Consider the following 72089-nt stretch of genomic DNA (forward strand, 5'->3'; position numbering starts at 1 on the left):
AAATTCTGGGGTTTAGGACATCAACATTTTTGCAGGGGGCATTATTTTGCCTCCCACAGGCTCCGAATCTGTACTCACCACTAATGACTCAACACTTATAAACGTGGCCAGAATGTAGATGGTTTCTGTTTGGGTCAGCCAGACTGTCTCATAGCCTCTACGTTGTCCAGACCAGGATGATTGAAGCCAGACGAATTTGGGTTTTGGAAATATGTTTTGAGTCTAGTCATAAATTCAGTAGGTACTGTGTTGAAATATTGGGGCCAGGGATGCTACTCATTCCATTGGCCTGGAATTTGAATCATATGCAATTATTTTAAACACAATTTTATTATTTCTATATTTTCAAAATATACAAGTATTCTTAATTTTTAAAAATCTGATAGTGTGTTCATTTTCCACTTACTTTAGTCCTATTGGCTTCGGTGTAACTTGTTTCTAGTAGCCTTTTCTCCATCTTTTTCTGTGCATTCATTCATTTCTTTTCTACATGAGAAACTCCAAATGTTATTCCTGTCTATGATCTGTGTTCTTCAAGAAATTTAACAGTAAAAAAAATTAAGAGTGTTTATCTACCAAGATAATTTCCTTCCAAAATTCGGACGACCATTTACCTTTACCTAAGTATGTCCTATACTTTATGTGTGACCTTTCCTCACGGTTCCCTCATTTTCTCCACAGCTCTGCTGGTTAATTCTACTCCTCTGTCAAGACCTGCTTCTCCTTCTCTTACCAGCCTTTTTTTTCTTCTTCTTTATGTTGCCATATATTGTATTTTGTCATAATTTATTGCTACCTGTATACATTTTTATGTATTCCTTACCAGATTTTATGTGTAGCAGGATGTGGACTTTCAAATGATTTTAATTAAAATAGATGTAACTTCTAAAAATATTTCTGTTGACTCAGGACTGTAGTTTCCAAGTTTTTCAGATATGTAAAAATTTCTTTTTATAATTTTCTAATACCCCATTACTTTCCTGAAATTAAATTCATAGATAAATAACTGCTTACCTATAAGAAATAATCTAATGTGTGAATTTTGGCATTTGCAAGATAAAATAATTTATAATAAAAATTTATACTAATGGATAAAGAAGATGTGGTTCATATATACAATGGAATATTACTCAGCCATCAGAAAGAACGATTACCCAACATTTGCAGCAACATGGACGGGACTGGAGGAGATTATGCTAAGTGAAATAAGTCAAGCAGAGAAAGACAATTATCATATGGTTTCACTCATTTATGGAACATAAGAAATAGCAGGAAGATCGGTAGGAGAAGGAAGGGAAGAAGGGAGGGAGGGTAAACAGAAGGGGGAATGAACCATGAGAGACTGTGGACTCTGGGAAACAAACTGAGGGCTTCAGAGGGGAGGAGGTTGGGGGATTGGGATAGGTCAGTGATGGGTAGTAAGGAGGGCACGCATTGCATGGTGCACTGGGTGTTATACACAAATAATGAATCATGGAACATTGCATCAAAAACTTGGGATGTACTTTATGGTGACTAATATAACAAAATAAAAATTATATTAAAAAATAGACACATAAAAAAATTTATACTAAAACACTGCTTTCTTTCCCTATGTTAATGCTAGATAGGATGGCAATCTACATTATGATATGAAGTGGTGAAGGAGTTGAGCCTCTATACAGAATAACAGGGGACTCATAACCACAGATGTTGACCTATACTGTGTATATTGTCTTAAATATTATTATTGGACTTATTATTATTTACTTTATCTCCCACAGTATGAAATACACTTGGTAAGCTCCAAAACAGAATAGTGTGTAATTTCCCCTTGATTTTTACAATAGTTCCATTTCTGCAAAATTCAGTGTAAATTAAAATAACGGAAAAAAGTCCTTTGCGTTTATACATAACATTCAGGGAGGTTCTAGTCTCAAGTAATTTTAAGTGAGTTTTTCATCTGCAAAATTGACTTTGTAATGTTTAGAAGTCATTAGGACACATTGAAATTATGTTTTGTATGATATTCTCCCCACCATTCCAGGAATCGAGCTCTCTGATGGAAGGCCCTGAATGCTAGCAGGGCAAAATAATAGTGATGACCAGAATCCTACTCCCCAAAACTCCAACTCTTGTTTGGCTCTCAGCAGCTAATATGATTTTTAAAAGACCTTATATTAAGATTAATTTTACTCTGGGAGAATCACCCCAACAAGACCATTACCATTCAGAATATAATGAAAATATTTCTTAGTAATGGGAAGGTGCTTAAAGACTGACCCCTTCCTGTTCTCTAGGAACTAATTACTTAGACAATTGTTTAATGGACCAGCAAAGTCTATTTTGAAAGAAAAAGAGAGTATTCTTATGGAGCGATAAAAAGAGTGTGAGACAGAACCCCAGCAGAGCTTTCCAAACTATGATTCAATAAAGAAGGGAAAGACATGGACTCTCACTGCTGGGGAAGTGCTGCGTGAATGAAGCATTCATTCATTCATTCGTTCATTCATTCATTTATAATTCAGAGGCTAAGGTAATTCTGACCTGCTATCCAAATGATCCAGGATAGAAGACACTTCCTCTGCCTCATCCAGGCTGATGGCAGAAGCTAACTATTCTCCTAAACCACTATCTCACTTGCTAACCGTACAAGGGAAGCAGGCGTGCCAGGAGATTTTACTGTGCTCTCTGTCCAGACATCCTTGAGTGCAGACCTCCGTACTATATCAGAATGCGTATCAGCCTAAAAAGGGCCCGTGGATATCTAGCCATAGGATTCGAGCGGGGTGCAGTTCCCGTATCTGCCTTTGGGAGGAGAGTGCAAAAGTGAGTACATTGAGACCCTGGAGGTGGGATTTAACTAAATCTTCTTTTCATAAGGATTATGAACTCTGAAAACCAGACGACAATTTATCTTTGTAATCCCACTGCTACCACCACAACCACCACAAAATCCTAACACACTCTGGCAAAGAGTAGATGCCAAATACATTTGTTTTTGAAATTGATTCTTTCCTCTCTCTCTCTCATCATTTATTCTCCTTTTGTAAAGAAATGGTGCTAGAAAGTGTGATTTTACAGCACTGTCTCTCCCTAACATTCTAGGGTTTTTCTCCATCCACACCGTTGACAGCTTTTAAATTCATGTGCATGCATCAAACCAACTAATAACAATTTGGGTGTATGTGCAAGTGTTACATTTTGAGCACAAATAGGTACCTTAATAAATTTTTGTTGAACTGAATGTAAATTCATTATAAGCATTACCTCCATTTCTTTTTCTTCTGGATTTTTTTTCATATTTTGCATGACTAGGGTTGTTGTAAGTATGTCCCTAAGTACCTTACATAGCACTGTATACATTGCCGGATTCAGTAATAATTTTTGAGTGAATTAATATATGAAAGACTCAATAAAGTAACTACTACATGTTAGGCAAGAGACTTAGCAAGAGACCCAAAATGACCTGCATTTAGCTCTTGTCTTGTCAACTCTGAAATGACTACTTTGATTTAATCATTACTGTATTTTATAATTACATATACTTATACACGATGAGGTTTTGAAGCTGAAATTGGAGCCTCTTTTTCTTTCCTATACCTACTTGTTTTTGTAGCTGAATCAACAGAAACAACAAGTGCACGTCTATTTTCGATCTTTTGTGGATGGTCTCCTGTGCCACAGACTGTGTAAATAAATCAACACAACCGGATGACCCAGGTCAGGAAATAACACACCGACACCAGTTTCAAGTCTGTTGAGCAAATCTGTGCATCGATGCCTCATGTAGGCCATGTCAGTGTGGGCAACCTTTTCGGCTCAGGGGTTGCTGAAATCCTATATAATGGAAAATAGAGACCTCATTGGATCAAGAGTAAACAAGTATGAAACAGTGAGCTCCTGATAGACCACAAGTGTAGCGAAGTACAAAAACAGCATCCCACCGGGTGATTTCATCAGCCAGCTGTGTGAACTTGCCTTGAGCTGAGCCAGACCTTCTGCAGTGCTAGTTCATCACAGGCAGAACTCTAGGTGTATACTCTTTTGGAGTAAAAAAATAATAATAAACTGGATGGCAGGAGAGGATGAATCTGAATACCAGGGTGTTTTTTGATAAGCAAACCAGCTGGACACAATCATACTCCAAACTTACTTGGTGAAAAGATGATAGCATAACTGCTGGGAATAAATGTCTACTGATTTGTTTGCGCACTTGGGTAAAAGAGCATTGAGTCAGCCATCAACACTGGACAATGTTTTTCTATGCAGAGAAATGTGAAACGGAAATTACTCACTACATCATAGCAATGCAGGAAAGCTAAAATATCTTTAAACTTCCCACCTCTATTTTTTAAAGAGTCAACAAATATTTATTACCCATTTATTCTGTGTTAGCGTGTGTTATGTTTGCTCACTACATGCCTCTGAAGAACTGCCGCTATCCTTAAAGAATTTATGTTCTAATAATAAACTCAAAAAGAAATAAAAATGATGTATGTGTATAGGGAAGAGATTGATAAGAAGAGAGGGAGAGAATGAGGAATATAAAATAAAGAAATGGAATAGACTACCATAATAAAGAGTGGTGAGGATCGAAGTTTGAAGGACTTCTTTTACTGAGCAGTTCAGACCTCTCTGAAGTGATACCTGAATTTACATGCATTCATTCATTCATTTATGAAACCTATACCATGGGATAGGAATTCTTCCAGCAGCTTGGCAATATCTGTGATCTCTGCCATCACTACCTCCTATTGATGGTGGAGAAGAGGGGTGAGAATCAAGAAATAACCAGTAAACATAATAAATAAGTAATGTGATATGTGCTATAGAAAAGTAATGTAAATAAGGGGCATCAGAAAAACAGGTAGAAGGTTGTCATTTGCATAGGATGGTCAGGAAGGCTTATTGAGGAGATAATATTTGAACAAGTCCTTGAAAGAGGGAAAAGATCTGCCATGGGGTATTTGGGGTGAGAGTATTCTGGGCTGAGGAAACAGCTAGTGCAAAATTTGGGGGATGGTTTGCTGAGGAAAAGAAAAATAGCAAGAAATAGCAAGGAATCCACTATGACCAGAGCGATGTGGGGAAGGGCAGAGAATTAGGAGATGATTTCAAAGTCTTTGCACTTCCTTTGGAATAAGGAGGCTGTGATTATGTATCAAGTTGATTTGCCTCACAAGTGCCGGGAAGGGCCAGCAATCCCTATACCAACGGATGAAAGATTACTCTGAACTTTGCTGTGAAAGAGAGGAGAAGGCAATGGGGTCAAGGGTCAGAGGCGAAGACCCTTTGCTCTTCTTTGCTCCGGCTTTTATTGGTCCTTCGGGGTAATCACAAATCCTTATCACTATTTCTCAAGCGCGTGATGTGTGACAAGCGTTCTTACTGAACCTGGGAGGATCTGTTTACGGGAAACATACGATATGCTAATCTGCGTGTTCTGCGGTTCGGCTAAACATAGCCTAAGGGACAACGCGTGCATCTCTTAGATCACGGCGCGGCTGCTCCGCCTAGGAAAGTTTCCGGAAGGGAGCTCCCCACAGCATTCCAACGGCAGAGCGGTCACGCACGCCTCGCCTTCCAAAGGCCTCCGCCCTTCTCGGAACCCTGCCCTCCCCCCAGCGGCCTGTGTGTTACACTGTAGCGAGCCAGGTATTGTGGTGATTTCGTGCTGGACATTAACCGCAACGCACAAGTGTGCATCTGGCAGAAAAGAAGCCCTGAAAGCAGGATGTGTGCCTGCTCAGAATGAAATCCGCCTTCTCTCTCTTGACTTCTTAACTTTCATTCCAAATCCGCATCCACACACCGCCCAACACACACCCGTGCCTGTGCGCCCTCTCCACAGAGAAGACCATTCGTGTAAGTCGGCGGTTCACCAGCCGGGCTGAGACTCCGCGTCACTGCGGGAGCTGAGGAACTGCACACGTGTCAAAGGCTCACTTGGCTGACCCGGGGTCCGATCTGGGTATGGCCCTGGCCTGTCTGGTTGGAAACCTGCTCGAGGCGACTTGGACAGGCAGTCGCTATAGGATCCACTGCTTCCAATCACCGTCGTTGGAGCAGTAAGAGCGGTATCTGGGAGCCTGTTAGCTCTGCTGGATCTCAGAGCTCATCAGATAACGACGGAATCAAAAGCTACATTTTAACGAACTCCTCAGTGATTTGCATGCACATTCAAATACAAGATACACTTCTCCAAATCATTGCCTCAATTCTCAATTTTTTTTTGAACTTAGTCCGAGAAGATTTGCCCAAGTACTTCAAACCTGTTTCTTAGATGGAAGTAAATGTAAACCAATAGAATAAAATAATCTCCCCAACAGAAACTCCTCATGGAACTTCTTATGTAAATCTGTTCTGCTTTCTCACAGTATTTTTATAATCTGGAAACAATTTGTTAAATAGTTTATGTGAAAAAAAATTGTTATGTGGCCAGAAATCTATCACGTTAATACTATGTAATTTGATATCATAATTATATAATTATTTGTTAATTCACTGGTGAAACATTTTTAAAAAGTTTCTCTGAAGCATTCTTGAAATCGATTTTTTCTCTCCTAGCTTGGAAATACGAGTGGGCTCTTTTGCATGTTTGAAATTAGCAAATGATCAAATTCATACAGGAAAAAAATTTAGGGAGTATATTTCTCAGGGTCTGGCAAACAACGTAACTTCTTTTCATTTTGTCCTTTTTCTCTCTTTGTATTGAATCAGTAGACATAACTTACAAGTTCGGAATTTTTCTCCACTGTAAGTTTTAAGAATAAATAATAGCCTATAATTGAAATAAAATATTTTAAATTAAGCAAATAAATTGAAGGAAAAGGTTTTTTTTTTCTAAAGATTTTATTTATTTATTTGACAAAGAGAGAGATAGCCAGCGAGAGAGGGAACACAAGCAGGGGGAGTGGGAGAGAAAGAAGCAGGCCAAGGGAAGAGCCTGATGTGGGGCTCGATCTCAGAATACTGGGATCACACCCTGAGCCGAAGGCAGACACTTAACACCTGCGCCACCCAGGCACCCCTGAAGGAAAAGTATTTAGGGTTTCTTCATTGTAAACATATATATATATGTGTGTATTATTCTTATGTATATATTTCATATATGTACTGTGTTAAATGCAGTGGTATATTCAGCAAAAATAATAAACTTCGAAACCATACATAATTATACCCACTAATTTCCACAGCTGTCAGAGTGATATCTCACAAACCTCAAAATCACCCCAAGGAACAACAACAACAACAAAAGTATATATATATATATATATATACATATACATATATATATATGTATGTATATGTATATGTATATATGTATATGTATATATATATATACACATATATATATATATATCAGAGAATAGCTTTCTCTTAAGTTCATGGCAAAGAGGACTTACAATTCTGATGTAAACATCACATCTAAAAGTAAAAATATTGCAGAAGTAGCAACCTGCATTATAGGCTGTGGTTGACGAATTGAAGCCATTTGCAATGACTCACTTTTGTTTCTGCACTGGCAGCCAGTTGAAAAGCTGGTTAGTCTATTTAATATCTAATTTTGAAGCTGAAGGTGTTTCTTCATCATTAGGAGTCCGTGCTTTATGACAGGGGAGAAATTCCAGTCGGAAAAGGACAAGGCTGATTTGTTAAATGATACTTCACCCAATTCTACAGGGCACACTAAAAGCTATAGCTTGTTGGTAGGGTCACCTCTAATGATGAAAGATTGTTAATTGCGCCACAAATCCGCAAAATAAGTAATTGATTCAGGAGACCAAAGTACGTAAATTATTTTGCAAGAAACATCAGAATGCTGTTACAAATTTTTAAAACCGGCCTGCACCTGCTCAATGCAAACTTGATTTAAAACTTTGTCAGATAAAATATACCGGACGTAAAAAAGTGTTCCTTAAAAATTAATAAACTTTTCTGTCTTTTTAGAGAGCTTTTATATACAATATTTCATTTCAGCTATGCTATCATTCTGTTAATTTAGGACAAAACCTTAGGATTGCTTCAGAAAAACATCCTCTTTAACCATTTATTAACCCGTCTTCTATCTGGACGTGCGTGTGCTGAATAGGCTCCTTTGTGCAGCCCCACCCACGTCTTCCAGAGACCCAGGGGTGGGAGGGAATGGAAAGGGAACAAGACCCGTGCTATCTGTAATTTGATCAATTGGCTTCGAGTCAAAAGGAAATGCCACTAATCCTTCCATTTTTAAAGCTACAGAAATTGTTTATTATAGTTATTAAACTGTCCTTATTTTAACTAAAACCACGAGAAAGCCTAATTAATATACAGTCATAATAGCATAAATTAGAATAAAATGAGCGGTTTTCAATATGGTATTAAAGTAGTTTGAATAATTCGGCCAATTTTTTTTTTTAACTGAATTCCCTTGGTAAAAGAAAAGCATGGGTTGTATCTCTTTTCTTGAGTTGCAAGGAAATTGAAACAATAAGGAACTAATTAATGATTACCCCTTTTTAGCAATTCTAAAGGATATTATCAAATCTGTCTTCAAAATGAAGCCATTGCAAGACCAGAAATACATACGTTTGATTGAGTCACTTAAATCAACAGGGTGTCATCTGGGGAAATAGATTCTGGAAGGAGGTTCAAATATATCGAAGACTATTTTTAAAAGAAAACAACTCCTTATGACACCCACATCTTTTGCCCTTAGTTCAGTAGTTCTCAAATGTGGCCACACACTGGAGTTACTCGTGTTATTTAATAAAATGCAGAATTCAAAAGTTAATCCCTGGAGATTCTGATTCAGTGGAGTTCCTGGAAATGGAAAATTTTTAAAACTGCTCCACACACTTGGATGGAAGTAGTCTATATATAAGGGTACAGGATCTATGCCAAAGGTGCAAAGGTACAGGGTCACAGCAAGGAGAAAACAAACCACCACCACCAATACAGGTGATGGGTAACAACTGCCTAAAAATCTATCGGTATTGTATCCAAGTGTGGTTGCTACTTGAGAATTTAGGTAAATTACACTGGTTTTTTTTTCCTATAAACTATTTAACTTGCTTTAGGCCATTTATCATCTCAGCGATCAACCATATCGACCGCTAAGTGCAGCTGGGCACTCACGCCAGTGTCGTGTGGTAGAAGGAATGATTTCAGGCAAGAAGAAAACCTCAAGTAAATAGCACTGCAATTATTATTTTCCACACTCCGTTATGTCATATTTATTTTTACTGGTTTTTCCTATGAGATTGCTTTATCTATGGTTATTTCAAGATTCTGCTTCAGAAACAAAGAAATAAAGTGTCTGGTGTAGAGATATTAGGGCTGTTTACAAAAAGCTTATTAAAAATTTTTCTAGATTAGTTTTTGGTTGCTGGAATTACGGATGATTTACTTTCGATTTTTCAGTATTTTCCAAATTTCTATATAATGCATATGGATTACTTCCATAATTAGGAAAAAAAATTTAATGTACCAAATGGGAATTGTGAATGGTATGAACACTGTTATAATCATCAAAAATATCAATACTAGTAGATTAACTCAGGTGACAAGATAATTTAGTGATTCGATAGTTTGTGCATTTTTATTCTTTTTTTTTTTTTAAAGATTTATTTATTTATTTATTTATTTGACAGACAGAGAGACAGGCAACGAGAGAGGGACCACAAGCAGGGGGAGTGGGAGAGGAAGAAGCAGGCTCCCAGCAGAGGAGCCTGATGTGGGGCTCGATCCCATAACGCCGGGATCAGGCCCTGAGCCGAAGGCAGACGCTTAACGACTGAGCCACCCAGGCGCCCCTGTGCATTTTTATTCTTGTTAATTCCCCTTTATCGAATCATAACTTTGGGCTCCTCTGCGTCAGAAGCAAAGCAAAAATTGCTTGCAGCCTGCCTACCCTACTTTGCTCTCACACAGAAATTCTAGTTTACTGAGAGTTTAAAGACCTAAGGTTTGGGGAGCCTGGGTGGCTCAGTCTGTTGTTAAGCATCCCTCTGACTCTAGGTTTTGGCTCAGGTCTGGATCTCAGGTTGGGGAAGGTGGGGGTGGAGTCCTGAGCCTGCTTTTCTTCTAGGTCCCCCTCTGCTCCTCCCTCTCCTCTCTCTCTCTAGGTAGATAGATAGATAGATAGATAGATAGATAGATAGATAGATAGATGATAGATAATAGATAATAAATAAATAAATAAATAAATAAATAAATAAATAAATAAAATCTTCTTAAAAATATTAAAAAGACCTAAGGTTTGAGGGAGAACAGAAGCAAGGAAAGTGTCTTTGCTGGGGGAGAGAATAAGGCAAAGGCTGTGTGGTGAACTAAGGAAGCAAGATGCTTTGGACCATCCAGTGCTTCACAGTAGGCGGGAGCTAAGAGCATGAGGTAAAGTGAAATCATTAACGCACCTCGAGTTAACGGAACATGATATATACTCACTACACCGTCTTTTTCTCCCAATTACTGAAGTTTATTTTATATGTTTACACTCTGTGACAAAATATTCCTCCCATTGAATGAAGATAATTTGCCTCCAGATCCCCAGAGATATTGCTTAAAAATTATGCTGATCACTGAGCTCCTCTCAGACTTCTTGAATCAGAATTTCTGAGGACCAGAAAGCTAAAATCTAAAAATAAGCTTCCTAAGTAATTTTAATCATAGTCAAGTTTGGCAACTATTATTATAAAGGCATAAACTAATATTTATTGAAGACACTTATGTTCATAAATTAACATCATATCATCACGCATCTGATTTTAATACTAAGGGCAAATCTTTCATGCTTCCGTCAATCTAAGAGGAAGTCTTCCCTGGTCCACAGTAAGGTGGGAAAATAAGGATAATGTAGTGAGTATGAGTGTAACTGAGTGCTCACCCTCCCCTTTTCCTTATTTTCCACCCATTGGGGGACTGATTGCTATGGACAGGAGGATTATAAATCCTTATACTACCCCATTCACTTACACCGATTTGCTTCTGTCTAATCTATGGTAAATATCTTTTTTCTCCCTAAAGGAGTTTTTGTAGAAGAAGGTATACACAAAGCACAGAGCCTTGAAAGGTGCATAGCAATAAGCACTATTTCTCATTGACCCAGTGCCCTCTGTAACTGGGGGGAGGGGCATGGGTGTGAGTGATAACATGTTAGCACCTGCATGATAGGTGAAGTACCCTGTAAAGAATATCGTGTATTTAATATGAATCTGGATCATAATGATCCTGAATTACTTGTCAGGTATGGGTTTTTGACCATGCAAACATTTTACACAAATTACCCACTAACAACCACACATCAGACTGTGCTAATGGAGGGGAAGAACTGATTTTAGAATGAGATTTAATTCTGCAATTATGGATGGAGTTGTCGAAGGTGGAGGAAATGGAACCCTGATAGCTTAAAGGGGAGTGTCTATCGGGAGATGGAGAAGCCAGCGGGCTTTGAAGTGGAGCATGGCTAGGTTCTGAGAGTCAGTCCACAGGGGACTAGATTCTTCTGAAAATCCCTTGGTTAAATAGTTTATAACAGCATGGGGAATTTCCTAACACTCATCAGAAAAGAAAATACATTTTTTCCTATTCTCACAGGGTTTAGCAGGGACTTGACTTTTGATTGTTGACAATTGACCTTAATATCTGCATAAACTTTTGCAGAAGAAGGTACATTAACCATAATACAAGCAACATGTATTGACTCCTTGCAATATTGATGTTGTTTTTAGAGACTAGAAAGGGACCACCTGTTCACTAACCCTATCTCAAAGGAGGTGATAGAATTAAGACTGCCTTTTATCATGACCCATTGTTTTTACCCAAGAGGAAGTAATAAAAGTGGCCAAAATCTCCCTCTACTCTGGAACCAACTGTCCCCTGGTTATAAGCAAAAATCACCATGGAAAGCCTGGAAATGCTCAGAGTTTTAGAAAAGGAGGAGGAAGAGAAGGAGTCATTTTTATGAAGACTAAAGCCTGAAACATATGGAATAGAACTTGAATGTGTTTAGTAAACTGTGTGTGTGTGTGTGTGTGTGTGTGTGTGTGTGTGTGTGTGTAGCAGGGGAAGGATAAATAATAAAGAAGCACAGTGGATTGGTCTCTGCCTCTGTTTGAAGTTTCTTTTAGAAATAAAATTAAAATTATATGATGTCTGAAATTGGCTTTAAAATTCTCCCAAAAAAGGGGCCCTGGGTGGCTCAATCAGTTAAGCATCCAGCACGTGATTTCAGCTCAGGTCCTGCTCTCAAGATCCTGGGATCAGCCCTGCTTTGGGCTATGTGCTCAGCAGGGAGTCTGCTCAAGATTCTCTCCCTCTGCCCCTCCTCTCCCTGTTCTCTGTATCTTTTTCTCAAATAAATAAAATACATACATACATACATACATACGTACGTACATAAAATACTCCTGGTGAGGGGGGAGTTGTAGAATAGAATAAACAAGATAAGTCAATTCTTTAAAATTATTCAATTTGTGTGAAAGGAATACATGAGTGTTTATTTTGTCCTTTTATCTTCCTTGCATATAATTAAAAATTATATAATTAAAAAATTCATCATGTTTTATCCTAGGAAGTGACACCATCTTTGATTATATAGCCAGCTCTAAAACAATGACCCTATTAAAGTACTTTTTCCCACATTGCACTGTAGAAGAAGCCATATTCACTGTGAGGTTTCGTATTTTTTCTTCTATGCTTAAATTTCCTAGTAACTCCAATTTTTCAGGAAAGTCTTATAAATATATAGCCTCTAATGGGGAATACAAAGATACAGCACAATAAAGTTTGACCTTTTGCATATTGATATGTCTTATAGGCAATTGTAGCATCATTCTAGGGAGGGCAATGATCCAGAAATTTTCAACCATAATCAGCAAAGAAGTTGCCGTAAGTGGAAATCGTTTAGAGGTGGGAGAATTGGGAAGGAACACTAAAGAAATCTGCTTTCAACTAATCTAGCTACCCAAACGTATAACTACTTTTGAGTAGTGGAGAATGATCTTTGAGGAGTGTCTGTGGTATGTCTGCCTGTGTCTACGTTGAGTGGTAACGCACTGTCCTTTCTATGGAAGGACTGACTTTGATTTTGATAGTATGTTATTCCACCATTTGTATTAAAATGTTTTTTCTTTAGGAAGTGATGGTGCTAACATATGGCAGCATGGCAATTTTTTTTAATGTTCATTTTATATTGGCCTTCATACTAGTTTTAGAATTATTCCCCCAAATCAAAATCTAGGATTCGCTGTCTCTTTTTTAAATCCCCATCTTATCTATTTCCATCTCTTCATCTCCTCCAATGTGTTCACTTCTATAATCATTTTCTTTCTCTAGTCCACAAAGCTTGATTTTGTTGAGCTATTTATTCTATCACAGATATCTTTTTCTTTTTTATCACTGTCGTCTGCATCATTGTCGAAGACTCCCAGGGGCACACAGTAAACATGTGCAGCAGAAAGATGCATGATATGCGGGGTAACTTGATCTTCCATCTCTCAACAATGAAGAATGCTGGAGTGGAATAAGCAAACATGTTCAACTACATACTTCCAACATTTTTCTAGATGCATTGGTTGATGGCAAGTATTTTAATTAAAAGTATATTTAAGAAAACAGAAACCACACTTGTAATCGTGATAGAGAGAATTTAATATAGAGAATTGGTTGAAGAGATTTTTTTTTTAAAAAGACATTCAAAGGGGTGCATGCAACCCCATGTTTATAGTAGCACTATCAATAATAGCAAAATTACGGAAAGAGCCCAGAGGTCCATTGATTGATGAATGGATAAAGAAGATGTCCATGTGAGATATATCTATGTATAGATAGATAGATAGATGATAGATAGATAGATGATAGATAGATAGATAGATAGATAGAGGCATATTACTTGGTGATCAAAAATAATGAAATCTTGCCATTTGCAACAAAGTGGTTAGAACAACAGTGTATTATGCTAAGCGAAATAAGTCAGTCAGAGAAAGACAAATATCATACAGCTTCACTCGTATGTGGAATTTAAGAAACAAAACAGATGAACAGGGGAAGGGAAAGAAAAGTAAAATAAGATAAAAACAGAGAGGGAGGCAAGCCATAAGAGACTTTTAACAATAGAGAACTGAGGATTGCTGGAGGGGAGGTGGGTGGGGAGATGTGGTAACTGGGTGATGGATATCGAGGAGGGCACTTATTGGGATGAGTACTGGCTGTTATATGTAAGTAATGAACCATTAACTTCTATTCCTGGAACCAATACTACACTGTATGTTAACTAACTTGAATTTAAATCTAAGAAAATGAAATGATCTAAAAATACACAAAAATTTAAAAAGATATCATAAAGATAGTACATAGAGAAAGCAGCTAGCATTAACAAGTTGGGGGAAGGGGAAGAGATTGAAAAGATTAGAACCTTGAAGCTTGGAGAAGAATTTCTGTAGAGCTCTCAGTCGTCATAAAAAGGGAGTCATCCATCTGGCCTGGTGGAGGGTCTCAGGCGATCCAAGACCCATGCCTTGGCATAGAAGATACTTCCTGGCTGATGCTTGGTACCTCAGCATCTCAGAGCAAGTGCTTTGCAAAGATGGAGCCCAGAATTCTAAGGGAAGAGTTCTACTCAGCTGCAACTTGTACTTCTGAGGGGACATAATGAAACTGTTTTGGGAAATGTGTAAAAAAAAAATCTAGAAACTTGAATTAACTGCTCTTTCCAAACTGAGAATCTATTGCTGGGGAAGCACTGTCAGGAACAACCTGTCATCACAGAGCACAGAATGGAAGCACAGTTTGGAGATGAGAGAAAATAGATTAATTACCAGCATGGTGAATCTCTTCAGCTACTCACCACCTATATGCATTCTTTTCATACACTAGAAAACCGTGTAACAACAATAACAATGTTATGCTGTCCACTAAATGTATTCAATAATTTTTTATACAATAAAGATGTTCTCATCGACTCCCTAAAAAGGGTAACACAAAATCCCATTGGTCATAGAATCTACCACTGGATGTTGTAATTACTCCCCATATTCTGTTCCTACCTGTATATTCCATAATCTAAAGACTACATCATAAAGTTAACCACACACGACAATCTTGAATAAAATAAGAAAGATGAGAATAAGAATGGGAGACAAAGTAGTTGGTATACACAGCCGCGGCATGCTAAGGAAAACAGCCATAGCTGTCACGGTACTTGCTTTGTAATAGGTCCTCGATAGTAAGCATTGTCTTCTAGCATTTGCTGGTTACTGGGGTGTAAATACTTCCAAAGCTGATTTCAAGCTTCCAAGGTTGGGTCACTGAATATAGAGTGAGAAATGACACACAGACTCAGTTCTTGGGGATCCATATCCACCTGCTCCAGTGCACCCCTGCTTTCATAGTACTGGAAGTTGAAACCTGGCCGTTTTGCACTCCTCGTGCCATTCAAGCAAGAGGCGAAGAGGGTCGTATACTGGTCAGGTGATAGATTCGAATTAACAAGGGTAAATTGTGGTTGCCGTTACACAGTGGGGGAAAGAAAACTTTCTCTGGAATCTCTGGTCTTGTCCAGGGTTACTTTTAATTGCTTCCATTCCAATCAGTAAAGATAATTGCAAAACAAACAAATAAACAGTCAAGCAAACAAAAATAAAACAAAACAACAGACAAATGAGGCAGGTCCACTCATGACTCAGACCCTCCAGAAACAAACATTTAGGTCACTATCAGGTAGAGAACGTCAACCAGCTGAGATCCTGACATTAAATAAAGGGCATTGGGAATGTGTAATAGATAAAGATCATTGCCTATTAAATTTTGTGTCCCCAAAACCTAATAGAGTTTCAGATACATTTAAGCGCTCAATAAATATTTGGCAACTGAATAAAATTTATCTACCAAGTTAATTATCTAAATTGTCATTAAACCAAGTGCTCTTTTCCGAACTAAATTATCAGATTTGTTAATGACTTCAGGTTTGAAATTCCATTGTTTGTTCCCCATAAATGTGTGCCAAGTGTAACCAAAAAAAGTGAGTAAATTAACTTTGCCATCATGATAAAAATCTGAGTAATCCTCATTAGATATTGCCTAGCTCCTCACTTTGCTTTTTCATTATATTGATACAAGGGATTCTGGAGAACTACAGACAAAATGTTCACTTTCAACTGACTTTAACAGCAGGTGTGGAGAAATAACAAGCCATTAATTTGAATACGGAGCTCAAAGAAAGAGTAACATCAATCCACCTGTGAGAGATACCATTTGCTGATTCTCAGCACCATCGCCGTCCTTCAAAGCTCCCCCAAAGGCTGCAGGGCAAGAAAGCCAAAAGCCAGAGGCACCTGGGTGGCTCAGTTGTTAAGCGTTAAGCGTCTGCCTTTGGCTCAGGGAGTGATCCTGTGATGGAGCCCTGCATCGGGCTCCCTGCTCTGCTGGGAGCCTGCTTCTTCCTCTCCCACTCCCCCTGCTTGTGTTCCCTCTCTCGTTGGCAGTCTCTACCTCTGTCAAATAAATAAATAAATCTTTTTTAAAAAAGAAAGAGTCAAAAGCCATACTTTCAGACTTCTTCATCAGCTGGGAGATGGAGGTGAGAAAAGGGAGTATTCTGTGGCAGCCACACAGGTACTGCAGGCAGCTGAGGTCACGGGTGATGATTTCCGAGTTCTACCATTATTTCCCCCTTTCCTGAAGTGCCTTTTCTGCCCTCCACAGCCTAGTGGTTTGAAAAGTCTCTAGTTATCCATTTAAATGTTTTTTCTGTATCACATTAATCTAAAATGACCTCTGAATGGTATACCATTCTATCCCACACATTTTTCCTCACAAGCCACGTGATAGAGATGGACGAAGCACAAAGAGGCAAAAAAAGAAGGCAGCAGTGATCAATATTTGTTGATCAGTCTTTGAAATTCATGCAGATTTCCTAGTACCAGGATCCTTAGAGAAGGATCAGATGAACATTTGTCAGAAAATACTGAAATACGGCATCGTTTTATTAGTCACTTTTAAAATTACTTTTAATGCTACCATATTGCAATTCTAGGAACCATCAAGTAGCGACTACAGAGTGGGTGTTCTAAACCATTACGGAATTGTTATTAAATGATATAAAATGTCATAGAATAATAGTGGCAATCATATTGATAGCTTACATTAGCACTTAAAAAATTTTTCAGGGTAAAAGCCTGCATAATTTCTTCATAAAACATTCACTATAGAGGCATTATTCCATAATCACATCTACCCTTCCAATTATTTCCAAATGATATGAAATTATCAGTAAACAGATATAAAACACACAGGAATATTTCATACATGCAAGACTCTATGGTATGCATATACTTTGAGACATACCAACGAGTGTAATTTACATGCTCCCCATTTCACAAACAACGGTGGGGTCATTCTTAATCTCTCCATTCAATAGAACAGCCTGTAGCTGTAGATTCTAACTCCAAAATATAACTAAAATCTACTCCTTTTCATCTACCTTACAGTCCCGCTGGGTAAGCAATCATCATCTCCTGCAGACCTGCCTCCTTACTCCTGCTTCTATACTTCTTCTCCCCACTCCGCCATCAACAACCCAATTCACACTCAGCACCCAGAGTATGGTTTTAACACATGAATCGGATCATGACAATTACCTGTGATACAACTTTCAGGGCTCTTCCTTCTTTTATGATAAAACCCCAATGCCTCTGTCCAGCATAGTCTTGCAAGATAGAGCTTTTGCATAATTCCCAAGCCGAATCTGGTGCATACCACATGCTTTCCCTCACCATGTGCTCAGCCATCCTTCCCTCCTGGCTCTACCTCCCTTCTCTGCTTGAGCACCTTGCATTTGCTGTTCTCTCTCCCTGGTAAACTCTTCCCTAGTGTTTTTTGTTTTTTGTTTTTTTAATTTTCTTTTGAAGTAATTTCAAATTTACATAAAAGTTGCCGCATAGTATTAAGACCTCCCATATACCTTTTTTTTTTTTTTTTCCAGATTAGGACACTTGTTTTCATAAGCACAGTAAAACGATCACTATCAGGATATTACCATTGATTAAGATTGCTTAAATATTACCATCTAATTCACAAACTGCATTTGAATTTCACTGATAGCCCTAATAATATGCTGTAAAGGACTAAGATCCAAGCTAGAATTTTATGATATACTTAATGGACATGTCTCATTAGACTTTTCAAATCTGGGACAGTTCCTCCGGCTCTCCTGTATTTCATGTCTTTGACAGGTTTAATGAACACAGGCCAGTTACTTTGTAGAATGTTTTATATTGATTTGTGTTCTCCTTCATACATCGTATTAGAAAGTACACTATGGCTAATCGTATTCCTGATGATGCTTACTTTTACCACTCGGTTACGATAGTGCCAGATTTCTCCACTATAGAGTTCATTACTTAATGTATTTATTAATAATAACTTTAGAGTATTTTGTAGAAAAATACTTTAAGATTCTATATTCTGTTCCTCATTAATGTTTGCATCTATTTATGATTCTTCTATGAATTATTTGTATGATGGTTGCCAAATGCTGATGTTCCAATTCCAGCATTTCTTTTACATATATTAGTTAGTATTCTTTAAGTAGAATGCTATTTAATATATAATTATTTTTGTATAGATGGAATTTGAATTTCTGTTTTACTCAAAATGTTGACAGTTGTTACTGTTGTTATTTGTTTTGACACTCAAATTCTCCACTATCCGGTCACTGGAAGCCTCTTCAAAGGGGTTGCTATATTTTTGGTCTCATCTACATCATTCTTGGAGCACTTCCTTGTTCCTAGCCTAATGAGTTGTCCAGAGCTCATCTTGCTTTTTCCCTGCCCAGTCCCTGGAGTCAGCCACTTCTTCAAGATTCCCTCATTCATTTTAGTGGAGAATAGTATTTATAAACCAAGGTCTGGGTGCTAGTTGTGCTGTTTTCGAATGGCACATCATTATTCAGTGGCTGGTCAGTGGAGAGAATTGGGAAATACATATGTGTATATACATACACACATACATATATATATATATGTGAGCATATATTTCTACACCTACTTCTCTACAATTTATTTTTAAAAATCATCATTTCATACTGTTACCTACAATTCTAGCCTCCCCCTTCTATGCTGGTAACTCCATTTTTAACAGCATGGAGCTTTATTCCCATTATCCTTGATTTATTTGCTTATCTACCCCCCCCCCCCCGCCCTGTATTGTATCTACCAGTCTTCCAGCAGTGTTGGCCAAAGCTCACATGGCTATGAAGGGGGGAAAAAGGAGGGTAGGGGGTAGAAAGAAGGAGGAAACCTCACAGTTTCTTTTAACCATTTCGGTATCATTCTTAGGTCTTAGCTCAAATGTAACCACCCTTTACAATGGATCCTTTCCACACAGGGACACACTGCTCATAAATAAAAATATAAAAAGATTGCCTATCTAGTTTTTATAATCTCTTATTTAAGAAAAAAAAAAGAGTCAACTTTTTGATGCTTTATTCCAGCTAACTGGCTAAAGTCTCAGGTTCCTTGAGACCTGACTCTGCCAGTCACGAGCACTGTGAACTTGGGCAACAGATTTTAATCCTTAAGTATGAACAGGTGATCATAGTATTAAGATGGCTAACTCCAACAGATGTCATGAAGAATAAATGAGATCAGAACTGTAAAATTCTGCCATGAGCTTGACTCAGCTTGTAGTGAGCACTTCATCAAAAAATGTTAGCTATTGTTGCTGAAATACATTTTGGGTAGTATTGTTACAGATGCTAAGTTCAATTCATCTTTACATTAGCGCTAACACTCCAGATTTATGTTCTTCAAGAATGTATCCACCAAATCATATCTTACACAGCTACTATTAAACTATCTGTACATTTTTAAAGAAACATTATAAATTTATATCAATACTACATACTTGTCAGCACATTATACAAAATAATGTGAATAAGTTTATTTTGCTAGACTATCTATTACAAAGAGGTACTATTTATTTTCAAAGATGATTTATGGCGGTCTACACACTAACACACACACACAGTATCTAAACAAGGATGGAAATCATCTAATATATCTTAACTATTTATATTTTAATTTAAAAAAGTGTTTTCAAAATATTTTATTAATATCCAGAATTGTTATTGGAATATCAATACATTATGTCCATTTTCTTGATGGTTTGCTTTCATTGGGGAAAACAACATTTTTTTAATGATTGTTTATTTGTATTTTGTTTTTGAGAATCAGTATGTTGATCTTTTTGTATTTTTATAAAGGTTTTATTTCTACATAGAAACAAAAATATTTTTTTCTTTTAAATTTACAAGGTAGTAGAGGTGTAAAACATAAAACTTTAAGCCATAAAAAGCGAGATCTTTACATAAACACACACCTTCCAAAGCACCAATTATTACTGTCAATTTACTTGGACATAACGTGAAGTATTTGAAACCTATTCATATGGAAATGTACTACTGCCCTCTTCTGGAATATGCTTAAATGACAGTCATTGATTTTACACCTCTCTTGAAGTAGAAATAAAGTTTCTGCACAGCCAAGGAAACAGTCAGAAAAACTAAGAGGCAGCCCACGGAATGGGAGAAGATATTTGCAAATGACACTACAGATAAAGGACTGGTATCCAAGATCTACAAAGAACTTCTCAAACTCAATACACGAGAAACAAATAAACAAATCAAAAAATGGGCAGAAGATATGAACAGACACTTTTCCAATGAAGACATACAAATGGCTAACAGACACATGAAAAAATGTTCAAAATCATTAGCCATCAAGGAAATTCAAATCAAAACCACACTGAGATACCACCTTACGCCAGTTAGAATGGCAAAAATAGACAAGGCAAGAAACAACAATTGTTGGAGAGGATGTGGAGAAAGGGGATCCCTCCTACATTGTTGGTGGGAATGCAAGTTGGTACAGCCACTCTGGAAAACCGTGTGGAGGTCCCTTAAAAAGTTAAAAATTGAGCTACCCTATGATCCAGCCATTGCACTACTGGGTATTTACCCCAAAGATACAGACGTAGTGAAGAGAAGGGCCATATGCACCCCAATGTTCATAGCAGCAATGTCCACGATAGCTAAATCGTGGAAGGAGCCGAGATGCCCTTCAACAGATGACTGGATTAAGAAGTTGTGGTCCATATATACAATGGAATATTACTCAGCTATCAGAAAGAACGAGTTCTCAACATTTGCTGCAACATGGATGGCACTGGAGGAGATAATGCTAAGTGAAACAAGTCAAGCAGAGAAAGACAACTATTATATGATTTCTCTCATCTATGGAACATAAGAACTAGAATGATCAGTAGGGGAAGAAAGGGATAAAGAAAGGGGGGGTAATCAGAAGGGGGAATGAAACATGAGAGACTATGGACTATGAGAAACAAACTGAGGACTTCAGAGGGGAGGGGGGTGGGGGAATGGGATAGGCCGGTGATGGGTAGTAAGGAGGGCACATATTGCATGGTGCACTGGGTGTTATACACAACTAATGAATCATCGAGCCTTACATCGAAAACCGGGGATGTACTGTATGGTGACTAACATAATATAATAAAAAATCATTAAAAAAAAAAAAGAAATAAAAAATATTTTAAAAAATATGATTCAATTCATTATAGTCCATTCTATTCATTTAGTGTTTTGTTAATTTCCTGACCACAACACATTTCAAAAACTTTATTTGTATAATTTTCTTTTCCCCTAATCAATATAGAATCTCTATAATTTTCCTTCTCACATAGTATCCTTTGAATTTGTATCAGAATTATAGTAGTATATTTAATAGAAAATTGAAATATAATATTTGACAATCTAATTTTGAGGATGGCTGAAAATACTCATTTTAATGTTTAAATGCTAGCTGGTTAAGATGGCTAGTTAATCCCGATGGAAAATTTGGGTAAGATAAGAAAATGTTGAAAGTAATAGTTATCACTATATAACATGTTCTGTTTGCTATGCATTGTTCTAGGTACAAAGCATTCTAAATATGTTAACTCACTGCATCCTCATGTCAACCTTGTGAGTCAGGTGGCATTTATCATACTTAATTTATAGGTGAGGAAAAGGAGGCAAGGAATTGTGAATTATTCAAGGTCACTCGGGGACTAAATAGCAGGGTGGGCATCTAAACCCTGGCAACTTGCTTCACTGTGTTGAATTCCAAAACTCTACTGGTTCCCTATGGTCAAGATAATTTGTATAAAGATCTGATACACTTATCAATGATTCCTGAAAAGAACCCAGAAATCGTCAGCTCATCTCTGTTTACATCATTTTAATGAGTCTGAACAAATTGTATGGGTTGATGAGTTGATCCTATTTAGTAAGAGTGTGGGCATTCAGATGTGTGTTTATTCTCCTCTAATGCTTCTTCCGCTTTCAGTATCTCCTCCTCTCCTATTCCTCTACCCTTTAAAAAGGAAAAAACAAAACAAAACAACAACCACATGTCGATTCTGTGCCAAGCACTATGTAACTCCAGGAAATATAATTCCGAATAAAACAAACATCCAACCTCTGGGAGTTTATAAGCTAATGTGGGAAACAGAGAATTAGAATATAATGTCATGAGCGCTGTTCCAAGGGTAAGCAGAGCACTGTCAACAGGGCAAACAAATTCACAAAGGAAAATGCTTTTCACACAGAGAACTGAAAGATATGTAGATTCTAGCCAAAGACAAAGGGAGCAATGGGGAGGAATGGAGAGCAGTCTGGGTACATAGAACAATGTGTGCAAAGAAATGCGTTCGAAGGAATTTAGAACATTCCAAGTAGCAAATATAGCGATTGTATCTTACTACCGTGTAGGATGTGCTAGGAAAAAGATGAGCTGGGGTAAGGCAGAAACTTAGGAAAAATCAGGTCTACCATCTTAAGTAGTTTGTAATTTATCCTAAGGGAAATGCAGAGCCTTAGAAGGATTTTTAAGAGAGTGATCAGACCAGAACTACACATTTAAATATTCTAGTTATCTGCATTTTTCTCCAGAAATATGAAGGAAAAGAGTGAAACCTATATTTTAGTATTACTCACAGCAGCGTTAGATTCATATTTCACATGGAAGCTGGACATGAATGAATCCAGTTCAACCTTTCTGTTGTGGGTTAACCTTCTCTAGCTGGTTAAGATGGCTAGTTAACCACTGGAAAAGCTGGATAAAAGATATGTGAAAGTACTAACCCCTGGTACCTATAAATGTGACCTTATTTGGAAATAGAATTTTTGAAGATCAAATCAAGATATGATGAGGTCTTACTGAATCGGGGGGGCCCTGATCCAATAGGACTGGTGGCCTTGTAAGAAGAGACACAGACACATAAAGAGGGAACGTCATGTGACGGAGAAGAAGGCAGAGATTTCAGTGATGTTTCTTTGTCAAGGAACACCAAGCATTGCCCAAGACCACCAGAACTCAAAGGCCTGGGGCAGACTCTCCTCTAGAACCTTCAGACTTGGAGCTTCCAGAACTGCGAGAGAATGCATCTCTGTTGTTTGAAGCCACCCAGTCTGTGGTACTTTGTCTTGGCAGCCCTGGAAAATGAATATACTCTCCCTCCTAGTTCTGCCTTTATACTGACTTCAAGCCAGGAGCACAGCAGAGCACTACAAAATTCACTAAGGGACGCGCAGGTGACTTTTGAGAAAAGGCCATCATTATATTTGGCAAGGTATTTTTACATAGTGTTTTCCCCTCTCTGAACTTTCTATATGGCTATTTAGGTAAATGCAATTATCCAAGCACTCATAAGGTTTCGTAAGTCTAGTGTCTTCTTATTTCCCTGCCAAGATAATAGTGTGTGAAGAAATATTCCCTGGTCAGATGATTCTCAAGAGTTTAGATGGACACAGATGAGATATTATGCATGGATGTGGTTGCAAACTGGCAGCCTGTTTGCAGAATCTGGCCCCCAGACATGTGTTACTCCATTAACACATGTGCATCTTAGTGGGGTTTTTTTTAAACAATCATTTTGAATGAATTTAGACATGTAGTCCAGTCTCCACATTCCCTCCTGCTCTCTAGATTATAAAATCTGTTTAACTTGAAGTATCTGAGTTCGTCACCATCCACCTTGCTTTCCATAGACGTACCTGTCATCCGGCTACATTTATCCTGATAGAAGGCAGGGAGGGTTGGCATTGATCTGGTTTTAAGCCAATACAAAAAAACCATTGCTACTCCCATATGAAGAGGATTTTGGTATTCCCATTCACAAAGTTTTGATCCCTCAGACCTCATTTCTTCCTTTGATTCTTAGTCCCATTTCTTCCCTGGGTCTCTGACTCTTGACTTTCCGGCCACATCTTCATTCTCCAGCCCTGCATTCATTGGTCGGATCTTATAACTTATTCTCTATCTCTAATTTGGCGGTAATTTACACATGGCATAGGCTTGGAAAATGTATTTGGAATGGAATAGATGTGTGTAATTCCTTGGCCATTTCTAAATAAAGAGGCTTAATTTGCTTTGGCATCCTAAGGCTAGTATTACACATAAGAAAAATAGGGAAAAATTTATTATATGGCTTGATTTTTAGGGATTCTCAAAAGCCTCAAGTTTGTAAGGATCATCTTCAGCCTTTGAAGAAAGCTTGAATCCAAGGATTGCTTCAACCGGGCCAGCAATTGTGCTGAACATTGCATCTCATTATCTTCTTTAATTTTCATAATAGCTGTATGTGGTAGATACTGCTACCAATCCCGCTTTAGAGATAAGGGAACTGACGTGCAGATTGGCTTGATAAGGTGTTCAGAGTTACATAGTAGTAAGTGGTAGAGCTTATAATAAGAAAAAAATAAATTGACTCCAGGACCAAAGTGTTCTTATTGTGTGTGTGTGTGTGTGTGTATACATTATATATATATTGTATATAGCCTCCTGTAAACTTGGAATTCATTTTTTAATGAAATGCTACCCAACCTAGAAACAGAAAAAAAGTGAAGCTGCTTTAGTGAATAGAAGAGGGGGTGGAGTTGAGTAGAAGCCCTGTCCCCGGCCTCTGCAGGCACTAGAGGCTCTGTGGATCAAAAGTGGAACTGATTTAAGACTGTACTTGCTAGCGGGAGCGCCTGAGGGGCTCAGTCGGCTAAGCGCCGGACTCTTGGTCTCAGCTCAGGTCTGGATCTCAGGGTCATGAGTTCAGCCCTACCTTGTGCTCCACACGGGGCATGGAGCCCACTTTAAAGAAAGAAGAGACTGCGTTTGCTAACAAACAGTAGCTGCCCCTGGGAGGGGACTTAAAACCTAAAACTTTTCTGATTATTTATTCCCTGACTGATGGATAAGAGTTAAGGAAAAGAGGACGGAAAAGAGCAGGAGAGCACGACAGCCTCAGAGTGCTCCAAGTAGGAGGAAAGACCTGAGGAAAACCTGGTTGGCTTTAAGCCTCGGTTAAAGCTCTACAGATCATCCCGACTTAATGACGGTTTGACATATGAGGGTTCAACTTACCATGGGTCGACTTTATGATGATGCAAAAACCGTATGCATTCAGTAGAAACCATACTTCTACCTTAGAGCTTTTTCCAAGCTCATGATACATGGTATGATGCTGTCTCTTGTGATGTGAGGCCGAGAGCCCCCGGTCCCAGTCGGCCGCGTGATCGCGAGGGTGAACAGCGAGCACAACCGCTCTGTACTCCTACAAGCATGCTGTTTTTCACGTTCACCGCATTATCCAATGAACTGCGTGAGCTATTCAATGCCTTATTATAAAATAGACTACGTTAGAAGATTCGGCCCAACTGTAGGCAAATGTCAGTGTTGTGAGCAGTTTAAGTTCAGCTGGGCTTAGCTACAGGTTAGATGTATTAAATGCATTTATTTTCAACTTACACGGGGCTTATCGGGATGTAACCCCTTCGTGAGTCCATGAATATCTGTAAATACGCAGCTTAAGTGGTGTTAATAAAGACTAGGGATGCGAGAGGCAGGTCCTCTATACCTGGCTGCGCAGGCCTCTGTATTAGTGCTCTGACCCCGAATGTTTACACGTCACTGTTTCAAAAGTTTGAACTCAAATTTTCGGTAGCTGCGTCTCTTAGACTTTCAAATCGGTATTACCTAAAATACGTTGTGCTTCATAAAACATGAGTAATGGGTGGGAACTACTTTTCCAGAATTTTCATGCTAAGCAATAACTCTGCTCTCAATTCGTTCCCATGTGATCTTTCAGATGGGGCTGCGGTTAGGGCTACATTCTAATGCGACAGCTCCTAGTATTTTCTTTGTGTGAAACCAGCTGGACAAATCTGAACCCTGGACCCCACGAGGCTCCAAGTCAGCCTTGAGAGTTAATCAATGAGAGCAGAGCAGACTGCCCTGCCCGGCCGCTCAGTGAAGGGGATCACAGCATGGGACAGAAAAGCAAAGTCCCCCAGTCTGTTCACCCACCCAGCGCACACCAGGAAGCTCTTCTGCCGGAAACATTTCCCTCTTTCCTCTGAAAAGACCAGGGCTGACTGATCCGTCTTTCTTTAAGGATATCACATAGGCGATACCATTTTTTTTTCCTATTAAAAGACACAGACTCATTCACAGATAAATTACTTCCTCTCTGATGACTGGAACGGTGATATAAAGACGGAGATTCAGAACTCTTCTCAGACTGTTGTCAAATAAATATCAGCATTATTTTTATTCAGAAATAGGACTGTTTAATGCCAAAAATATTTTCTCCCTTTTACAGGAACTTCCTTTATGCCCTTGACAGTCCCTGCAATTATTGGATTATAATAAAGAGACACTCCTGCCTTAATCATATACAGCTATTGAATTCCCGTGAGACAAACTGCTTGTGAAATTCCAGGTACTTTTTCATTTAATAGTGGCAACATCTCTGAACTAGTGCTTGTCAGCACTATATGCATTACAAAGTTGACTTTTGTGGTAAGAGTACCAAAAAAAAAAAAAGGGGGGGGGATGCTTCTGTCATTCCCGGCCTAGAGGTGTTTTGCTTACTGTGACTAAAAATAGAGAACCAGTTTTAAAAACCTTATTTGGAAAAGTTAGAAATGCAAAAACTTAAAAACTTTGAAAAATTCAAGTTTGGGGTATGGATTACTGTATTTTCTAAAATAATACAGAAGGTATATTAGCCACAAAGTGATGGCAGAAAGTGCATGCTGTTTGCTATTGTAATTCATCTGTAAAATTCAAGAGGAAGGCAGCTTAATCTACTTGTTTGGGTTGGGATTTGTTTGAATATAAATATTTAATGAAGAGGTGGGAAAAGATTAAAAGTTAAAGAATTTTGGATGAGAAAATGCTATTTTTAATGGATGAGTTACAACTACAAGTTAAAAAGTAAAAATTAGATAGTAAATTCCATATCATGAAAAGTATGCATTATGTAAATAATTAGATTTATTCTATTGAATCTAAGTCTCAGAATCCGTTTATCAGTGACCTCACTTGGCTAAAGGAATGGGGAGTAGAAGTTCTTATTTAGAATGGTTGGTTGGTTGGTTGTCCGTATTGATATTACTTCATACAGTACCCCAAAAAGAAAGGATTGAGATGATTCAGTCTCATATGATTATTTATAAAAGCCTGAACTGAATGGTTAATTCTACCTAAAATTATATTTTAAAACTACATAATGAATAAACTTCGATTTGATTAGTTAAGCAGAGAGATTGGGCCGTCCAGATCTCCTCTTGCTCAGAGAGGGTAACTTCTTTATTCAATTCTGCCAGATATTGACTTAACTGACCCCAAATGTTCTCAGATTGATCCTTTTAATGTTTATTCAAATTAAAGCAAAGCTTTAAAATGAAGGGTGGGGGAGGCATCATCCTGACAAGAGAGAGAGACGGCTCTAGGGAAATGAAGATAGGCCAGGCATCTGCATGCATGAATTCTGTTGAGCTGGGCAGTCATGTGGGGGAATGCTAGTGCTGAGCAGATCAAATGAACACCACGTTGCCAACATGTTTGAAAATGTTGAGCTTTACTCAATCTTTTCAAATCGGTATACACTAGAGCATTGCATTCTGCTTTTTCGCTTCTCGTAAGCATCCCTTCAAATGACGTATTTTTGCAACTCTTAATGTCTTTTTCTCAAGAAAATTGTATTCTCAGAAACATAAATTCCACTCTCCTCTAAACTCTTTATCTTCCTTACTATGCAACATAGGAACATATTCTGAAAAGGCAAATGGGGGGAAACAACTGCAGCTGGGCTACCACCATTAATCTCCAGGGCATGGTTCTTTATACCTGCCTGGCACCACAGGCGGCCCTGCATGGGTACCACAGGGCATGGTTCTTGCCATTCATATAAGTCAGGTGTTTTAGTCTTTGTTGTTATTGGTGGTCGTGGTGGGGGTCTGTGTGTATCTGAAGGCGGCTCTAGGAATGACAGGTATGTTAAAGCAATAGCAGAATCCAAGTTTAGGACAAGATAACATCCCAGTCTTTTTTTCTCCTTTTTACCAACACATGACAGGCATTCTGTAGGCAGTGTTTTAGATGGGAACATATGTCCGAATAAGTAGACAATCAGCCAATTTTGAAGTCAGTCATTTGAGGAAAAACAACATATGAAACACTTCACTTCAGTGTTAGTTATGAAAGTAATGCCTGGCTATCCTCAGTAATGACTAGCTTATGGGAAGTGTTCTCTTTCCTATTTCCAATAGTTTTGTAGAGTTTCATGTGGGTATTTTTTTCTGTCACAATTTTACAGCTCAAAAAATTTACAACTAAAATTTATGGGAAAATCCATATAATTGGTATTATTTTATTCATATTCAATAGACATAGATATGGGTCTTTTGGAGGGAGTGTTCAGGAAGCAGTGACCAGAACAAAGTCTCAAAAGGAGAAAGATATTTTACTGTTCAAAGCGTTTTTAAAATTATGATTTCCAACTTCTATCCACCTAAATTATTTTTCTCCCCAGTTATCACAATTACAGCATCTTCATTTCCATTCTGCTTGATTGAAGACAATTAGAGGTCATATTTACTTGTCCTTCTTTTCATCTCCTTCATACCCACGGTTCCTAACCAAGAATGCACATTAGAATAAGTTTAAAAAAAAAAAAACAGTCATGTCCTGCATCCAATCCCAAAAGAATTCACATATAACAGGTTGGAAATACGTCTCTAAAAAGGTTACAAATAACTCTAAAGCATAATTATAGTTAAGAAGCACTACATCTTAATCTTAAACGTTCTCCATCACTTGCGCATCTGAAGACTCAATAATGAAGGTAACTTCTTCCTTTAAAGAACGCACATACACATAAACACATGGAAATGCAAAAATACTTTCATAAAATTATATCCTAAGACTTTGTTGCCCCAAGCTACTAGACTCCCTCCTTATGATTCTAACACCTAATAGTGAGTACTTCTCCCCTTACTTTTACCCCCTGTGAACACTCCATTAGCCCTACAGTCACACTCCACAGCCTCCCTTCCATTTGAAGGTAGACAACACCTGACTACTATATTATATCCGGTACAATTTAGGCCAGAGTTCACAAAAGTCGTGGAAAGCAATACAAAAACAGGCATAGTTCATGTGCACTACTGTTTATTGATTAAATACTACACTGCCTGGGAAAGGGTGGGAGATAGATCTCCCTGACCAAGAGGAGAAAAATAGGGTAAAAATCAATATTCACACTAATTACAACGGTGCCTTGGCTTAGTACTAAGACTAGGGTAGATTCTGGGCGCCTGGGTGGCTCAGTGGTTAAGTGTCTGCCTTCGGCTCAGATCATGATCCCGGGGTCCTGGGATCCAGCCCCACATCGGGCTCCCTGCTCAGTGGGAAGCCTGCTTCTCCCTCTCCGTCTGTATGCCGCTCCCCCTGCTTGTGGTCTCCGTCTCTGTGTCTCTTGCTGTCAGATAAATAAATGTTAAAAAAAAAAAAAAGGATAGGGTAGATTCTTGGTGGAGAGACGCTCAAAGAAAGGGGAGCAAATGAGTAAATGAATGAACAGCTGAAGAACTGACTGAATAAAAGCAGAAAGGAGAGAAGACCTTGTTCTTTTCACTGTCTAGTTGTCTCATCTGCCACGGGAGGGCATGAGAAACAATTTGGCTTCTCTTCCATCATACAGGATTCCTGCATTCGTCACATGACTGTGTAAACAGTAGGGAGGAGATCTATCCGCCAGTGGAAGGCAGGTATCCAATCTGCAGATCAAGAGCCCATGGCGAGAGGGAGCGAAGAGGGATACCGCTATTTGACAGTCTATAGTCATGATGAGCTAAAGGCCAGCAGGTAAAGTAAGTATTTGCTACAGACTTTTTAATATTGGGGAAGCTTATAAAAAATACTGCTTCGATACAAAAATAAAATTTATTCCTTCAGCTTCTGAAATAATGAGGCAGATCTATGTGCCTTCACATGGAACAATGTCCAGGATAAATTATTGACAGAAATAAGATCCATAAGACAGAACACAGAATGCTGTTATTTGTGTGATGCGTAGACACAGAGCATCGCCAAGAGGATACACAGAAAGAAACTGATAATGGTGGTTCCCTTTAAGGACGGACTTGGGTGGCTAGGAGAAATGTTGGGCGGGAAATTCATTCTACACTGAATTGTTATAATTTTTGATTTCTGTAAAATGTACATACATTGCCTATCAATGACTATTGCTTAATTTTAAAGTGATACAAAATATAATATCAATGAATATGTAAAAACAAACCCAAAAGTTTTAGTCAACAGTGGAATATATTTTAAATGCTGTGATGTAGTCTGGTAACACATATCTATAGCAGACCAGACATATTTGGCCAAAAACACATCAGTGGATATGGTGTGTGTACTACCGCTCCTATTTTGCCACTGTATTCATTGTGATTTTTTTAAATGTGACTGATACAGCAGTAGGACAGTTATTAATAAAAGCCGTTTAGTGAGATGGCACTCGGTGGAATTCTGCTTCCTCCACTTTCATAGATGCAACAGTGTCTTAAAAAAAAAAAATCCTAATACTTCCTTATACTTCAGAGACAATACTGACGCCGTAAGCAGTGAACTGGACACACGGTCTCCTAGGAGACCACTTTTCCAAGAATCATGAGACTAGGCTAACACCATTTAACCATAGTACTCTATTTTTCCCTTTGTCTCTGAAGTGGTGGTAACTCTATTAATCAATCTGTTAATCCCTCCTGGCACGTGATGATTAATTACTACGAAATGCCTAAGTGCTGAGTGAAATGCAAGATAATCCAATTCAGGTGATACAAGAAACTCAGTGTGGAAAACAAAGCATCATTTTTAACTTCATTTATTTGTAGCTTAAAATGTAATGCCATACAATCTTAACAATCACTTAAAAAAGGATTTATATTTGCATAAAACAGAAGCAAAACAGAAAGATATGAAATAAAATGCCATCTTGCTTCAAGTTTTCAAATCAGTACTTAGAGTACTAATATACATCTATATACATTGCAAGTATATATAAATATACTATGAGTAATCTTGAAACCACAATAAATATCAAGTAGGTTTTTAGGCACACGGCATAGGAAAATGCAGAATCTGCATAATTCTTGAGAGTGCTGAGTGACTCATTCTTAGATCATTTTCACACATATATTTTACACAAAATATACAACCATCGCACACATGATTCCCAGTCACCTCCGAATCTCAACTGTCATCCAGCATGAGTGCCTTCTTATTCTCTGATACTATTGCTCTATACAGCGATTACATAAGAAAATATTTTGCAGTTTTCTTCAGTTATTTGCCTAAGAAGGTATCAATGCTACCAAAATAAGGAGAGCCTACCTACACAATATATTCATGGAAGTGCGCTAGAGGCACCGACTTGCAGAACTGCTCACTGTAATACTGGGAGTTACCCCGAAGGCAAACTTATACATTTTAAATTATACCATTTTTGAATTGCCAATACTATTAAACCAGAAATTATTAGAAACTGAGGTAACGCCTGTTTTTTTTTCCTTTGAGATAGAAATGCTTGAAAAAACACCAAAAGTATTTTTTAAAATTCTGACAAACCTGGACCTCAGTCACTATAAGCTCTGTCTGTAACTCCTTCTGCTCTTTCTGCGCAAATGTAAACCAAAGAATCCGAAGGAATGCTCTAGTTGAATTTACGTATACTTGGGATTAAAGATCACAGCCAAGGAACACCTGAGATCGCCCTCTGATAAGTGAAGCCTAATACTTCTCTTAGTAGAGCCAATGTTCATTGGTAAAAATGAACCAAATAGAACCCACTGGTAGTCTCCTCCCAGCTACAAGTCAGATTCCGGCATATCCGGCATATCTGCCATCAAGTACCCTATTCCATATCGTCCATTGGGAGCCGTATCCAGAGTTGGTGATCCACTCTGTTTTCGATAAATATTTTTACCAAAATTTGGAGATGACATCTCGCTGGATATCTTTCCATGAATGAGACTTGCATCATCTCCCTCTAAGTTTACAGGCTCTTTCAGGACCCTTCCTCTCTTATAGGTCACAGATGCTAAATTACCAGAACTATTGTCTATTAGGTTGCAGCGACGAATGATAAAGACTGCTGGGACCGGGAGTATTGCCAGGACCATCAGCAAGATACAGACAACCAGTCCCCACGTCGGATAGCTCAGAAATTCTTCAGATGCCTGTGAAAGCCAGAAAAGAAAAAAAATCATTATTGGTAATCTTGCTCTGTAAGTACATGAAAAAAAATTGTATTTGTCTCAGGTCTGTAAGCAAAGAGTCTTGCGACATGCTTTGACCAACAGAATACTGTGGAAGTGACGTCAATCAACTTTAAAGGCGAGGCTTTACAGGCCTTGTGAGCTCTGCCTCTGTTTCTTAGGATGCTGCCCTGAGTCTATTATGCTAGCAAGAAGCCCAGAATGAAAGATTGCACAGAGACCGGCCCTCCAACTTCAATCAATTGTATGAATTAGCTCAGCTAAGACCTAGAGAAGCATGACCCAGTTCACCTGCAGAAGCCTGAGGAATAATAAATCAGCACTGCTCTCAGTCATTAAATTACACGTGCCACACTGTCTTTCTAAAACGTGCATATCTAAACCCTGAAGCACATCTGGCCCCAAGGGTTTTAGTAAGGGTTAACAGACTTGTGAATGCTCCAGTCATGAATTTAGTTGTTGTTTATACAGAGTTATTGACCATAGAATAGTTCAAGGTCAGAGGTGTCTCTGAAAAATAAGCATTCTGATTTTATAACAGTTAATATGTATCTTTACTATGATGTGGCTAATGCACCTTGAAAGCAGAAATTGAAATCATCATTGCCAATATAAATCAGTTATAGCGAAGCTTTCCTTCAATATGGATTTCAATTGTGTCTTCATGGTTAATGCGAATTTTCTTGTTATACAGTATCTGGGCCGTGACTTAATAAATTTATATAGGAAAAATATTCCTGGTGGTTTGCGCAATATTTTTTCTAGAGTCAAAGGCCCCATAATTATTGGTTCGTCTATGGTGACATAAACACAGATACTTTAGTGAGGACCAAGTCCGTGTTTCTCATGTATTAAAAAAAATCTACAATCTGTAACAAAATCATACACGTTTGGGGCCAAATAAAATATAAATCTCAGGATCCTTGCATAAAAACAACACCATTGATTAAACAGCAAAATATACTGTGAAGAAAGCAAAAGACAAAACCCCGAAAACAATAAATATATTTTTGCTTAACTTCCTTATTTTGTATTTTACCTTATCTTCAATCCATGCATTATAGCCAGGAGGACTTAACCCCATATTCACAACACTGGCTATTAGCAGTGATAACAGCACTAGAGGAGAAATATATTTCCACATATAGTAGTAATATCTGTTGGGAGCAAAGCCCAGCATATCTTTCAGATCTTCCATAAATCTAAATAAAAAGAAAGCATTTAATTATGCCTCAAGTTAATATTTCTATACCTTAAAAATGTGCGTTATATCAACAGTTTCACAAGGGTTTAGCTATGATAACTTATGACATTTTATACTGAATCAAAAAATCATATTGGGTGATGACTTATAAGTTAAGAACATTTATAAAGTAAAATGTAAACAGTTAAGTACTGTGATTTTTGTTTAGTGAAAGCACGCAACCCAATTACAGAACAGTTTCCCACTGATGACTTTCTACTCTATAAACACAGTGTCTGCAATACATCCAAAATTCCTTGTCTCTTTTTATACTTAGCAATAATTAACATCATCCAATATCCAATCAGTGTTTATATAATCTAAACTGTCGCTTCTTTTCATAGTCTGTTCGTTTGAATTGAAAGAAGGTCCACACATTGCAATGACTGATGTGTTTCTCAAGCCCCTTTTCCATCTCTACGTTCCTCCTCCATCTCTTTTTTGTTTCTTCCAATTTTCTGTTCAATCAGCTGGACACTCTGCACCATAGGAATCTCGTAGTCTGGACCTTGCTGATTACATCCACACAGTGCTGCTTCACAAGCACATCTGACCCTCCTATTTCCTGGAAACTAGTACTTAGACCTGGTAACCTGTAAGCTTATGCTGTTGTTTTAGGTAAGGTTATTGTGGTATTATTTGCATGAAATAAAGGCCACCCTTCTAGGTGTATGATGTTAACGCTGTCAAAGCGTAGTCATGACACAGTAGTCTATATCCCTTAATATTTATCTAGAGATAATCACCGCCCACCCACCAGGGCTTGCACCAATGTTCCAGCAGATTTTTTGGTTGTGTAAAGACAGTTCTCTAGTAGAGACTTCAGAGAGACATCATCGTAACTATATTCCCTAATTTCTTGTATGTTCATTAGTATCTGTGGTCACTATACTTGAATGTTGAGTGTTGCTGGTTTAAAAATCTGTGGCTTATGCTTTCTTTCCTTGAGAACTGTAAATATTTCTAACTACATAATATTGTTACAAAACGTTTGTTGACTATCAGATTTTTCTCTCATAAATAATTTTGATAGTTTTGTTTGTTACTGTTTTTGCCTGGATGGCCCTTTTCCTTTTTTTTCTTCTTTTTCTTTTTTTGTCTGGAAGTAAGAGCCTAGCCTATGTCCTGGTGCTGGGCTATGTCTATTTTTCCAAGTGTATCATGTGCCCTTCCAGCATCCAGTTGTCACTTATTTTAGGCAAGTTTCTTCAATTACAGTATTTAACATGGTTCCGGCCACTGCTTTTAGAGGACTTCATTGCACACATGTGGAGTTGTCTTTGCTTAGCTCCTGTTTCTATTCCTTCTCTTAGCTCCTTTGCTATTCTCCTTCTTCTTCTTCTTCGATTTTATTTATTTGAGAGATGGTGAGAGACAGACAGAGCATGAGCAGGGGGGAGAGGGAGAAGCAGACCTTCCCCCCCCCCCAAGCCCGGAGCAGGGAGCCGACGTGGGACTCGATCCTAGGGCCCCGGGATCATGACCTGAGCCAAAGGCAGATGCTTAACCGACTGAGCCACCCAGGTGCCCCTGGTATTTCTTCTTGATTTAAAAAAAGTACTCCTCCTTTCTAGCTTCTAATTCTTATGGAACTAGTCATTGTGCTTATTGTTTTTGTGTTTTTTTTTTTAAATTCGATCATCATTTCTGAATATTATTATTCACAATTATTTCCTGAGTTCTATGCTGTTTCCAAATTTCTTTTCTTTAATTATCGTACTTCTTGACTTTTAAACAACAGATATATGTCATTCTTTTTCTTTTTGAAAGAATATATTTCAACTCATTTGGAAATATGGTTAGTTTTTTTGCTTATGTGCATTTGTAGTCTGTAGGGATTGATTCTGTTCCTTTTCTCGTTTAAAAACAATTTTTTTGCCCCTATGATTTGACCAGATTCAAGTGAAATGAATTTTCCTGCATTTTTAGACACTTATTGTTAGGTTCATAGGCAATGTATGCAGAGCACAACACCTCACATACAGTAGGAATTTAATAGGTGCACATATAGTAGGAATTTAATAGATATCATTTTAATAACTACTATTAGTAGTAGTATCACTTCTCCTGCTATTGTTAACTATTATTATTTAGGGATACTAACTACTAAAAAGAGAGATTTTGTAATATGCCTATTGTAAATGACAAACTGTGTAAATGGAAATCCGAATTACAATCTTATTGATCCACAGATCAGTCCAATAATAATATCAAGTTCCGACACAGTGCAAGTTAGGAGTTAGGGGTGTCTTAGTAGAGTATAGAGATACCTAATTTTGAAACTAAGGTCTAAATTACAGTCCTGGCTCTAAAACTAACACACATGTTCTCCTGTACAAGTAAGGCCAATTTTCCATTTATAATACGGATGATATGAGTTACCACAGGGCATTTTTGTGAGGATTCAGATTTAATGCATGTTAGACAGCTATTAACCTCTATTGCCGTATGGTACATGATTATTAAAAGTAAGTCTCCCTCCCCTTCCTTGCCTGGAGCTTTTGACACTAATAAAAACATTCTCCAAGCTCTGTCACGAAGCTCATTCAATACCAGTAACATTCTCTATGTTGTTTAAGAAGACTCTGGTCTTCGTGCAACACACTCATTCCTCCTTTACATAGACCTCTAATAAGCTTGCCAATCTTATTGCCTTAGTCCGTATATGTGAACTAAAGACAACAACTTTTAAAAAATATTGTACAAAACCTCCAGTGACCTTTTTCTTCTGAGATTACTCTAATTCCTCATTTCACACCAAGTATTTATACTTTTCACATCAAGCAGGTATATAATTTAGAGGTTTAGGTATCTAGTTATTCAAGTAATGACTCCACATGAACACAAAGTTTGTGCATAGCAAACGACACAAACGCCTCAGAGCAGGATAGGTCATTTCCCAAAACTGACCTGCTACGTAGAACTTTAAGTAGCATAATAAAATAAGGCATTATGTATCATAATAAAATAAAATTCCTCCCATAAAACAGATTAGCAAAGTAAATAGGAAGAAAGGCTTTAAGTTAAGCAGAGACAGCTATGAATCCCAGGTGTGCCTCGGTCCAGGTGATGAGCAAGTCACGTGGTGTTTCATAAGCCTGAGAAATGTGAAATGTGGACAGTAATAATAACTTAAAACAACTTAACAAGGTTCTTGGAGCATAGCCATTACTCACTAGATCCTAGAAGTTACTATCTGATAACTACAATTAAATCAAAGCTCCAGAATCCTAGATTATATTGCCATCGCACAATTCTATCTAATCACCTAATAGGGTAATATACTTTATAAAAAGGATTAAACGAAGAAGAGCCTGCAAAAGATTTGATTTTGTTGCAAAGAATTTTTCCCTCTAGTCATTTCCTTCTTCTTCTAAATGAAAAAGATATTGACAATTGGTCTTTCCAAAGTAGAGATGAAAAATGAATGCATAAGAGCAAATATACTTACTTATCTATGCCATAAACAAAGGATACGGCAATATTCTCCAAAATGACTACAATTAGCAGAGGCAGTGTAGCGGAATAATCATCAAACATTGTAACGAAGTAATTTCCAGAGCGTTGCACAAATATCAGGCCGATACAGAATGCCAGAAGGCAACAGACCACTGTACAAAAGAAATAGACGGAAAAATTAAGCTTTTATGCAGTCCAGTCTTTTACATTTAATTATGAGTTATTATATTCAAACAACGTTGTCTTCACTTTTATAACTTGTCAAAGATAAAAATAGGCAACACCTTTCCTGATACGATGGAATAAAACCCATTGGGAGTTACCTGGATTTACCCCTGGATTTAATATGAATCCATGGTAAGACAGTAACTTTTTTTTTAATAATAATATTTTTTATTATATTATGTTAGTCACCATACAGTACATCCCCAGTTTCCGATGTAAAGCTCGATGATTCATTAGTTGCCTATAACACCCAGTGCACCATGCAATACGTGCCCTCCTTACTACCCATCACCAGCCTATCCCATTCCCCCACCCTCCTCCCCTCCAAAGCCCTCAGTTTGTTTCTCAGAGTCCATAGTCTCTCATGCTTCATTCCCCCTTCTGATTACCCCCCCTTCTTTACTTTTGACCAGCTACTATTAATATAAAAGCTTAGGGAGATTTCTGGGATCCACACTGTATTCCCATATTTACGTTAGACTCTATTGTCTCACACTCTTTAGTAGAGAAGCAGTCAAAAATAAAACGTGACTGTGTTCTATTCCTCAACCACCTTCGAGCAGAGGCGAGTAAATGTAATAGAGCAGGTACGGGCAGTTTGGGAGGGGAGAAAACAGACATCCTGGGGTTCGATCACATGGGGGTTCCCTAACAGTCTCCGTAAGGATGGGCTAAGTGAAGTCATCACCTCCATTCTTAAGCACAATGCTAGTAGGATGAGTCACATCACATCTAAACGAACATTATATATAAGCATATAATGTAGAGAAGGAGAAAGTAACATTTACTTGGAGGCTTTCACATATTGAAATATTGAAATGCTTGTCCCAGGATGCTGTACGCAAAGCCTCAGGATGGAAGTGGCAGAGCTCGAACCACAGCCTTGTGACTCTTTTCACTCTCACCTACTGACACCGTAGGCGGTGAAGAAGAGCACAGTCTAGGTGGTATAGGTAGTAAGAGTTTCGCTGGAGATTTGAGAGGAAAAGATTGTAAGTAATTTACTTCTAAATCCTACTGTCCTATCAGAGAAGACAAAAGCACATCTGGCAAAGGTGACAGAGAAACGCTTCATCGAGGTGAGATGTGACTTTAAGTATAGGTATGATCCCGAAAGACAGGTAATGGGAAAAGAGAGGGCTTTCCCCTTTGCTCTGACCAAACTCCAGTGGAGTTCACCAAATACTACCTTGTGTGTTTTTGCCTCCACACTGCTGCTTTTCCCTTAATTTTGCAAGCCCTCTCACTACAGGAGCGTTTAGATATGGGGCAAAGATGAGGAAAGCAGCGAAGATGTTATTTAGTACGCATATCAGGCAGGATACTGGTAGCCTTGAATTAAACAGAAACTTCAGAGTAGAGACTGCCTTTTCTGGGAGAAGATAAGGAAGTTTCTCATTTATGTCCAACTGAGTTGAGAATATTAAGAAGAAGTATTTAACAAAGTGCTGAAATTGTTTTACATACACATACACAAACTTAGCAGAGCAATAAGTGATAAAGTTACATATTTGAGAGATACGTACACAGAAGTTACTACTAAATCTTTCAGAGCTAAAAACAGGACTTTGAGGAGCTTGTATACTACTGCCCAGCATTCAGTATCATTTATATATTTTTTTCCAATTTCTTTCTGCATCCCTTCCCAACCCTGTTCCTGCACTCTGGTCTGGCTGCCTTCCTTATCTGTCCCCTTTATCTCTGTTTATATCTGCTAAACTGAAGCTATTACTAAAGCTATCCTTTGACCCCTGGAAGACCCTTCCCCTTTCCAATTCAACTGCCATCTCTTTCACTGATAGTTCCATCATATATTTAGATGACCCTTGTCGCAGTTTCTTAATTCTTGTGACATGTTAAGTCGCTACTATGCCATCTATGAGTATTGTACAAGGTGTAAGTCTTATGTACCAGACTTGGTTTTGGTTATCGGTACTATTATTTTTGGAGACAAGACTCTCCTATGTCTCTATCTCTTTTATAATTTCTCTTATATCTTTTATATCCTTCAAATGTGAGGATGGTGCAGTACAATACTGGCACTTTAATAACTGCTTGCAGATTGGACTTAATAATAACCATCAATGTTGATAAATTATTTTATTTTCTTTCCTACTTAGAGATATTAACTACTAGTAGGCTACAAGGGCTATTTCATATGAGAACTGAATTTAGGTTCATCAATTTCAACGATGCACTTTTTGGAAAAGGAATATTGGATCTGAACTTTTAAAAATAATTACTTGTCTCATTTACAAAATTATACACGAACATTTTATAACTTCATTCTACTCATAATAGGTTCATGAATAGATTCATGATAGTGACATTACTATTAATGAAAAGTAATATAAGTAATCACTAATAATTAATATAATCTGGGGCGCCTGGGTGGCACAGCGGTTAAGAGTCTGCCTTCGGCTCAGGGCGTGATCCCAGCGTTCTGGATTCGAGCCCCACATCAGGCTCCTCTGCTATGAGCCTGCTTCTTCCTCTCCCACTCCCCCTGCTTGTGTTCCCTCTCTCGCTGGCTGTCTCTATCTCTGTTAAATAAATAAATAAAATCTTTAAAAAAAAATAATTAATATAATCTACATTGAGTCTATTGTTTGCATTGTATATAAACATATAAATAAAATAGCAAGTAATAGTAATATATATTAATAAACGGGCATTAATAAAACACTTTCCTTTTTTTTTTTTAAAGATTTTATTTATTTATTCGACAGAGATAGAGACAGTCAGCGAGAGAGGGAACACAAGCAGGGGGAGTGGGAGAGGAAGAAGCAGGCTCATAGCGGAGGAGCCTGATGTGGGGCTCGATCCCGTAACGCCGGGATCACGCCCTGAGCCGAAGGCAGATGCTTAACCGCTGTGCCACCCAGGCGCCCCAATAAAACACTTTCCTATTTCCATCTCTGACCTCTCACCAAGAGTAAAATAAATGGCCTGTATCAGTTCAGTGAAAAGTCAAATACCTAAAAAAACTCACCAGTAAGAATTTCTTTCCTCACTTTGAAAGTGTCCACAACGGGAGTGATGATCCCTTCAATGGTTCCAAACATGCTGCCAAGCCCCAGATTGACTAGCATGAGGAAGAACATCACTGACCAGAAGGGGGATGCAGGGAAATGTGTCATTGCTTCTGTAAAGGCAATGAAAGCTAAACCAGTCCCCTGAACAGCCTGTAAAATGTATAAAATGGCAACATTAGTACCGAGCAATATTAAGGGACGGCCATATATACCAGTTACATAGGAGAGGGAAAACTCTGAATAATGCTCGGGAGTTACTGGAAATAGATAGGCTGATATCATGCTGTCTCTTAGGAAACTGTGCTTCCGAACAAAAGTTGATTGTGTTATCTCATAAAAACAACAGATAGACCAAAATTTAAAAAGGACAAAACCAAAAAATTTAAAGGGTAAGTTAGTAACTAAATCTTTCTTTACAGAACTCAAGATTTTTATATAAATGATGACTCCATCCATAACTTCCTGCACGTGATTTTTTATGTTTAGTCAAGTATAGTGTTAGCTATCTTACTGCAGGGGTCAATGTCGGTTTCTCCATTATATTTTCCTTTTTGGCAATACAGGGGAAGGGCGAATACAATGATACTTATTAATGTTCACCTGTTTCACGTTTATCAGAATAAATGACGGTAGTTAAAGGAGTTAATCATGACTTGTTCAACATAAATATTAAAATGGCTAAATATCAATTATGTGTCCAAACAATCATGCCATATGTAAATGATAGTCATAATTCAAATTTTTGTATTTAAGATTATACCAGGAAAAATATCAGACTAATTTCATTTTCTATGATGAAAATCAACTTATATTCATGTTTTAAATTTTTGTGGCTGAATCGATGAGATTGCTTTTTAAAGTAAAGCAAACCTTTGTAACTTAAGAGAGTATGTTCTTTTGATTTCTCGCTCTTAATTTTTCCCCTTTGCTTGTTTGTTTTGTTCCTTAAGTTCCACATGTTAACTAACTGGAATTAAAATAAAAACTTTTTAAAAAAGTACATTCTCTGAAATAAAAAATGTGAATTTTGAAACATCATAATCTTCCACCGGCATTTTAAAGGTCATTTTCCTAAAAAAAAGTCCTGGATAATGCGTATGTTACCTGCGTGATAATGACTGTAGTGCTTAAACAGCCTACTCACTTTATTGAGCTCATCCTCAATTTGACAGGAGTTGAGATGAAGAGCAGAAAATTCTTCTTCTTTCACTTTTTGAATGATGTCATAAACTAAATGATAATCTTCTGCGGTAACAGCTGAAAGGTTGATATGATGTGGAATAATATCCTGACTAATGTTGCCCATTTTCAAAAATTTTATGATCATTTTTGAATTTCTGAAAGATAGACCAACATAACGAGTGAATATTTATGGGTTTGGAGGGGTATACTTTTTATACAATTATGCCATCAAGAGCTAAAGGAAATGAATATCCATACTCTGTTATGCATTTCTCATTTATGACGTTTGCTTTAAAGCCCAGCACTGCAAACACCACCAGTGTTGCCAGGACAGATGTAAAAAAATTAATGAAGGACACGAGGACAGCATCAAAGTGGCAGTTGTTGTCTCTTTTGTTGTAGCTTGAAAAGGCAATGACGCCACCAAATCCCAGACCTAAGGCAAAGAACACCTGTGTAGCAGCTTCTCTCCAGACCTTGGGCTCCAGCATCATTTCAAGCTGTTTAAAATTAAACATAATAGAAGTCAGCTGCAAAATAGTACTTCAGAATACTCTACATGGAATTAGTTCTATTATTTAAATAGATCAGAATGATATAAACTGGGGGAATAATCTGTTCTTAGTAGAAATAACCAAGTTTTCACTTAGTAGTGAGACCAAATATGGGAATAAGAAAAACTACAGACAATTGTGTACATGGAGATTTTACTCACATGGAGATTTTCTACTTCTGTAGAAATTTTTTTAAGTTCTCTTTAAGACAAATCAAAAGTACTATTTGAAATTAACTGTCTTCAATCATTTCCTACTTAAGTCTTTGTTTTCTGTCCAAAGCAAAATAAATTAATTAGCAATAAAATCTAATTATTTAACTAATACCCTAAGTTTTGTGTTTTCTGGTGGCAGTCTAATAGTCAAGGCAGATAATAAGCAGATTATAAGTTTGGGAGAGTTGACTATTTGTACTTTGCACATTCATGCATGTATGATGCATTCCTTTCGATAGTTTTCTGAAAGCCTTTTCTTTGAAAATTGAAGCAATTCAACTACATCACCTCTCAGACCCTTTCAGAGCCAAAGCTCTAAAGTTCTGCACCTGTGCTGAACATGTATTTCAAGTTACTCAGCTTTACCTCTTCGAGAGTTATCACTGTATATAACCAAACCTTTTAAATGGAACAATTAATATTAGCCATATCTGACACAGATGTCAATAAACAGGTTTGAATAACACAAGTGCTTAAATTGGTGTTTTATCTCTTTATTATTGCAGCGAAATTGCCTTCATTGGGAGCAATGTCAAATGTGGCTGGGAAGATGAATTCCACAGTCTCAGGTCCCGACTCTGCCATTTAATAATCTAAAAATAGTGCAATTGGGAGTAAGTAGTTGCCCTCCCTGAGTTTCAGCGTCTTCAACTGAAGGTGGGAGTAACAAGCCATACGCCACTCCATCACATTCCGCACCACACTCTCAGTGCTCAGTAATAGTTGACATATATGGACTGTACTGGTAGGAACACGGATAAGCACTTTGTATGGATTATCTCATTTAATTTTCAGAACAATCCACGAAATTTGTTGCTACTATTATCTGAATCTTAAGAAGGTTAAGTAACCTGCCTAAGGTTATACAGCAGTTCTGGGGTAGAGCTGAAATATGAACCAAAGTAGATTCCAAAATGCACATTTTCTCAAATATGAGGCTTTATTGTTCAATTTTAGTTACTAGGATTTGGTTATTTTAGTTATTAGTTACTAGGATTTATGGTTCAATTTCAGTTCAATTTATTGTTTAATTTTAGTGACTATTATTGAAATAGAATATAATATTGTCATGAAACATAATCACGATTATATTTATAATTTATTAAGATTTAACTGAAATATGCATATTGTTTGTTGATCCTTGCTACATTACCATTCTACCATTAATACTGATCCCAAATACACTCAACTGTCTATCTCTACTTTACCCACTAGATGGCAGGCAACGCCCATTTACTAAAGACATTACTTGGCTTACTTCCAATTCAGGAACTAAATCTCCGTTCACTGTTTTGGGAATAGTTTGTGTGCTTTACTTTTCTCCCTTGGACAAAAAATGTAAATTAAAAAGTAACTGACAACTTATCATTATTATATTAACTATCACACCTTGCAGTGACCTAACAGAATTTTATCGATAGTCAATGAAAAGTGAGCTAACGAAAGAACTAACTATTTTAATAGTGATTCCCAGTCCCGGTTTAAAATGTCAATAATGCCAGTTTTAAATACGGGGCCACGTAAAAGTGTCCTATCAAAGTAGTTGAATTCTAAGATAGCTATTTGAATCAAATATTTAGAATTATGTCACAAGCAGTTGCCAACTTACATAAGGTGATATTCCAGAAGTTCACACAAAAGTTGGTTGTTTTAAACTCTGAAATCCTTTTTTTATATATTACAATATAAATATCATTTTTGGTCAGTAAATATGGCCCATTTGAAGCCTATTTAAATTTTAATACAGCTGAAATCTATAAATCTTAACTAGTTATTCACTGAGGAGTTCCTACAACTCTAAATGCTAACCAGGACTTTTGAATTAGTCAAGAAAATCAGATACCAGTGGCATTTTTGCTACTAGAGAGTACTAAGGGGAAACCTGATACCGAAAGAACACAGCCTCTTTTACATAGTATCAAGACAGCTGCCAGGAGTGACAAAGAATTCCAGGGAAGTTAATTTCTGCCCAAATCCCACAGCATGTTGCTGGCTGCACATTCACCCTTCAGATAACTTCGTTTCTGAACCAATTTCAAAACTTTATAACTCCATGTCTGTCTATAACAGTGTTAGCAAACTAATAATGAGGTGTTAACTTCAGTGAATAACTAAAATGTATATACACTTCAAAACTTGGGGTTTTTTTTTTTCCTGCTAAATCACTATCCCAAGTTCACAAGGACTGATTAAGCAGGTTCAAGGTGTCCCGCATTGAGTTCAACTCCAAGATGAATGAAAGAACGTAAGTTCTCAGCCTTTTGTGGAGCCTAATGAGAATTTTCCTGAAATGCATACGCATTAAAAACTCCCCAAACTCACCACTATAAATATTATTCTAGGAGGCACAAAACCTCAGAACAAGAATATTGATTTTCTCTGAGACAGGATTTAGAGTACAGAAGCCTTCTCAGCCTGGGTTCATGGACTTTAGGTGATCTGTCAACCTTCTGAGACATTAAACAAATTAATATGTTCATTATGTTTCTCTGGTAAGAAGATCTTGTTATTGGTTTTTTCAAAGGGGTCAATTACAAAAGGTTAAGAACCACTAACATAGAGAAGGAAGTAGAGGAAAGATGGAAAAGTCCTGGGGGCCTGGATGGCTCGGTCGGTCAGGCTCCTGACTCTTGATTCTGGCTCAGGTCATCATCTCAGGGTGGTGGGATTGAGCCTCATGGCAGGCTCCACGCTCAGCATAGAGTCGGCTTGTCCCTCTCCTTCTGCCCCTCCCCCTGCTCGTGTTCCTTCTCTCTCAAATAAATAAATACATAAAATCTTTTTTAAAAAGATGGAAAAGTCCTAAAATTTATCAGTGTAAAAAACTAGGAGTTAATTTATTATAAAAGGAATTTTTGAAGTTCACATAGAACTTATTCTAGAACTAAAATGGGCCATTTAAAATTGGAAATAGATGGATATAATTATGGATATTTAAAAGCCCTGGCTTTCCTAAGCTGGTTAACATAACAGCTGTAATTTAAAAAGGCTAGCATACATATGTTAGGACAATTATCCTTTAAATCTAACTGTGGGAACAACTGAACAATAAACATAATGCTTTTATGATTATAAGCCTTAAATAGAAATGCAGTACATACCTTAGGGGTAAACATGTGGCGGATGCCATCAATTGAACCATTTAAAAGGAGTGCTCTGATTAGGAAGCATATAAGTACCACATATGGGAAAAGAGAACTAAAATACATGATCTACAAAGAAAAATAAATAAATATAGGTGAGACACACTAAAACTATATTTCTGTAGTTAAGAGTTTGTGTTCTGTTTGATACTTTTTATAGCATGGTTAATAGTACTATTAATACTTTTACAGCCATCACATTAGAATGGCTTATTAGTCTTAATGCAATGTGACTTACTTAAGATCCTGTATGAGATAGAACGAGAAATAGGGAATCTCCCTTACTTAAACTCCTCTAAAATAGTCCACAGGTATAATGTAACTTGAGTAGTGTTTGTTTCTTAAAGTTCACAAAACAAACAATATTGAAAAAAAATTAATGGCTACTATCTCCCTAACAAATTCCTACTTCTATTGTTTTAGGTAACAGCAAGCAACAGCAAAAAAGAGTCCTTTTTTTCCTGATTAATCAAAATTCCATTATAATTCTGTAAATCTTCTGGAGAGTGGGCTCCTGTCAAGTCTCCTAAGACTCTGAATAATTAACAATGTCAAGGTTTAACTTTCTGCTTCACAAGTGTTCATGCTTAAAGTTAAGTGGAATGTTTATCGCAGTAAAGCAATTGCCCTAACCAGACATTTACTGCTTCTTTGACATCTCCATGTAGAAGCCTAAAGGGTCTCTAAAACTTTTCGGGTCCAGAAAAGAACTTCTGACTTTCCCCCCGAGATGTCTCTCCGCCTGTCTCTGTCTCTGTCTCAGCAAATCAAGGTGCTAAAGTCCAACAACCGGAAGTAGTCCTGCCCTACTGTGAATATTCTCCTAGTTTTCAGGCTACCGCTCAGGTTGTCTTATTCCCACTGAATGCACTCCAGGGATTTTTAATACAGTTGCAATAAAATGTGAATTCTTCTCTCTGACTTGCAAAGCCTCACATTAGAGTGCCTCCCTGCCCACCCCACCCCCCCGCTGAGCTCCACCCCCAGATCTGTAGGACTTGCTCCCCTGTTATTTCTGTCTCTCCTTCATCTCTGTGAACTGAAACGTGAGGATCAATGGCATGAATAGCAAAAATAAAGGTCTTTCAGGTAGACACAGAATTTCAAAAGATCTCCTTGATGAAATAAGATTACAAGTGACTTTAGATTTCACTATAAAACCCATCTTTATCTATGCTCTTTCTTTAATTTAAACACATTTTTTAAAGCACCACTTTTCGCCAATCTTTATGTAACTACCTAGAATGACATGGTACTTGTTGTTTGCCCACAGGCATTTACAGCGGAGCTTGAGGTGGGCATCACACGCAGGAGTGGTGATTAGCAGAAGCAGAAGGGGCTCTAGCATACTAACTTTTCCAGAAGACTGAATGCCTTTGATCATAGCCAAGCAAACCACAACCCAGGCAGCCAGCAAGCAGATGGTCATCTTCCAGTTTAAGCCCCCACTTGCAGAAATGGAACTGGAAATGTTCAGGGCTTCTCTGTACCAGTAATAGGTGGTGGCGGAACTTTTTTCACATTCTGGCTCTACAACTGTAGAAAGAAAGGTAATGCAATTATTTCAGACTTGGAAGAGTAATGAGGCATTTTTTTTCCCAGTAAGCCTGTAAATCAGTTCTTAACATTTCACCGAAAAGTACTACTATTCTAGAGAAGCATTTATATTCACAGTGAAAACTCACTGTGAAAAATTGTGAAAAATCCACAGCCACATATTCTTGTTGATATTTTTTATTACACATTTCTGAAACAGGAATATGTAAGCTTTTTATCAAAGTAATTAAAACACAACAGGTTTATAGCCCCTTTCATGCCCAGAATTATCTGACTGACTCCCTGCGACAGAGCTGTCAAATACGCTAGCTGCTGGTCATATGTGACTTTTGAAATGAAGCTAGTCTAAAGTGGCATGTGCTGTAAATACAAAATCAAAGAAGATTTTAGAGACTTAGTACAAGAAAAATAATGTAAAATATTACATTAATAATTCATATATTAATTATTTGTTGAAATGTTAACATTTTGGAAAAATATTTCACCTACTTCTAACCTGTTTCAATCTGACTACTAGTAAATTTTAGACCACCTATGTGAGTTGCATTCCATATTTACTGGACATCACTACTCTAGGGAATTGTCCTTTATTAATATACTAGGATTTAAAAATAAATGATGGGAAAACTACGAAAGGGAACTAAAGACATAAAAACAATTACTTCAATACAGATTCTTTTTGTCCTATTTTTTTATGTTATTTTTATTTTTTATCTCCTTTATGATTACTTGCAGGTCCTTTTTAAAAAAAAATTTTGTGTTACTGAAGTTTAGTTGACATACAATGTTATATGCATTTCAGATGTGCCATATAGTGATTCTGCAATTCTGTACATGACCGATGCTCACCACAGTAACGTAGTTACCATCTGTCACCGCACAATTCTTACCGTATTACTGTCTTCCTTATGCTGTACTTTGCATCTCCATGACTTACTTATTTTATAACTAGAAGCTATTTTTTATTTATTTTAATGGAAATGTAAGGCATCAAGAAAGGGGTACAAAATGAAAAACTGTCTAAGTTAACAACTGAACGGTTGTAACATTTTACCCCAATGTCATGCGGCATGATAAAATAACTCGGGAAGACCTAGTAAAATTATATGGTGCCAACGGGCTTTGCTCTAAGTATGCCAATTCTAAAAGTGACGGAAGCTTGTCGTGATAATTTTGAAAGACTGTTCCACATTATCTTAAAAAAAGGAAAAAAAAAATCTCAAAACCTCACGCCCTTAGCAACTTTATGATCATTATATAGAAAAACACTACATGAGGGGCGCCTGGGTGGCACAGCGGTTAAGCGTCGGCCTTCGGCTCAGGGCGTGATCCCAGCGTTATGGGATCGAGCCCCACATCAGGCTCCTCCGCTATGAGCCTGCTTCTTCCTCTCCCACTCCCCCTGCTTGTGTTCCCTCTCTCGCTGGCTGTCTCTATCTCTGTCGAATAAATAAATAAAATCTTTAAAAAAAAAAAAAAAGAAAAACACTACATGATACGTGTCTTACAAGTGTGTGAAGCATTTTTCACCAAAGGACATTGATCCCAAGGAAGAGGTTGCTGAAAAGACTGAGAAAAATAAAACAAACTCCAGCCAATGATGACATTGTAGTACAGAGCCACAAAAAAGCACACCTGCAAAACAAAATAGCACGATTACATTACATCTCCCAGGACCCTTCCTTTGCAACGAGATGAAATGCATAAAACCTCACTTAACGTGTTAAAAATCCTCCTCGTTTCATTTTTATTTGAGACACATTATATTTTCTAAAAGGATGTCTCTCTTAGATCTTAAGAATATGCATTATCAAGATGGAACTGTATAAATATTTACAGCTTGGTTAGTGTGTTAGTGCAAACTCCAATGGCGTTTTTTAAAAATGTGATTAAAGAGCTGAATAGAAATACACACTCAAAGGCTTCATTTAAGAGCAAACTATACAATTACAAACCCTGTAAAAATTATATGACATATACCATACCAGGAAACTTACTACACAACTTGCAAATCCAATGCCACCCAGTTTAGGGCTTATGTAATTCCATACACCAATGCTTCCTCGCCGAATTCTTTGACCCACAGAGAGTTCCAGGAAAAAAAGGGGAATACCTATTACCAGAAGCAGTATTAAATATGGCAAAAGATATGCACCTACAGAGACAAGAACAAATAAAATAGATTATATTTTCAACAGTCGCAGTAGGGACTACACTAATTTTGAGTATCTCATAAAAGACAATATTTGAACTTCTTTATAGTATAATTATAAAAGACTTCAAAGAAAATGCAATTTCATCATATTAAACTTTCTAGTATTTGAAACTTGAATTTGACTGCTACAAAGAGTTTCTGACAAAAAATAATTATGATAAAAGTGAGAATATAAAGTTTTAGTTTCATTTTATTGAAAGGGTAAAACAACTTCATTTCCATAAAAAAAATTGATGCCTTAAAATTAATTATTTTCTCAAGTAGTTTTCACAAACTCCTGGAATTCTTATTCACACAATGCTCATGAAGTAATTTATTAAATATTATTCAAACTCATCTATACATGCATTCCAAATCAGATAAATTAGAATGAATGAGATTTTATAGTTTTAAAGTTGACTTTTTTCCCTAAATAACAACAGGGGAGAGAAGAAATGGCTGCCTCGATTGAAAAAGAAAAAAAAAAATAGGAAAAGAAAAAGAACTTCTAACTCAGACAAATGTCATTTTTCCATATATACTTCATTTAACAAGTATGTTTCAGGAATAATGTGTGTGTGTGTGTGTGTGTTTAAGAGAAAGAGAGAGCATGTGTGCACAGTTTGAGGGGTAGGGACGGGCAGAGGGAGAAGGAGAGAGAGAATCTTAAACAGAATCCATGCCCACTGCACAGCCTGTCATGAGGCTCAATCTCACGACCCTGAGATCATGACCTGAGCCAAAATCAAGAGTCAGAAGCTTAACTGACTGAGCCACCCAGGTGCCCCAAAAGGAATTTTTTAATTTTCCAAAATTCTGTGAAGGGGCAGTGAGGGTGAGTGAGAAACTAAGATATTTCATACCTATTGCAAAATACACGTGCAACTATATATTACCCATGTAGTAAGGTTTTCATACTTAAGAAAATTATCTTATAGTCAAATGGCAAATTAAGACATATACTAGTTATTTTAAAATAGCTTGACAATGTCAATATTGGCACTCTTAACGGATAAAGTTAAATGTGAAATGTATTCACTTCTATATAAGAACACATATGCAAATTATTCATTAAGTAACCTCTAGAATGGACTTCCCACATTCTAATTACTTATCTGGAGCTTTGTCCAACCAGAGACTGTCAAGTCAGTCACAAAATTGATGGTGTCGATGCCGTTTTCAAATAAGAGGCCATTATTGTGTTTTCCCATTTTAAAAAAAGTATTTAATGGTATTGAATAGATTTTGGAACTTGTTCAAGTTTTTCTGGTAGTTATTCTGTTGAAGGAGTAAACATTACTTTTTAAAATTATTTATCTCAGTTTCTCTGTATATCTCTGAACGATGACCATATACAAGAATTTCCCTAATATAGTAGCCGATAGAAAATCTCTACTTTCTTATGACTGATTTGCAGCCTTTTGGACTTGAGTGGATTCTACAGATGGGTATGTAAAGTAAAGCCTGGATGCATGAGCTCATGAAACAGATTTATAAAATATCTAATTCCACAATGATTGGAAACATTCAGGCTTTAATGACCTGAAAATGTTTCCCAAAGGACTGAAAGTATGTTTTAACACATGCACCTAATCCCAGAATGTGGATGAGTTTATGTATGTATGAATGACTAGAGACAGAGAGAATGAATTAAAACCGGACCCACTGGGAATCTTTCCTCAGTTATGTGTGCACGGCATGCTATTAGACACTTCGCTTTTTTTTCTACCTCAAATTACTGTTAGCCCCCATATTAAAAATAGTCATAACTAAATAAATTAACTAACTAAATAAAAACACACATTTCTAAGCATGTTACATGTAGTTATTCATTTATTCCTTACAAGAATCCAATGGGATAAGTACCATTATTATCATTTTACAGGTGTGGGAACTAAACCATAAGAAGTAAGTTAACTTGTAAAAAGTGACATGGCCAGTGTGGGAAAGAGCCAGGCTTCAACGCTAAACTGACTTCAAAACCTGAGCTGGTAGCTTTTATATTACACTACTTTTTTTTTTTTTAAAGATTTTATTTATTTATTCGACGGAGATAGAGACCGCCAGCGAGAGAGGGAACACAAGCAGGGGGAGTGGGAGAGGAAGAAGCAGGCTCATAGCGGAGGAGCCTGATGTGGGGCTCGATCCCATAACGCCGGGATCACGCCCTGAGCTGAAGGCAGACGCTTAACCGCTGTGCCACCCAGGCGCCCCTATACTACACTACTTATTAAGTTTAACCATTGTACTTCAATATCCTCAGAGAAATCAACTTATTTTGGGTCTATCACTTTTTGGTTCTATTATTCATGAAGTGCCTCAAGTGACAAATGAGTGAGATTCAGGTGGTCTCAGTCTGTCTGACTGAACAGCCAGAAAACACGACTCAAATACTCAGAAGGCTCAATGCTCTACCGCATATTGGGTACAGCCTTTTGTATCCTGACAGCCATTTTGAAACGATAAAGTCCGTTGGCATTTTATAACATCCCTGTCTAGTATTTGTGATTAGAAGAGAGGAAACAATAGTAGGAAGAGCATTTTGACTCTTTCCACATATGAAAATGAGGAGGAGCAATTTTTGCTAATAACTAATTTCTAACTATGAAATCCTTTGAGTTCTCTGCCAAGACAAAAATGGTATTAAATGGATGGCAACCTGACTTCAGCCAAGACAGCCTTCTTCCTTAACAGTGTGGCCAGAAAGCCTCATAAGGTGAAAGCCTTACAAATCAGAATTCATCTTCTGCTAGTCTTGGCAAATGGGATGGCTCACGAGAAACAAAAAGCAGGGTAGTACGTAGCTGTTTATAGCTGATTAGATAAATAATTCACGCGTGGCGTTCATGACTAGCTAAGGAGCTTACAATGTCGGTGGAGGGACGTGTAGTGTATCACAGACGTCCTGTATTGAGTCTCACCTCTCAGGCAGATTTGTCAAACAGGCAACTTTTGCCAAACCTGTTGTTTTGTGCCTAGTTGAATTAACTAAGCAAGATCTTTAACATATTTTGTCATCAGAACACCTTAGCTTTTTATCTTATAGTCTAAAAAGAAATTTCATATACGATTATATTATTTCATTTGATTTGTACATCAAATATAAAACCATTATTTTTGGCCCAGTCAACAAAACTATCACAAACTGGAATCAAATACCAAAATGTTCTTTCTAACCGTTGTGTGCTGAAATGCAGTTAATATAACATTTAGTTTTTAACCACATTTATTTTAATAGTTTCCATGTATATAGATGACAAAAGTTTCCACCCAAGTGTTAGTTAACTTGACTTGGTGTACTATAGAGCTTGTATCGTACACGAACAAGCCATTCCTTTGTCTACGCTTCTTTATTGGTTTTTAAGATAATTTTTGCTGAACAACCTTTACTGATTATATGCAAAAATACAAAAAACTAGAATGTTATGTTGATGGGAGATATTTTTGTTTAAAATTAAGGATGGGGGTGCCTGGGTGGCTCAGTTGGTTAAGCATCTGCCTTTGGCTCACGTCATGATCCCAGGGTCCTGGGATCCACATGGAGTTGGGCTCCCTGCCCTCTGGGGAGCCTGCTTCTCCCTCTCCCTCAGCCCCACCACCTTGCTCACTCGTGCTTTCTCTCTCTCCCTCAAATAGATAAATAAAATCTTTAAAACAAATACAATTAAATTAAGGATGCTAATTTCTTTGAAGTTTTCTCTGAAACTAAACATTGTCCCCAAATACTGTAGCATTATAAACCAAATATATATGATATGTAAGGATGAAGAATGTCTGGCGTTACATCAATTACCTGGTTAAATCCCTTCTCCTGGGATCTACAAAGTTCTGGTCAGCATTTGAACACCATCATTATTCTAAATTATATGTAATAAGTGAAATAATTTAAAATTCAGCATTAATAAATTGTGGAGAGAACATTCTTTCACTTCTTTCACCAGTCCTTCCTACATCAGAAACTTCAGGTTTTTTGCCAAATAGAATAACTGACAGGCACAATGGACGCCTCTAACGTTTGTTGGAAAGGTCAGTAATTTAGCAATGTTTAATAGCATCCACAGAAAGAATCTGAGAATCTATTACCCTTAAGAAAGCTTTGAGTATTCATAACAAGCCATCTGCTCCTATGGAAACCTAATCTGAAAACAGAGTTGAGCTCACGTCCAACAAAGGAGTCTCCCTGGCTTTATAACGGAATTCATAGTTTCTGAAATAATGAGGCTGCAGCAACATCATGAGCTGTTTGAGACAGTGAATTACGATTTGCTCAGCAATGTATCACTTAACAACAGGAACAAAAAAACAAACAAAACCCAAAACTTACCGCCTCCATTCTTCTGACATAGGTATGGGAATCGCCACACATTTCCTAAACCTACAGAAAACCCAACTTGGGCCAAGATGTATTGTAGCTTACTGTTCCAAGCTGGTCTTTCATCTTCAACTTCGGATTCTTCTTCAACATCTATATCTTTCTCTTCCTGAACATCAACAATCAGTTCACTCTTCTTAAAAGCATCATCAGCTGAGTCTTCATTGGAAAGAAGGTCTTTGACAGACTCAATAACTTCATCGTCTAATTCTCTTTTTACCACCTTGCTATTCTTCGGCATTGGAAAGCGTGGGTAGTACTATTTTTTAAAATTCCCTTATAGTAAATGTGTTAATTCTTTTTTGAAATATGTTAATGGATATGAATAAAGGATGGAGGAGGGTATCAAATAAATCCTTGCTTCAAGGTGACAGAGTCTTAATGAATCCTGGATCTGTATGTCCAATATCCTATGGGTACCTGCAAAATTTTAAGTTGAAAAACAATAATATTTAATGAGGAAAAATACTTAAAATATTGAAAACTCTTTATTATTAATTTTTATGATAAAAACTCTTTCTACAGAGTGTAAGACATCTGATTGTTCTTGGCCCTTCAGAGCTTAATATGCCCAGAAGTGTAAAAAGTGTAAAGTACACATACGCTTCAGACACACTTGAACTAATGTCTTCCCCCTTGCATAAATCTAATTTGATCTCAGGTACACTCCAATCCATACTATATGCTATTTGTTAGTAATTAAAGTTTTCTGATTCTTTTTCTTAATTCTTCCTTTTGACCTGACTAAAACACATCCCGTATTTTATTCCTTATAGAATTACGTATACAATTGCATGCCATCCTGTAAATTTGTCTTACACAGAATCTCTTCTGTTCACATACTCACCATTCACTCACTTGATATTAATTGTAATATGGATAAAATTCAGAGATTTACCAGTAATGAATCGTATGATATCTGCTTTAAGGGAGCTTATATCTAATAGAAAGGCACCCCCCAAATAATTACACTAATTTATATGACCCAACATCATTACAATAGGAGAGATCAGGAATGTTGGATAAAAGTGGCATTACGGTTGGGCAGGGATGGAGTGAGGCCACACCAAACATAAGGAACAGCATAGAAAAGATGCAGGAGGTGGTAACAATTATTATTTGTGTAAACATTCTTTTTTTTTTAAGACTTTATTTATTTGACAGAGAGAGACAGCAAGAGAGGGAACACAAGCAGGGGGAGTGGGACTGGGAGAAGCAGGCTTCCTGCTGAGCAGGGAGACCAACGCAGGGCTCGATACCTTGATCCCAGGACTCTGGGATCATGACCTGAGCCTAAGGCAGACGCTTAACGACTGAGCCACCCAGGCGCCCGTATTTGTGTAAACATTCTCTCACATGAAAACACACTGCCACCACTTTGGCATTTTTCCCTTTATTTCTTTCTATGTTATATCTCATATCCTTTTATCTGTTCAAATACAGACCAAGTAAGTGTACAGGGTATGTCTACAAACCAATGACACTGTCTATTTTAAAAAGTGATTGAACATATAAATGTTTCTCTTCAAAGCTGGGTTGGGAGCTTTAGAAATAATATCCCAAGAATTCTGTCATTTATTGCTAGAAAAAAGTGGAATTCTTTGATAGAACTGTGTTAGATTTACATTCATAGTCAGAGAAATAGCCCATCATACTTTAATTCATAATCATCTTAATGAACAAGACAGGGTGCTGGGTAACTCAATGAAAAAGAAAAAAGGAATTCATTAATTTGACTATGTAACTTATTTGTTCCCTTTAGGTTTGGAGGTGTTTAGTTGTTTCCAAATTAAAATATATACCCTGATAGCAAAACCTCATTTTGGATTTGGTGAAGATTAAGAGTTAGGCTGTGAAGGAAATTCTGAAAAAGTAGCACTGCAAGATATTTAAATAACAGACACATCTCTAGAATAATTGAACAACTTCTCATAGTGACTAATGTAAAGAGATCACCAAGTTTTTGGTGTTTAAATAGTTTCAAGAGTTTAGGGATTATGTCTGTTTAATTTGTTTTCTTTTCCCTGAGAACTCAGTAAATACTAGTTGAGTAAATGAATAAATACAACGATTGAAAAACTGAAATAAGTGAATTTTCTAAATAGTTTTTACTGTAAGAAAATAACCTGACATATAGGAAACTGTGATTTGTGAGACATGAATTATGTAAAGATCTGCACTTGAATTATCTAAAGGTAAGTTGCTGACACAGTAATTTAACTGATACATAGATAAGAGCATTGGTTTTAATCTGACAAACTTGGAGTTGTGTCCTAGTTCTTTTATTTATTAGTTGTATAACTTCTAGTACTTGTATCATTCTTAACCTTAGTTTCCTCAATAAGCTAAGGTTGTTAGCTATTCTTTTTGTTTTTTCCATACAAATAGAAAGGTAAGGAAAGTATCAAAGTTTAGAAATACTATTATAGTAAAAATACACACGATTTCAGAAAGAAAAAAATTAAAAGAGGGTTACTCATGAGCCTCCCCCAAATTATCTCAGAAATTGTAGTATCTCTTCTGTAAATATCTAGTCTTTGCAGAAAAAAGTACACAAACAAGTCAAAATGAAAAACAACTTTGGACACTGCTGAATGGTTTCTTACATATTTAATGAGCAATCATACAAATGTACATATGATACCCTTTGGCAAAGTTCACATTTAAAAGTTTCTGTCAGACTGGGGTGTCTGGATAATGCAGTCAGTTAAGTGTCCAACTCTTGGTTTTGGCTCAGGTCATGATCTCAGGGTCACGAGACTGAGCCCCACATGGGGCTCTGTGCTCTAGGCACAGTCTGCTTAAGACTCCTGCTGCCCCTCCCCCCTGCACTCGTTTTCTCTCTCAAATAAATAAATAAATCCTGAAAAAAAATAAGTTTTTATCAAAGTACCCAAAGTTCATATTTTCCATGGGAAAAAAAAATCAATGTCAAATGTAAACAAAATTTAAATACAATGATATAAATGCCTGAAATATATCTCATATATAAAACATATCTATATATACAGATTATATAATACAAAAATCCTAGGCAACCTTTATAAAATTAAACATATTAAAAAAGGATGCTAAATATGTTGTTCATTTATTTAGAGCTCTTCTTCTTCACTAGGCCATAAGCTCTGCCTGGAAAATGACTTTATCTCACTCATCTTACTTTCTCAAGGTTTAAACTTGTCTGTCATACGAATGAGCCCCAAAGAGTAGGACAGAATAATATTGTATGATATCTACAAGAACTGTGCACTATTACACGTTTGGTTGGTTGGGGGGGTTTTGTTTTTGTTTTTGTTTTTTTATCCTAAAGCCGTATACTTATTGAGTCAGAGACCTACTTTCAGAGGCTGCATAAAGCCAAAAGTAAAGATATAAACTGAGTTTCTGAATGGATTTGTAAAAACGTAGTATATAAGACAACAATTTGGAAACCAAATTAATATCACATCTTCAAGACCCAACTTTTCTGAAAGATGACATTTTTTATGATGCCAAAAGCTTACTTGAAGAACTTAATTCATAAAAGTAGACTATAAACATAGATTAAAAAGAGAATAAAAAGTGAGGTTGACTATTGCCAAAAGCATATTGATCATTGCTACGTCTGGGAAAACAAGAAATGAAGCAAGAATGTCCAGGAAGAAAGTGAGGTGGAAGGTCAAAGAGTATCAGTACTCTACAGGTCACGCGCAGTAGGGTTATCAGTTTCAGGTAACTGCACAGCCAAGTTAGCAGCAACCACTCCTGCGACAGAAACAAGCTATCGTCTCTTGCCCTTCATCTGTACCTAGGAGTTGCGTTAGCTGCCTACATCATTACCTGTAAAGGCCTCCTGTCTACCCCTGAGCAACAGATATTCAAGATCAAGGGTCAACAAAATATTGCCTATGGGTTAAATACAACCCATTGTGTGATTTTAAGAATAAAATTCTATTGGAACATAGCCATGCCCACACATTTACATATTTTCTATAGCTAATTTTGTGGTGCAATAGCAGAGCCACTTTGTACAGACTGCAAAGCCTAAAATATTTACTGATTGTATGGGAAAAAAAAAAAAAAACCACTGTTGACAACCACTGTTCCAGAGAATAAATCTGAACTGAAGATGTGGAGTTCCTCAGACCACTTGATCTAGGCTCCATTTTCACAGATTTCACTAATTTCTTTATCAAATGACAAGATAGAACTCTACCCATTTAAAGAAAATTACTAAGAATGATAGAGTTTTATATAGAACCAGGGAGATGGAGTGGTAGTAGTTGAGAGGGGAAGAAACATAAGCAGAAGACAAATGTAGAAAATAGCTCTAGAGGTTCAAGTAGATTACTTATTTAAGAAAACTCAGGAATACAATAACATAAAGATAAAGTAGTCCCCTTAAAAAAAAAACTCAAAAGAAAAGATATAAAAAATGAATGAGAAGAAAAAAGTTAAGTGGACGAATACAGATAAGAAAGGGGAAAATTCAGTACAGGAATAAAAGGCACATTAGAAACAAATAGAGGCTCTACAAGTACATCCATGGACATGGAGAACAGGCTTCAGGAAAATTCTCAAAAAGAATGAAAAGAGGGGCACCTGGATGGCTCAGTTGTTAAGCGTCTGCCTTTGGCCCAGGGCGTGATCCCAGGGTCCTGGGATCGAGCCCTGCATCGGGCTCCCTGCTCCACTGGGAGCCTGCTTCTTCCTCTCCCACTCCCCCTGCTTGTGTTCCCTCTCTCACTGGCTGTGTCTCTCTCTGTCAAATAAATAAATAAAATCTTTTAAAAAAATGAATGAAAAGAATCAAATATCTTAAAGTAATTCAGAGAAAAAGCTAATGGAAACAGAAGTCAGAGAGAGGTGATCCAACAAACTTAAAATTGTTTTTTACAAATCCATTCAGAAGCTAAATTTATATCTTTACTTTTGGCTTTATGCAGCCTCTGAAAGGAAGGCAAGAAAATAGAATTAATATAAAACAAAATTCTGAAAGAGAAATTAACAGAAGTTTTGCCTAGATTCATATTTTCAAATAATAATAATAATACAGAGGGTCCATACTGAAAAATACTGGGATACAGATTCCTAGGGATTTCAAGCAGAAGTAGAAAGGCGAAAGAAAGGGACTTCTCAGGATGTTTAATAGCCTCTAAAAAAACTACAAGGGAAAATACTCAATCTCCAATTTTTATTCTATTATTTTGTATTCCAATTATAAAGGCCACAGGCAAATATTCTTGTCTGTAAGAGATCTGATGATCCCTGCTGGGGAGGGAGAGGAACAGGTTACATGATCATGAAATCTGGCCAACCAAAAGAGAAAACAAAGTAAAGACTTCAGTAACAGAGAAGCCATGTTAAAGGATAGGAGGATAGAAGGAACATTAATTTAGACAGGGAATAAGCTTTAAAATCTACATGAATTATGTTAAAGGGGAAAATTAAAATTCAAAAAGTGAACTAACTAACAAAATCAGGAACTGAAATGGAAGAAGATAGAAATAAAGCTATGAGAACGTCCTCATCTTTCGTATCCGGGAGCAATTTAGGATACCGTCTAAATATAAAACTCATAGTGGAAAAAAGGATAATGACCCCAGCCTCTTCATGTTTTCATATAATCTTTCTTATTTACTTTTAATGAGATCTTGTAGAAATTAGTATTTCTTGCTGGGAAGAGACATGTATTGATGCCAAACACATATCTAGTTTCTAGAAACAGACTGAGTTCAAATCCTAGCTCTATCACTTATGGTTTTATGACCTTGGTTAAGTTACTTTGTTACCTAATAATAAAGTCCTTGGATAAATACCAGCATTGACAGAACTCAATATATGTCTTCTTTTGTTATTATGATTATTATCCCTCTTACAGTTGTATTCTGTTACAACTGGTTTATTGCAAATTATTAAGGATAGTGTAGGTCTAGAGCCAATGCTATATGTTTAAATTGCTTTAACAGCACTTTTTAAAAAGATTTTATTTCTTTGAGAGCATGAGCAGGTGGAGAGGCAGATGGAGACGGAGAGGCAGACTCCCCGCTGAGCAGAGAGCCCAATGCAGGGCTTGATCCCAGGACCCTGAGATCATGACCTGAGCTGAAGGCAGACACTTGACTGACTGAGCCACCCAGGGGCCCCTAACATCACTTTTTTTTTCTAATACAAGTTTTCTATTGCTGCATAACAAGTTACCTCAAAACTTAGTGGCTTAACAAACGAATGTTTTATTTGCTTATGATTCTGTGGGTTTGCAATTTGCACTAGGCTTAGACGTTCATATGTTTTGCTGGTCTTGACTCAGGTCACTTCCCCACTACAGTCATCTATCAACTCAAGTGGGTAAGGATGGGCTAAGATGGTCTTGCTCATGTTCTGGCAGGAGGCACCCTATCAGCCAGAGCACTTTGATTCTCCCATAGGCAGTCTCTCCAAAATGCTAGCTTCAACTTGTTGACATAAGCTCAGAGTTCCAACTCTAAGCCAAAAGAAGTAAGCCCAACATGCAAGTGCTAGTAAAGCCTCTGTGTAGCATTTGCTAATGTTTTACTGGCCAAAGCAAGTCCCGCAGCTAAGTCCAGACTGATTTGAGAGGATAAACGCCACCTTTTGATGGAAGGAGCAACAAAGTCAAATTGCAAAAGGTATGAGTAGAGAGAAGATTAAAACATTGCCACCACCTTTGAAAATAATCTTCTACATACAATTGTCCAGTTAGAATTCCCCTCCCTGGATTCTGAATCTTGAGGACAGGAACAAAGAGATCAAAAGGTTGGCATCTCACTCAATTCCAAAGGCATTGTGCCCAGCTGTAACTACTACTGTAGTCATGGATTCTGGTTCCTAGTTTTAAGAACTATTTTCATTCTTGCCCTTTTCCATCTCATTGCCAAGCACCCCATTGTTCCTTTGAGTCCCCGATCCTTGCCAATATTTCTTCATTTTATTTTATTTTTGCCTCTTAGCCAGGACAAGTTTCTACAGCTTGCAAACAAAGAACCCTAAAGAATACAGTTATTATAAATTTAAAACAATTGGTGTCTTTCCACTTATCTACTGTGTAAGGACTTAACATATATAAAAAATGTTGGGTACATTACATTACTTAATTTGGACTTATATTTAACATTTTTCTCATTTTCCCATTTTTGTATTGCTATAATTATCTACATACGCAAGTTTTCAGGAAAAAATCTATTTTAAAGCACTTTAAACTAGATTCAAAACATTTTTAAATCAACATAATAAATTTCTAACCCAGTGCTTCTCAACCCTAACCATTTTTAATGTTTTTTTACTTTTCCGAGATTTTTTTCCTTGCCTTTCCACATAAATTTTGAAGTCAGTTTGTTAATTTCTCTTTTTAATTTTTTAAATTTTATTTACTTATTTAAGAGAGAAAAAGAAAGAGAGAGAGAAAGAAAGCATGAGCAGGAGGAGGGGCAGAGGGAGAAGCAGACTCCCCAGTGAATGGGCTTGATCCCAGGACCCTGGGATCATGACTTAAGCTGAAAGCAGACACTTAACCAACTGAGCCACCCAATGTCCCTAGTTTAATTTCTACCCCCAAAACCCAGGCCTGCTAGAATTCTGACTGGGATTATATTGATTCTACAACACTATTTGGGAAGCACTGACATCTTAAAACTTTGAGGTTTCCATTCTATGAACTTGGTATCTTCTTTAAATTGTCTCTGGAAAAAAGTTGATTTTTAATACAAGCTTCCTATCCTGCAACAATACTAATTGAAGCTCATGTTGTTTTAGGGTCCTTAAGATTTTTATACACACAGTATGTCAAAGGTAAATAAGGATAGTTTAAGCTTTCTCTAATTGTTTACCTTTAATTTCTTTTTCTTGACTTACCGTACTGGCTTGGACATCCACTAAAATTTTGAACAGAAGTGTTAAGAACAGACATCTTCATCTATGCCCCAATGCTAATGGGAAAGTATTCAATATTTTACTAAGGACAATGTTAGCTATGGATTTTTTTCATAGATGCCTTTTGTCATTTTAGGGAAGTTTCTTTTTATTTCTCGTTCAGTGAGGGTCTTTTTTTTTTAAATCGTGATCGACTGTTGAATTTTGACACATAATTTCCTACCTTTATTAAGATAATCATATAACTTCTTAGTCTACTAATATATAATATAACATCAATTGGTTTTGTATTTTAGACTAGTCTTTCATTATGAGATAAACGTCACTGGTCAAGATGTATTACCTTTTTAATATATCACTGGAATCAATTTGCTAATATTTTGGTAAGGATTTTTCAACAATATTCATGGGAAGATGGATATATAATTTTTTCTTATATTTCACTTCTCTAGTTTTGCTGGACTCATACATAGAATTTTAAAACAGTCTCTCATTTATTTTCTGAGAAAATATATGTAGAATTAGTTTCATCTCTTCCTTAAATGTTTGGCAGCACTGACCAATAAAGCCATCTGGGCCTGGAATTTTCTTTCAGAGAATATGTTTAATTAAAAATTCAATTTATCAAAAACATTCAATTTGTTTCATTGATATACAGCTACCAAGATTTTCTTTTTCTTGTATTAGGTTTTGGTAAGTTGTGTTTTTCAAGGAATTTGTCCATTTCATTTAAATTGTCAAATTTGTTTGTAGAAAGTGATTCATAATATTCTGTAGGTTTTTTTTAACAGTTGTAGGATTTGTATTCATATCACATTTTTTATTCCTGATATTGACAATAGGTGTTTTCTCTGCTTTTGTCTTTGTCTTGCTAATATTTTCACTATGTAATTAATTCAAAATATTATGCAAGTCTTACTCTATCTTTCAAGAAGTTTTAGCTCTTAAACTATTGTTACAACCTCTTTTGAAACTGTATTAAATTCTAATTAACATTTCCAGTGAAAATATGCAAAGACCTAAAATAACAGGCAGGCACTTGCATCCTAGAGACATGCCTGCACTGGCTAATTACTGGCACTCACCAGAAGTTTAAATATTCTATAATAAAGAACTAGAACAGCAAATTACCTCCCTGACTTGGACAATTACAAATTTTACTGAGCAAAATTTTCTTTAAATATCAACCAATTATGAACAGTGAATCTGAACTTTATTGTGGATTCAAATGAAATACATTTTTCTAATTCTAACATACAGGGTAAAAAGTAAAGGCTATCTGAATAAAAACAAAATGTTAAACCATATTGCAACACCCAAGAAAAAATGACACATCTTGAGAAGTTTATAGTTATGGAATAATTGCAAGAAGAAAAAGATAAGGGATTCTAGAACATACCGAAATAATGACCTTGACAAATAATACAAAAATTTTCAACAATATAGAGTTCAACCTGAATATTTCTCTTGCAAATTATATCCCCTTTACATAAAATGCTTGCATTAAGTGAAAAAATAACAAAAATCAGAGCCAGTCAAAAAGAAACATTTTTTTTTACAAATGGCAAATACAAAGACTCAACTTACACTTCAATGTATTTTGCCCAAAAATGTGGACTGTAACATACCTATGAGGATGGCTAGAATTAAAAACAAATTTAAAAAAGTAAAGACACCAAAAGTTGGTGAGGATGCAAAGAAACTAGATCAATCATATATTGCTGATAGAAATATAAAATAGTACAGCCATTCTAAAAAAAATAGCTGGTAGTTCCTTTTAGCACTAATAATAGAGTTACCACACCGACCACCAATTTGCACTCTTAGACATTTATCCCAGAGAAATACTTATTTTCAAGCAGGAACTTGTACATAAATGTTCATATCAACTTTACTTATAATAGCCCCAAACTGAATGTCTTTCCGTGGGTGAATGGTAAAACAAGTTGTAACACATCCATATCTTGCCATATCATCAATAAAAAAGGAAAGAATTATTGATACATGCAGTAACTTGGATGAACCTCAAGGCAATGATGCTGCATGTGGAAAAAAGCCAATTTCAAAAGGATACATATTGCATAATTCCATTTATATAACTTCTGTGAAATAACAAAGTGATAGAGATGAACCATAGAACAGTGGTTGCTAGGAGTGAGGGTAGGGAAGGGCAGGTGGGTGTGCTATAAAGGACAAGGAAATCCTGTGAGATGATTCAGTTTAGTATCTTCATTATGGTTAAGGATTACATGAAGCTTCACATAAGATAAAACTTCGAAGAACTATACACATATACACACACACACAGGCAGAGAAGATGACGGCACAATCTGAAAAACTCTATGGATCACACCAATGCTGGTTTTGTACTGTACATCTATACTAGATTGTAAAATGAGAGAGGCTAGGGGAAGGGTGCACAGAACCTCCCTTTGTACCTTCCTGTGAGCTTGCAATTATTTCAAAATTATAATTATAAAGTAATTTCCATTAATTGAAATGTATTTTCTGTTGACTCCTATGAACCAAGGACAGATTTCAAATCTTAACAAAGCATTTCAATAAGCCTTTTAAACATTTTAAAAATAGACAAAAATTCTTTTTTTTTAAGATTTTATTTATTTATTTGACACAGAGACTGCCAGTGGGAGAGAGACAAGCAGGGGGAATGGGAGAGGAAGAAGCAGGCTCCTAGCAGAGGAGCCTGATGTGGGGCTCGATCCCAGAATGCCAGGATCACACCCTGAACCGAAGGCAGATGCTTAACGACTGAGCCACCCAGGCGCCCCACAAAAATTATTTTAAATACTTAAAATTTTGTTACTATATTAAGAACACCTCAGATTTAGACACTGTATTCATTTCCTAAGAATTCTGTAACAAATTCTTTCAAATTTAGTGGCTTCAAATAGCATAAATAAATTCATTCAAGGCTCTGGAAACCAGAGATCCAAAATCAAGGTATGGGCAGGTCCCTCCCTCAAGAGGACCCAGGGGACAGTCTGTTCCTTGAGTTTCTAGGTTCTGGAGGCTGCCAGCATCCCTTCACTTATAGCCTCATCCCTCCCATCTCAACCTCCGCACTCACACTGCTTCCTCCTCCTCTGTGTGTGTCTGATCTCCTTTTGACTGTTTCATATAACGACACTGTGATGGCATATAGGGCCCATCTGGACATATCAGGATACTCTTTTCATCAGAGGATTATGTCTGCCAAGACTCTTTTTCCAAATAAGGTAACATTCACAAATACCAAGAATTAGTAGGTAGACATATTTTAGGAGCTGTTATTAGCTCCTAAAACAGGTGTATAATATTATATTACATTTATTTATATATTTATATTATCATGTCAGGAAAAATGAATTTGGAGGCAATTGACATGTTTTATTCATTATCATCATAAAATGTCAAGTATGACCTTTCTTAATTATTTCCCATGGTAGACTGCTTGCAAAGAGAGGGTTTACCATTCCTCCCAATGCTGTATCTGTCTGTTACTCGTTCCATCAGGAAGTGGAATCTATTTCCTCTTCTCTTAATTCAGGGCTGTACTTGAGCTTGAATTTGAATTCTGGGAGTAGGAGAGCTTGCTTTGACCAGTAGGAGGCAGAACTGACACTGCACGTTCCGAAGCTAGGCCTGAAGAAGCCTGGCAGTTTCTGCTTTCACTCTTTTGGAATTCAGACCGTGTATATATAAAAGTCCATCTGCCCTGCTAGAAATCTCGCATGGAGAGAGAGCGAGCCTCAGTGACTTAAGCCTTAGGCACAAGAACAAAGGCACCCACATTCTAGTCCCAGCCCAACTGCTAACACATACCAACTGAAACATATGGTATCAAGCTGAGCCCAGCCAACACACAGAATAATAAGAAATGATAATTCATTATTGTTTTAAATTATTACAATACCAGAAAGGCAACGGAGGGCTCAATAAACCACTGTTTTGAACCTACTGGGGAAAAAAAATGGTGGCGGGAGGATTTGTTACGTAGCAATAGATAACTGAAGCATTTGCCTATTGGGGAGACAAATTGAATATTCATTGAATTTAACTGAAAGTATAAATATTTAACTCTACTGAAATTTAAAATATTGTCCAAGGAACTGTTCACAAGGGGCCTAGACCTGTGTAAAAAGGGTGTGGTTCAGGTTTTTAAATCCATGCAGTGATTTTCTTTTAACCACAAGAGAAATATTAACCTTGATTCTTTTGTAAAGTTCCATGTGGTCGGTCTTATATTTAAGGCATCTGTATATCAGAAATGCAACAGGGATTATCACAACAAAACTTACAGACATCAAAATGATCATAAGGGAATAAACTCTACACACAAAAATTAACAACTTAGATGAAATGGACAAATTCCTCGAAAAACACAAACTACCACAACTTACCCAATATCAAACAGATCATGTAATATCTCTATATCTGTTAAAGAACGTATACGCACATAATTTAAAATTCTCACAAAAGAAATCTCTAGTTGGTTTCACTAGGGAATCTTATTAAACATTTAAAGAAGAATTAACACCAACTCTGCACAATCTCTTCTAGACAGTAGAAGATAATGGAACACTGCACATTCATTTTATGAAGCTAGTATTACTCTGATACTCTGAAGACAGTACCAGAAGAAAAACAATACAAAAAACTATAAATCTATATCCCTCATGAATATGGACACAAAATTCCTCAACACAGTATCAGAAAACAGAACTCAGCAATATATAATAAGAGTTATATTCCATGACCAAATGGGCTTTATTCTAGGTATACTAGGTGGTTCAGTATTCAAAATCAATAATGTAATATACCAAAACAGGCTAAAGAAAAAAATCATGACTATACTGACTGATACAGAAAAGGCATTTGACAAAATTCAATATCCATTTGTAATTTAAAAATTATCAAAAAAAAAAAAAACCAACTAGGAATATAAGGAAATTTCCTCAATTTGATAAAAATCATCTGCAAAAAACATACAGTTTTGGTATACTTACCAATGAAAGACTGAATGCTTTTGCCTTAAGATCAGAAACAAGAATGCCTCCTCTCATACTTCTAAGAGAGTGGGCAGAGTACTGAAAGTTCTAGCTAGTACAATAAGGAAAGAAAAGGAAATATAAGGCATATAGATTGGAAAAAAAGAAAGAAAATTTTCCATATTTGCAGACATTCTGGTTGTCTATGTTGAAAAATCCCAAGAAATCTACAAAACATGGACAGTACTTTTATGCTGAACACTACCAAGTGCTGATGAAGACTACCAAAAAGATCTAAACGCATAAACAGACGTAACTACAATGTTCATGTTTTGGAAGACGAACACAGTAAATATGTAAATTCTCCCTAAACTGATATACAAGTTTAATGCAATTCCTATAAAATCCCAGAAAAAAATTTATAGATAAAATTATTCTAAAATTTATATAAAGAGGCAGAAAACTAAAATACCTACAACAACTTAGGAAGGAAGAATCACGTGAGAGGAATAATTCTACCTGATTTTAAGACTTATTTTATACCTAGAGTAATGAAGACTGTGTGACCTTAGGAGAAGGATAGACACACACATCAATTAAACAGAAGAGAATACTCATAAATAGACCCACAAAAATATACCCAACTGATTTTTGACAAAGGTGCAAACGTAATTTCAATGGAGAAAGAATGACAGCCCTTTCAACAAATGGTTCTGGAATAACTGGTTATCTCTAGGCAAAGATAAATAATAACTCTCATACGTTATACAACACTTAACTCAAACTGGATCATGGACTTAAAGGTAAAATATAAAACTATAAAACTTTCAAAACTAAATCATTGGAGAAAATCTTTGCAATCTAGAGCTAAGCAAAGAGTTCTTAGACACAACATCAAAAGCAAAATTTAGTAAATTGAACTTCAAAATTAAAAACATTTGCTTTGTGAAAGAACCTATTAAGAGGACAAAAGAATAAGACTGGAAGAAAAGTATTTGCAGACCACATATCTGGGGAAGGGCAGGTATTTAGGATCTATAAAAATTCATAAAACTCAACAATTAAAAATAATTTTAAAATGGGTAAAAAATAAACAGGGACACTTCACTGAAGATGATGTCTGGATGGCAAATGAGCACATGAAATGTGGTTCAACATTATTAGCCCTTAAGGAAATGTTAATTAAAACTACAATGAGATGTCACCGCATACCTCTCAAAATGACTAAAATATAGTGACAACAAAATTCTGGCAAGGATACAGAGAAACCGGATCATTCACACATGGCTGGTGAGAATGCAAAATGGTACAGCGCTCTGGAAAACTAACCATCCAATGACCATATAACCCAGCAAGTGCACTCCTGGGCATCTATCCTGGAGAAATGAGAATTTATGTTCCATAAAACCTGTAAATGAGTATCCATAGCAGCTTTATTCATCATCACTCTAAACTGGAAACAACCCAGATGTGATTCAATGGGTGAATGGTTAAACAAACTTTGGTAGATCCATACCATGGAGTGTACTTAAAAATAAAAATAAACAAACTGCTGATATACACAACAACTTGGATGAATTTATAGATAATTATGCTGAGTGGAAAAAGCCAATTACAAAATGTTGCATACTGTATGATTCCATTTTGATAACATTCTTGAAATGCAAAATAATAGGTATGAAGAGCAGAGTGATTAGAAGGGGCAACACAGGGATCCTTACAGTGATGGAACTGTTCTGTAACTTGACTTTATCAATGTATTTTATTACTAAGAATGCTGAAAGCAGAAACTTTCTTGTAAATTCAGAAACTACGAAAATCATGGAGACAAAATACCCATTGACTTTTATACCTTACCCATTCTAGAGCATCTGATGCCTGGATACGGTTCTCCCAAGGGTATTTGTTATTGTCTTCACTTAAGAATATATTTTAATGTATACTTCAAATAAATGGTATAGTAATATAATATTAAAGGGCATAGAGTGAAAAGTACCTTCCCACTCTGTCCTTCAGTGTATCTGTCCCACCCTTACTTCCCTGTAAGTCACCAAAGTCCTGCACCGGTATTGGTGTATGTATATTCAAGCTGATATGTTTCCACCCCACCCACTCAACCTGATTCTTTTTACATACTGTCACTATATGCATAACTCTGCATCTTGGTTTTTCACTTAAAAAGCCTTCAAAAGCTTTTGCTCTCAATACAATTGTTTGGTTTTTGTTTTGGTTTTTGTTTATTTGTTCGTTCTGTCTTAATTGTATGATAGATCATGGTATGAGTATATATTTAGGTCATTTCTGATCATCTGCTTCATCGTTCAAGCGACTGACTCTGTATATCTGGCATTTGCATATCTATAGAAGAAATTCCTTCCTGTAGAAGCGGACCTACTCGATCAAAGGTTATGTGCTTCTACAATTTTGGTAAATACTGCCAAGTGGCCCTTTATAAAAGTTGTCTCGACTTGATCTACAACGAGTCATATGAGAGTGCTTGTTTCCCTCTGCCTTCTTCAATATAGTGAGTAATTTTTTTATTTTTGCCAATCTGATAGGTGAAAAAGCTCCTAGTGTAAGCATTTCATTCAAAGATAACAATCAATGAATCTATGTGAAAGTATACCTTAGTGCATTAATCACACGGAAATAAATTGATCTTCAAGACTGAAAATAGTCTTCTATATCAAGTAGTACTGTGCATATAAAGCTATCATGTAGCCCAGTGTCTGGGGCTTGTTATGCACAGAGAACTATGAGAAAATCATTACTGGTCAAAGTAAATATTTAAGTAGATAAATTCATTAAAAAGTTACCAAATACATCCAGAAGAGTAGTTAGGACTTCTTTTAAGTTATAAGGGAAATTGGAAATAAATATAAAGATTCTTCCTGCCATGTAACTTTAAATGTCTTCCTGCATCAGACTATGCCCATGGAATTTTGTTCAGAAACTATTTTAATATTACTCTGCATAGGGGCTCCTGGGTGGCTCAGTCGGTTAAGCCTCTGCCTTCCACTCAGATCATGATCCTGGGGCCCAGAGATCCAGGCCCTGCTCAGCAGGGAGCCTGCTTCTCCCTCTCCCCACCTTCCACTCATTCTCTCTCTCTCTCTAATAATAAATAAAATCTTTAAAAAATTACTCTGCATAGAATATATTAATATATCCAATCATGCCTATGTATGTAATAATAAAGAGTCAACACACTACCCAAAAGAAGTTGAGAAGTAAATTGAGAAGTAAACGTTTTCAGAGCTTTCGATAATCAGCAAGGTCTCTTTCAGGTCTATCATTCTAAGTCAATGACTTTTTTACTAACTGGGTAATAACCCCAGAGTTCAAGAGAATGCAAATTTCTTACCTAATCATACACAAGTTTTATTTTATGACAGGACATATATTCTAACATGTACACAGCAAAATCTGAACTCTGATCACTGAGTAACTTAATGATTATAAATACAGTTTAAGTTTTAGTAATTATTCTAACTTATTTTACTTATTAACTTAATAAATGACAAGTAAGGCATTTCATTTGATTATCGGTATCTCAAATATTTATTAGCCAATTAAATTGTTCTACTTTTTGCTAATTTGAATGCTTGTGTCCTCCACTCCAAATTCATATGTTGAAATTCCAACCCCAAGATGACGATATTATGAGATGGGGCCTTTTGGGGTAGTACAAGTAACCCCAGAAAGCTAGCTAGCCCTTTCCAACATGTGAGAACACAATGAAAGACACCATCTAAGGAGCGGGAAGCAGGATCTCACCAGACACCAAATCTGTGGGTGCCTTGGATTTCTCAGCCTCCAGAACTATGAGAACTAAATTTCTGTTGTTTATAAAGCACCCAGTTTATGGTATTTTGCTACAGCAACCTGAACAGACCAAGACCGTATTTCTTATTTACGTTATTATTTGGATGACAGAGCACTTGTTTTCTAGAAACATGTATAAATATCTTTCTTAATGCCATTAAAATATTATATCTTGAGTTAACATATATGGGAGCATAAAGTAATTCTTGAATCAAGAATACCGCATGCAATCAGAAAAAAAACTTGTCAACAAACAGTAAGAGATTATTTTCAAAACAGTGTTAATTCCCGCCTTCCTGAAAAAAAGAACACGTTAAATGTTTCGCTTGGAGGAAAATGGTCAATGAATTCAATAATATATTTTACTCCAATAAATCAACATGGATCATTGATCATGTGGATACAAAGGGTACGCACACAAAAATAAAATATATGATTCTGATGATCGAATACTCGGAATGTAATGAGATAAAAGCTCTTCAAGGGCAATTCTGTCCATCATCAAGTACTCATTAAGTACCTTCTACACAAGTCAAACCTAGGCGCCAAAGACGTGAGTAGGTCTATATCTCAGCACCATTCTTGCGGAAATGAGGCTGGGTGGGGTGAGAAGCTCTATAAGGTTGCTTGTCAGAGAATACTTCCTAAAGCAAACACATTGTTCCCAGCATCCCGGGAAAGCAACCGGGCAATGACAGGTATAAAACAGCTTTAAAAAACTGCGTGATGAGGCGCCTACACGCAGTACATAAAGCAAATCCTTCAGTCCTCCCGTGTTTCTGGGTAGTGAACTATACAAATGGTGCAGACTAAGTAAGGCTGCGTCTACCTTTAAGACCTGGAAGGGAAAGGCCAGACTGGGAGAAACGGACGCAGCCTCATTTGCATAAGCACCCAAACACTGCTGACGTCACCGCGCCCGAGTGCGGACCCCGCCCCGTCTTACTCCAGCCTTTCCCTTGGAAGGAAGAAGATGGAAAGAGGAGAGGCAGCGAAACACTGGAGAGCGCGAGCCTGGGGGCTTCCCTCTCCAACGCGCAGCCAACGCCGCTCCTTGTCTTAACGGAAAAGAATTCCCGTTCCCGCGGCCTCTGCGACTGGGTGGGTCACACCTGTCCCCGGGATATCTCGACTGGGCGTTTCGATTCGTTCATATTTACGAGGCTGGTATGCCTGCGTGTTACGATTTGAAAGCCTCTCCCTATATTCAAAATCGTTCTCTGCCCAGGCCACGCACAGACAAGCCAGGTTTCCAGTTCCTCCCATCCTCTCCTTAAAATCCCCAGCATCACCACCTCACCGGCACAACTCTCAAATTCCTGGATGCGCAGAAACACACAGGTTGTGCTTTCTTCAGTAGCCACGTGCCTTGTGAGCGGAAAGGCCCACTTACGGACCTTTTATCGCAGGATTCCTCGGGTAAAAGGGAACGAGGGTCACGTGAAAACACACAGCCTCCGGTAGTCGCCCTCAGCAGTGGCAAAAGCGACGAGAAGCGAATGAGGAATGAGACTGGCTCCTCTCCCCGCCCTACCGCCCACCCTCACGAGGATCGGCTTCCAACTCACCTAGAACCTCGGAAGCGCCTCG

At 37.0% G+C, this 72089-nt stretch overlaps 1 protein-coding gene across 1 annotated transcript; it reads right to left on the reverse strand.

Moving 5' to 3' along the window:
* Positions 1-32227: 32227 nt before the first annotated feature.
* Positions 32228-54073, reverse strand: SLC6A15 (solute carrier family 6 member 15). Its single transcript, XM_008687656.2, has 11 exons — positions 53770-54073; positions 49249-49406; positions 48760-48886; positions 47049-47230; positions 45653-45763; positions 42041-42282; positions 41745-41937; positions 40558-40750; positions 37333-37492; positions 33678-33840; positions 32228-32599 (listed from the first exon to the last, which is right to left on the reverse strand). Exons 1-11 carry the CDS (start codon positions 54056-54058, stop codon positions 32228-32230), a joined length of 2190 nt encoding a protein of 729 aa, XP_008685878.1. The 5' UTR covers positions 54059-54073.
* Between the last annotated feature and the right edge of the window lie 18016 nt (positions 54074-72089).

This window comes from Ursus maritimus, unplaced genomic scaffold (assembly GCF_017311325.1).
Source record: "Ursus maritimus isolate PB19 unplaced genomic scaffold, ASM1731132v1 scaffold_21, whole genome shotgun sequence".
Taxonomy (NCBI): Eukaryota; Metazoa; Chordata; class Mammalia; order Carnivora; family Ursidae; genus Ursus; species Ursus maritimus.

Excerpts from the sequence above, each read along its gene's own strand:
- SLC6A15 (XM_008687656.2), bottom strand. The coding sequence starts at position 54,058 with ATGCCGAAGAATAGCAAGGTGGTAAAAAGAGAATTAGACGATGAAGTT. Across the intron at positions 45,764-47,048 it reads GCATTCAGTCTTCTGGAAAA|ATCATGTATTTTAGTTCTCT; the intron begins GTTAGTATGCTA and ends TTTTCTTTGTAG. Across the intron at positions 37,493-40,557 it reads GAGGAAAGAAATTCTTACTG|TGGTCTGTTGCCTTCTGGCA; the intron begins GTGAGTTTTTTT and ends TCTTTTGTACAG.